General features: G+C 34.4%; 6 protein-coding genes across 11 annotated transcripts; 4 read left to right on the top strand and 2 right to left on the bottom strand.

Moving 5' to 3' along the window:
- Nucleotides 1-21,156: 21,156 nt before the first annotated feature.
- On the top strand, nt 21,157-22,975 carry LOC143916502 (enhancer of split mbeta protein-like). Its single transcript, XM_077437636.1, has one exon. It carries the CDS (start codon nt 21,801-21,803, stop codon nt 22,440-22,442), a length of 642 nt encoding a protein of 213 aa, XP_077293762.1. The 5' UTR covers nt 21,157-21,800; the 3' UTR covers nt 22,443-22,975.
- Nucleotides 22,976-25,143: 2,168 nt separating this feature from the next.
- On the top strand, nt 25,144-34,810 carry Wdr81 (WD repeat domain 81). The gene is made up of 18 exons (XM_077438037.1): nt 25,144-25,445; nt 26,336-27,266; nt 27,341-27,521; nt 27,594-27,753; nt 27,848-27,972; nt 28,047-28,228; nt 28,314-30,893; nt 30,965-31,140; nt 32,098-32,285; nt 32,369-32,462; nt 32,533-32,712; nt 32,797-32,948; nt 33,030-33,341; nt 33,421-33,628; nt 33,712-33,867; nt 33,949-34,086; nt 34,162-34,418; nt 34,493-34,810. The coding sequence occupies exons 1-18, from the start codon at nt 25,233-25,235 to the stop codon at nt 34,722-34,724; spliced, it is 6,465 nt and encodes a 2,154-aa protein (XP_077294163.1). The 5' UTR covers nt 25,144-25,232; the 3' UTR covers nt 34,725-34,810.
- Nucleotides 34,811-37,105: 2,295 nt separating this feature from the next.
- Nucleotides 37,106-42,927, top strand: INPP5E (Inositol-3-phosphate synthase). The gene is made up of 9 exons (XM_077438594.1): nt 37,106-37,674; nt 38,073-38,198; nt 38,279-38,407; nt 39,054-39,211; nt 39,294-39,569; nt 39,650-39,897; nt 39,970-40,081; nt 40,159-40,306; nt 40,379-42,927. Exons 1-9 carry the CDS (start codon nt 37,130-37,132, stop codon nt 40,491-40,493), a joined length of 1,857 nt encoding a protein of 618 aa, XP_077294720.1. The 5' UTR covers nt 37,106-37,129; the 3' UTR covers nt 40,494-42,927.
- Nucleotides 42,837-46,592, bottom strand: LOC143917176 (uncharacterized). Its single transcript, XM_077438596.1, has 9 exons — nt 46,404-46,592; nt 46,232-46,330; nt 46,050-46,157; nt 45,819-45,973; nt 45,584-45,748; nt 45,409-45,515; nt 43,504-43,615; nt 43,196-43,326; nt 42,837-43,131 (listed from the first exon to the last, which is right to left on the bottom strand). The coding sequence occupies exons 1-9, from the start codon at nt 46,554-46,556 to the stop codon at nt 42,956-42,958; spliced, it is 1,206 nt and encodes a 401-aa protein (XP_077294722.1). The 5' UTR covers nt 46,557-46,592; the 3' UTR covers nt 42,837-42,955.
- A 472-nt stretch (nt 46,593-47,064) lies between these two features.
- Nucleotides 47,065-49,721, bottom strand: Rpn5 (regulatory particle non-ATPase 5). The gene is made up of 9 exons (XM_077438595.1): nt 49,580-49,721; nt 49,089-49,154; nt 48,892-49,008; nt 48,699-48,811; nt 48,229-48,607; nt 47,932-48,155; nt 47,694-47,850; nt 47,453-47,616; nt 47,065-47,365 (listed from the first exon to the last, which is right to left on the bottom strand). Exons 2-9 carry the CDS (start codon nt 49,146-49,148, stop codon nt 47,212-47,214), a joined length of 1,368 nt encoding a protein of 455 aa, XP_077294721.1. The 5' UTR covers nt 49,149-49,154; nt 49,580-49,721; the 3' UTR covers nt 47,065-47,211.
- A 1,961-nt stretch (nt 49,722-51,682) lies between these two features.
- On the top strand, nt 51,683-62,353 carry Usp7 (Ubiquitin-specific protease 7). Of its 6 annotated transcripts, none has more exons than XM_077438588.1 (23): nt 51,704-52,211; nt 54,378-54,494; nt 54,565-54,677; nt 54,884-55,197; nt 55,277-55,440; nt 55,520-55,779; nt 55,860-56,034; nt 56,113-56,305; nt 56,394-56,547; nt 56,633-56,769; nt 56,845-56,941; nt 57,018-57,254; nt 57,390-57,663; nt 57,744-57,835; nt 58,042-58,080; nt 58,410-58,564; nt 58,648-58,755; nt 58,831-58,993; nt 59,082-59,339; nt 59,427-59,585; nt 59,676-59,766; nt 59,835-59,958; nt 62,121-62,353. In XM_077438588.1, exons 2-22 carry the CDS (start codon nt 54,419-54,421, stop codon nt 59,936-59,938), a joined length of 3,363 nt encoding a protein of 1,120 aa, XP_077294714.1. In that variant the 5' UTR covers nt 51,704-52,211; nt 54,378-54,418; the 3' UTR covers nt 59,939-59,958; nt 62,121-62,353. The 6 variants fall into 6 exon arrangements, with proteins under 6 accessions (XP_077294716.1, XP_077294714.1, XP_077294715.1 ...); XM_077438589.1 differs by lacking the exon at nt 62,121-62,353 and adding an exon at nt 60,056-60,490; XM_077438592.1 differs by lacking the exon at nt 58,042-58,080.
- The last annotated feature ends 9,736 nt before the right edge of the window (nt 62,354-72,089 follow it).

Here is a 72,089-nt window from a genome sequence, read left to right as displayed (position 1 = left end):
GCGTGCGTTTTCTGATCGCATTGAAAAGATTTTTATCAGTTTTTTCGATCTCGATCCTGCCTGACCGTTTTGAGGATTAACCTCCTTTGTGAGAATGCCCCCCGGGGGGACGGGGTTGAAGAATAAACACAACAAATGGGTATGTATTGCCAAAAAAGAAAACGGTATTCGTCGTGCTACTGTTCGATAAAAGAGAGGCCCGTCGATATTGTTAAAGCATCCGGTCAGGACTGTGAATTGAAGAAGCTCTTTTCCGTCGACCATCCGTAATTCGAAACGCGTCTTTGAAATTTAACATTTTTTTTATTGAATGGTAATAAAGAATGCACGGATCGAAAAGATGCATTATCAGCGTACAAAAAAATAACGAAAATATGGGTAGCGTTCAAATTAAACGATAGATCAAAATGATGCATAGCTTTGACGTATGAGTTAATGAGTTGGCTACTAACAACCACGTCGGACCCGAGGAAAAACCACATTAGGGTCATTAAAAATCCTCTTGTTAAACAAAAGATTACTCTTTCATGCCTCGGGCTGTCAAAAGAGCTTCTTGTAAGCACACCTCCACCTCCCCATAATAACGTATTAACATTTCAAACAAAAGGTTCCGATACGAGCATGGGTGCCCTCACATATATTATTATTTGTGAATAATGGACGCTCACAGACGTTTAGATGCATGTTCGTATTTAATGAAATGAAAAAAAATAGTAATATCCATACAAATCCAAGATGCATACAAGAGCGACTGGTACTCTACGACCTGATCTACCGACATATATACATACATACAAATGCACATCCATCTACATTGATATAATAGTAACTTAGTAGACTACACACCGACAAAGTGAAATGAGTAACTATTCGCCTAACCTAGTCGATAAATGATTTAGCATTTTTTCACACTATCATAACTCACTATTCATTACATTGATATATCATATTTCATTTCTATGATTTCAAATTGTAATAATTATGCACTTTTTCCAAAATTCTTATTATAAATAGAATGCAACTAACTCGCATTAATGAATGCATCTGACTGAAGTGCTCTATAAAAATATGTATGTCCAAACGCACTCCTTCTTGATTTCGTACGTCTCTTTATTTATTCTTCTTTACTACCGGACATGTCTATTAATTGTCCTAAATATATGAAAATATTACTGAATACTTCTACTATTTTACCATATAATTAAATGCTATCAAGCATGCAAAATGACTATTGAACATTAGTTTGGTCTTATCTACGTTAATTTTTAATCTTACTTTCCTACTTTCCCTGTCCAGCTACATCCAATAAGTGTAATATTTAAGAATATGGTAATATTATAAGTAAACAGTGTTGTTCTCCGAGTACAGCACGATTGCAGTCACTTAGTTGAATAGTACTAAATAATAGGACCTTATAGTTTGCTTATGTCCATATGTGGGTCGACCTGTATAATTTAGAGATTTAAACGTCTGGCCGCTAGCAGACCGGAAAGCAAAAATTCGTTTAGTCGCAGACAAAGATAGTGCAACAGATATGCATCGATAGCTTGCAATGTGACATTGTCTAGTCATGCTTTAACGATTACCATTAAACAAAAAAAAAATGAATAAAAAGTGCCGAGCAATTGAAGTCAAGAAGGCTATCTTGAAATCCAAGGCAATCCAGAATGTGACAGTATGTATATCATATCGTGAGAAATCGAATTATTAGCAATGTGCCAACACACTTCCCATTTGCTAATTGAATTAAACTGTCACTATGTATAATATGTACATATGGTTGAATGTGCTATGGATGCTTATATAATAAATTAAACCCTTTATAAGTTCTTCTCCGGTTGGAACCGGAGCAGTCCGGAAAATTCGCACGTATATAAAGCTTGATTGTATTTAATTATGCATGGATGATATTCTATTGTTCTATTACTGCGGATGATGCAGTGTCAAGGTTGTTGCCACGTAGATTCGAATCAATTGCTCAATAAAAGACAATTTGAAACGGGCATGGTTTTTGCCATGATTGGCGCAACCCATGGGCGCACGCCACCTACAATTAATTCCACTCTACGATCGTCACACTTCTTTACCATTTCGAATTTGCAACAAACAATCGTTGTGAAACTATTTCTAAAAGTGCCAACCAGATAAAACCAGTCGGCGAGGAAGTGAGTTTTTTGCAATGTCAGCTATTAATTATCTATTGTAATTTTAAGAGCGTAAGCATCTAATTCAATCAACGATCACATGTTCATTGTTACTCTTTTTTTATAAATTTATACAATACGGCTGCTTGTAATATTCTGAAGCACTTTTAGAAAATGCACAATTCCATATACAATATACACTCATATAAATTTTTGCAAACTAATAAAAAGATAATATTCATACCTACAAGCAACCGATTAAGTACATGTTTATGTACATACTCAATGCCGGATTCAACTAGTATTTATATATATTAATCTGACACCTTTAACATTACTTGTAAATTATAAATCAGTCTTTGGAACGTAGGTACTTGTTTTCAACATAAGTTCACATCATATGATAAACATATAAATAACATAACAAATTATAGCAATTACAAAACAAAAACAACACTTATTTATACATATACTTATGTAGGTAATAGGTGTATTATAAATATCATTGAAATCAATTACATATTTTCAATTCCACTGCTGTCAAAGATAATGTCCGTCGTCAACAACTTGTATGCAGCCTCGATCAAACTGGATAAAAATTAGAACAAAAAAAGTACTTATATCAATATGATCAGATTATACCTCTAAAAAACAATCTACTATTACTTTTTGAGATAAAGTTTCGGCTTCAGATAAAAACTTGCAATGAACCACTGCACTATGGTGCATATAAACCAGCAACACAGCTCAATGGTTGGCGTGTAATGCTAGAAACTGGGGGTCACGGGTTCGAGCCCCGATCCAGCGTTGCTGGCCAGACATTATATATATGTATGTGACTCCTGGTCCATCACTTCCTATCAGAGTTTGCCAATTTATCTGATTTTATTGTTGAAACGATTCCTACTAAATTGGCCACCTACCCTCATTTGTCACCATTATTTGAATTTAATTTCAAATTTATAATACAAAGTTGGCCATATGTAGGTGTCGTTTTGGGGCAATCCCGTAATGACACGGTAAAAATAAAATATTTAAAATTAAAAAAAATATGTCATCAATAAAGGGCGGATAGAGAGCGGCAAGTATTGGCTTATTTCAAAGTGCCCTATTAACTATGTATTAATGGCATACCTATTTATTACAAATGTAGGTATGCATGTATGTATGTATATCTTATAAGATAAAAATATTTAATCATTCGTCGTTTTTACAAGCTTTTTATTAGCTTCATTTTTTTAGTTCAATGAAATTCCTGTCCGTGAAAAATTTGTGATGCGATTTTGAACCAATTTTACACTTTAGGTCGCTTTGATATTTTACCGACATACAGGGGCTACCTAACATTTAAGTATGCTATTGTTTCCAACATAGAGCTACTAGATGAGTTCAATCATAAACGAACTAACTAAAATACACATCGGAATATTGTGACAGATCGAAAGTGATGACAGCTAGCTAGCTTCACGCGGCTTTCTTCCGCCCCTTTACAACTCACGGGTGAAAAACTTGATCAGTGGTAAAAGCTACTTTTTTTCACTATCATCAGCGGTGGCTTATCAATTATCATGCATAAAAATAAGCAGGCGCTTGGGGCCCCCGTAATGGGGCTTTTCTACCAAAATTTACAACTTACAAATTATTATCATTGTCCACAATACGTTCGTAAGCCACGTTAAGTTCATAAATTAAATTAATACCTATTTTAAATAGTATCAATTATATTCCAAGAACTATTAGTGTTTCGAGTACATATAGTAAATAAAAATATAAAATATGGTTTTGAAAAATCCTAATGAAAAACCATACTGAAAAGCATGTTAAAAAACATTTTTTTACTGAAATTTTAAATGCGCTTGGGGCCTCCCATTTACTTGATCCGCAATTGACTATCGTCTAATATAAATTTAACATTACAAGCTTTTATACTTTCTCATATACGTTTTTAATTCACTAATAGATTAATTTTGGTTGCAAAAGACAGTTCACAAAGGAAATGGCAAAAATTTGATTGAAAAATGCATTCAATCCAATTACATACAAGGAATGCAATGTTTCTCAAACACGTATTTGCATATAATGCAGAACAAACACTTTCGTGCATTCGTCCAATTTGCGATTCGAGTCTGTCCCGACAGCCACAATCCAACATTTAAATCGAATAAACGGTACTACTACTGTATATAACATGACACCGGCATTATCAAATATTTACATTATACAAATAAACGACGGCACACTTTAGCAATTCATCACCACACAGTGGGAGAGAGAGGAGAGACCCTTATCAAAGCGGAGGGCGCTAGTAACGACGTGTGGCGTTCTCGTCGTTGGCGAATCGACGACATTTTTTTTCTTGGTTTTTTTTGCAAGGACTGGTAGATGGGCAGTGTGTGTGTTTGAATGTTGTGCCCCGGAGCCGGTTGCGCCATAACATTACCATTACATTACCATATAATGAAGCTCGTGTCTGGCGGCACCGTGGGAACGCAGCGGCCGCGGCGCACGTGCTGAGCCCCGCGGCCACACCGCGAAAGAGAGACGCAAATATGGCGACTTGTGCGCGTTAGAGCAGTACAGAGGGCTAATGGCCCGGTAAACGCAACACGCGCTGCATGAATGACACGCTTCCACTTCAACTACACCACTAACTACCGGACAACTACGCATACATACACAGCCTCACCTTTGTTCCTTCTGATTCTCTATAAATATTGTATGCTCTGTACTGTATTGTATAAAAAAGTCAAAGAAATTATGCGATTTATTGAATTACATGCTAGTTTTGAAGTGTCAAAGATTTGTACACTTGATACGAAGTGGATTTTTAAAATCTATGAAGAGAAAAGATCACTCACCAGTGGCGGATTTACTTCGCTAGGGGCCCGAGGCGTTACAAATGTCTATATTTCCCTATATTGACGTTGATATCAAATATATCAACGTCGGTAAGACGCGACGTTAATAAAAGTAGCAGAAGTAAATGTAAAGTATTCGGTATATGGATTCCCTAAAACGCAAGCGAAAGTATACTTTTGAAATCACTGTAACATATAATATATAGATGAGGACCAGGGCTGCCAGTAGGAATCTTGAGCCCTGGAAAAATAATTCCATACCGTATGAAAAACCAAAAAAAAAAATTATTTTTAATATGCGAAAAATATTTCAGAACTATTAGAAAAAAAATAAGAAAGTATGATATAACAGGTACACAATGAATGCACGGATCGAAAAATAAAAAAAAACATTTAACATTAAAGAAATATATGTATTTTATTGTAGAATAATATAAAATATCAATATCGATTAGTCGAACGTTCCAAAACGGGGCCCCTCAGCTCCCCCCCCCCCCCTCTCGGTGGCCCTGATGAGGACGACATACTTGTGCTTATTAGTAGACTAGGGATCGAGGCATTTGACGCTTTTGGGGCAACCTGTCAGGTCACACTGGTCATTTTATTGTTGTTATTATTTTAAAATAATAATAAATTACATACAAATAAATAAAATTTGCAAATAATAATAGGCCGTTCCATCAGTGAAGAATTTTAAGGAACATCATTTTCAGTTTTTAACTATGTACTATCAATTGTGGAGGACATTTGAGTTTTTTTTTTTATTGAAATTGATGGATTTTTATTACAGGTATGGTATGTAGAATTCCCTAAAGTTGAACAGTCCTAACCTACATACTCGTATGTATTGTGGACTTCTACAAAGTATTTACACGATACAAATATGTTATTTTATTTAAACGTCTAGTATTTGTACAAAAAAATTGTGAAAATGTACATAAAGAACATTTATCAAATTTCAATGCAGAATAGTAATATAATTATATATGTATGTATATAAAATTTTAATTACATATTATGTCTGTTTAAGCGTTGGTTTGTAACCTTCTTCAGATATAAACTTCTAAATGAAAAAAATTTCACTGATTTTGATGTGATTATATTTGAATATTAATATTTATATTTTTAACTTTTAAGGTATGTACATATTTATTTACGTCATTCATTTGAATGTTGGTCGCAATGAGAAACTAAATATGTACATATGGATAAAAAAAAACCAGTGTATTCACAGTTGCGTGTTTTTCATATACAAAAGTTATTATTGAAATTCTGAGAATTGAGAATCTTCCGAGAAAAAAATTTCCACACGAACTGAAAGCGTGTGCGTATTGATTTTCCCCTGAGGTTTCTCGCGAAAATTGCATACGAATGGATGATTTCTGCTGATGAACCCGTCCGTTCTCATCACACCACACATGCATACAAACAGGTACATATATATGTACATATATTGCATAAAATAAAAATAATAACACCTATCATGATAAAAAACGAAGACAAAAATCTAAAGAAAAACTGACGTGTGAATGTGACCGACGATAAAAAGTCGCCTGAGCCGGCGCCGTGCATGAACGTTTGTCAGTGTTGTTTTTGCAACTTGGATGCGCAAAAAATGCGGTTTCAGTACGTTAATGGACGTGCACGAACATGTGAGTGTACATACATATGTACATATGTTCCGCTAATCCGGTTGTTTGTCCGTAGTAGGATCTGCACGAGCTTCGGTAGCCCAGAGTGGTCGTGCGACCAGCACGTGCTGACACGTGCACAAACGTTTCACATACATACCTATGCATAATTTCATAGAAATCATGCTCGAAATTGTTACAATCGGTGCAAAACATGATTTGACACGATAAGAAAATAACGCCAAAATTACCTATTTAAACTACCTTTGCACGACATCAATTGCTTTCTTGATCAAACAAAATGTAAGTATGTATGGTATCAGAGAACAAATTTGATTGCTGATGCTTTAAGTACACTTTTTTTGGCAAATCTGAAGATTAAATACTCTAAAATCAAATTTTTAAATGTGATTATTTTTAATATTGTAGCATGGACGTGTAGGGGGGTTTCCGAGATTGGTGTGAAAGACGCAGCAGTGTAGTAGAGTTAGTTTATTGATCTTGAATGAAGCATGGAATAAAATCGGCGAATATTTGTACAGAGAGATCATTGGTTGATGGGTCGGTCGCGATACCTTATTATTAGAGGTAGGATAGTCACAGTGCTATCCATTGTTCTATTGTTGTAAATCCTTTGTAAAAAAGGTTCGGCAAACCTTTAACAATGCATTTACAACCTTTGAACAATACGCGGCACCTTCTGGGTCCGGTGACTACTTATTATTTTCGCCTTTTCGGCGCAAACGCGCGATCAATTGATCAGTGTTAGTAAACCACTGGTCGACGAGCACCAATCACCTAATATTTACGTTACAATATTATGTAAGTAAAATAAAAATAACCAGGTTGAGGGCGAAATCACACAGAGAGGAACAGCACATTGTGTGCATGGCTCCTCGCTGTGGATGGTCTCCTACATTTCTTCAAATATGGGATATACCGCTATCGATCACTATCAAGGATAAAAACAATGATACAATTTTACTGAAAACACTCCAGAGGGTCATTTTGCGGCGGGGCGTGCGGGGCGTTCCATGAATATGTGTAAGGCCGGTCTCCGTGACGAGACAGAATGTTAAATTACAGAAAACGCAAATATCGGAAGGCAAAGATCGAAAATCGAAAGATCTTAAGTCGAAAGATCAAAAAAAAAAAGGTGCATGGTAAACGGTACATATTCACTTAATTTGCGCGAGCAGGATACAACAGGAACAAGAGGAACAGGCTTTTCCTCCCGTATTAATGTGCGCGCGCAGAATACGGGAGGAAAAGCATGCTCCTCTTGTTCCTGTTGTATCCTGCTCGCGCAAATTAAGTGAGTATGTACCGTTTACCATGCACCATTTTTTTTTTATCTTTCGACTTAAGATCTTTCGATTTGCGATCTTTGCCTTCCGATATTTGTGTTTTCTGTAATTTAACATTCTGTCTCGTCACGTAGACCCGTGTAAGGCACGGTTCATTTTTTTCGCATATTTAAAAGTATGTATCTAAAAAAAAAAACCACGTGCCACGTGCATCGCTGTGTGTTTTCGCCCTAAGTTAGCGATGGGGTGGGAATAGATAGGACGATGAGGAATTTTACGATTGTCCAACTTCGTGACGAGTGACGTCACATACATATATGGTAAGAACCGGGTCCTCTCTAGAATAACATTTGAATATAGTCGATCGTTTACTGGCAGGTTTAAAAATATGAGATCGATTAGATCTAGAGCAGACCCGGTAAGAACACACTCAAAAGTGCGGCATGGCACGCATACATAAACCAGCGGCGACAGACGTATCATCACATCACAGGGGTCGGAAATTCGGGTAAAAATTCTATATGCCACCGATCGCACGTGCATATGCAATTCGTACGATTTTATTATTTCGACAAGTTTCCCCTTACATTTCTTCAAATATGAGAATCACCGTTATCGACCACTGTCGAACTTATTTCAATATAATGATAAAATATCACCGAAATCACTCCAGGGTGTGAGTTTTGCCAAGAATCGCGACGGGTATAGATTAGGCGTGCTAGCGTTTTTTTTGCATGTGCAAAACTATCTAAAAAAAACACGCGCCGCGTAACTCTCTGTGTGTCTTTACCTTAAAATAAAAACCTTGTACAATTAACTATTGTGCATAGTGAATGTACGGTTCGTAAAGAAGTTTTACCATAAAATACAATTTCATACTCTATTTTGGAGAGACTTCTTTTCCATTCCTATTAAATTGTGTTACATAATATTTTATCATTATGAGTTTATGATATTAACATAAACAAGCAATGTTATTATTTTCGTACAAAATTTTATGGAAAACATGTTTTTTTATGCAAGCTATTGAACGCAGTCTCTAATGATTGTAAACATATCAACATTTTCAGTCTGCCATCATGACGTCAATGATACGCATACGAAATTGTTAATTGTTAACTATAATAATATGTATATGTAATAGATAAATGCTCTACGCCATTAGATTAGACTGTCGTCACCACATCCATAGTTGCGATACGAGCAGATAGCGTACGTCATTTACAGGATCCAAATTTCCTCATTTTTTCTCTCATTTGCAATCATCAAAGTTGAAACGTGGGGGGTGCTAATTATGCCACACGCCTGCTTTGTCCGCATCAACCGTGTACCAATTTGTATAACGAACGCGTCATTTGAACTCGGTAAATGCATCCTGTTTATTCGAATACGTACATACATATTTTAATATTCAACTATGCCAATGTACTATGTATAGCGATAAAATCTGAACGCAGGAATCGAACACAATTTTATCATCGATCAACATCCGCCGCAATTCGTAATAATTTACACATTACGATCGCCTAATTGCGCGCGTTGTATGTGAATCCACGCTCTTACATACATACATACATGCGAGATTACGCATGCAGGAGGGATAAAATGCGAGTAATTTTCATGCAAATTACCATGCTTCATTTCATACCCACGATGTGTGTGTGTACGTGTATATAAAAAAGTAATAAAATAAAATCAAACAAAAGTCTATGTGTGGAAGTAAGTGGAAGAGGCCCTGCGCGTCCGTCCGATGAAATAATAAAAACCTGAACGGTAACCCAAAACAAAACCAAAACGGCCGGTAATGGGTCTGAAATATTTATGAGCTTTTAGAATCACCGTGGCTACCCACGCTCGCCGCTGGAAAACTGTTACCTGCCTCTTTTTTATTATATTATGGGTCGGTGTACCTGTTGGTAACTCGTTAATGTTTGCCTGCCTTCTTTGGCCGCACGTCTCTCTCTCCGGTAATTTACTAAGTCCGTAATCGGACAGTGGCTTTTATTAATTGTTTAAGGGCTCCCACTGACAGGTTTTATTTGTTAATTGTAAGATCCCATCCTCGCCTCTCTCGTGGCGCGCTGATTGATGTTCAAACTATGCGTTTCAATAAACCAAAAATATAAACATCGAAAGCGAAAGCTCGCGATCTAGACACCGGGTCGAATTGATTCGCTGACTCCAAAACCTGCTCAGAGCGAGATCGGTCGCAAATAGCCATTATGCAATTACAGATTACACTCATCGTTTCATTAGTTATACCATCGAAAAGTTAAAACGTTTCAAAAACGCCTAAATGGTAATTGATCGCCATGCCATGACGCGTTGACGCATCATTCCCGCGAATTACTTCAGATGCATCTTCGTTTCTTCGCCGTTGACTAATTGACGAACCGGCCTTGGATGTGTTCGGTCGGTCGATTTGAATTATTCAATGATTGCGAAAATTTTATTGTGAATTAACACGACTGGTTTATGGAATTCAACAATAGATTTATAAAATGGTGTGTGTTATGTTGTCGGATTGTTTACCAATTAGCGAATAAATTTTTAAGACGTCATAAAGCGTTATGCCGAAATTTCCCCAGTAAAAAAATTGCATAGCTAATTTTATAGGAATATCGACACAGTTCACAATAAATATTCTGTTGCTGTTGTTTTTTTTTTTAGACACACTTTCGATTTACTGAAATCGCATTAGCCGGAAAAAGCATTAAAAAAATAGATTTAAATTTTTTATTCACAGATTCAACAATTCCTCATAAAATGTACAAAGATTAATTGATAAATTTATTTTTTTCATATAAGTATACTACCGGTAAATTTACCAAATGAGATTCCCGGTTTCGATTTCGACTTCGATGTTGACTTTAGGTTTATAATTTTTTTTTTTTTTTTATTGCATAGTTTAATTGGCATAACCGATTCCCGATTTCTGTATCAGCTCCGATTTCGATTAATTATTACTATTCATATTGTAACTTCATTTTAAACCATGTGTCAATCCGAAAGCACCCGTTGAAATTTCAACGGACATAACACTAGTATAATATAATGTGTATGTGTGTGTGTGTGTGTGTTTAAGTAACACTCTCCGTAGTATAATAGTCATTTCGATGTGACATACGTCAAAGTTAAAACACTGCCAACATAATATTCGAATATAATAACATTAATAACGAATCAAGAAAAAACAGATCACAATCTATAAATTATATGTATACTTACTGTTTGCTACCAATATTTCCTCTTGAAAAATAGTGCCACGAGCATTTAGCGCCATCTACTGAAAATTAAATCATAACTATTTCTATTGTTGTTTTATATTGTACTAGTGGTTTTTCCCCGGCTTCGCTCGGTATTTGTAATACAAACCACTTAAACATGGCCAATCTCATAGTAAATATTTTATTAAATTAATTTAAATAGTTTTATTTTATTTAAATTTATTTTAATATTTATTTGTTTTTCTACGAACCAACAATAGTTACATACAAAGTCTCTTTCGAAATTACATATTACTAGTAGTTTTACCCGGCTTCACTCGGTATTTGTAATATAAACCGCTGAAACATGGCTAATCTAATAGTACACATTTTATTAAATTTATTTGAATATTCATTTGTTCGATGACGTCACGGATCTACGAACCAAACAAACAAACAAACATACATACATACATACAAACAAACATACATACATACATACATACAAAGTCTCTTTCGAAATGAAATATTAGATAGATACATATATGTAGGTAGGAAGGTAGATTTTACTTTTAATACACCTGATGAAATTTTCATCGGTTCTATCAATATAATATAATCTTATAATATAATCTTCTTTGTAGATGAGATGAATTTTCACAAACAATACTGTTTACGAATCCATATCGAAAGTTACGTTGATAGCATCTATCATCCGATCATACGAGATAACGACACGTTCCAAGTACACACACACACCCACGCACAATTGTGACACGTGTGCCTAATTCCGATACATGCATGCATACGCTCGATCGAAAAACACTACAGCGTGGAAGCACACTCTGAATGGGCAGTGTTATTGTTAATCGGGTGTGTAGACTGTAGAGAGCGAGCGGTGTGGTGAAGTATGTAAGTATAATAAATAAACAAATAAATAAATAAATAAGTAAGCGTGTTGGTGTGTGTCGCGCGCCTGGCACGCGTGTGAGTGTGCGCTGGATTTGTTGGTGTGCGTTCTCGAGCAGTTCTCGAGCACCTGCCCATTTTTCCCACAGTCTCGCAGGAAGTCGCTGATAGAGAGGCGATGCGTGCCGGTACAGTGCACCCACTCGGACCAATCGCAACACCAAATGATGCTCCACTCTGTATAATAAATCAATTTGTATATTTATCCGTTTTATTTCATTTATTTTTTACCACAGTGCCATACCAGGCTGCCCCAAATCGATACTTACGGCCAAACTTGAACATATGTATGTATGTATGTATATGAGTTTGAATGAGACAATGGTGACACATAGAGGGGAAGTAGCTAATGTGCGAGGGGCCGCAAGTGTGGTGGTTTCAAGAGACACTCCCGGGTTCAAGCCCTAGGTTGACCTCGATTAAAGAGTATTTCAGCAGTGCTGCTGGTCAAATTTTGATATTTGTGCTCCAAGTAGATCGTTTTCTATTAGAGTTTACAATTATTTGATATCATTGTTGAAACGGTCCTCATCGAATTGGCAAAAAATTGTAATCTACTAGTGGTGCTACCAGGCTTTTCTCGGTTCTACTTTTGACGATCTCTTCTGTTTTATACCGTCGAACCATGAAAAAAATCTTCATTTGTTTTTTATTAAATTTATTATTTGAATAAAAAAAAATTATTTAACGACCGACCAATCACAAACGTCTTTGGACAATCCAGCCAATCAGAAACGAATAACAGACGCCGTTTCTCATTTTATGTAGTCTATAAATTTATATGTATAGATACGAGTTTAATAGCATAGGTGTCGCTCAGGGGTAAAACCTGTAATGGGATCATGGTAAAATATAAATTAAAAAATAGCAAGATTTTTTCTCATATTAAGTTGGATATGTCTCAGTGACTTCATACTACATATGAAGTAGTAAACGTATACTTTCACTGACGTTTTAGGGAATTCATATTCGGAATACATTTACTTCTGATATTTTTATTAATGTTGTATCTTCTTCTTCTACTTGCAATAAAAGCTTTTTTAATAGCTGCGTCCTTCAGTATATGAATGTTAATTAAAAGGCTGCATATTGGAACCGCTTGATTCCTGAATGCCTTATTTTTCATAAATTTCAATCGTTTCTTCCAATTGGTGCTGTTATGATCCAGCATCCAAGTTGACAGCATGTTTTCAACGTCCTGATTTGTGTGATATGCTTTCACCGACAGAGGTGGCGAAAGCATACTTCTACTGGTGAAAGTATATTTATACTAGTGAAAGTATACTTCTACCACTAAAAGTACATTTCTAACACTTAAAGTATACATCTAGTAGTGAATGTATACTTCTACCACTGAAAGTATATTTCTACATTTGAAAGTATGTACATATACTTTCACGTTTCCACATTTGAATTCGGGTGCGGATGAAATTTTCTATTACAGTAGTCATCATCATCATTCATCAGCCGTTCTACGTCCACTCGCTGATTGGGCTTCCATTCAATTCAACTTTTTTCACAGCTCACTTACGGTAATTGTTTCTTTCTTTCTACGTAAGTGCGTGCAATCTCTTGGGTACCGTTTGAGCTTCAATATTAGGTACCGGCTAATTATGTACATATCCTGCCCAATGCTATTTCAATCGATCAAAGCCATTACAGTTACTGAATATTCAACATGTTGTGGCTGTTTTCTTTTAAATTCCAAGATAAAAATTGATTGGGTTCAAAATGAAATATAATTTTAGCTCAATTTCACACATGATATGATCAAAAACATACAAACAAACACACATATCGTAAACAATGATTCGTTTTATCACACCAATTCATATATAAATAGACATCCTAATTAAAAGTCTAAATATAGACCTTCAGATCAGTATTAGATGTCGAGTACCGAAGTGGTGCAAGTGCACCTGAAATTACGCGCACACTTAGTACCCACGCTCGCATCCTGATATAAATTTTTGATACAGTTTCAAAATATACGCTTCGTCCTGCTATTAATCTCACAAACGAGATCCTCAAACCAGCAATCCCGTGCATAAAATTTTATTGCACATTAACGTAATTGAGCGCTTCGACTTGGATCGCGTCGCCTCGAAAATCGCAAGTATGTATGCACATAAGTGTAAGTACCTTCGCATAATATGAGAACTGCGAATACGGACGAAATTTAGCATTATCTGTCGCATAAATAATCGGAACGAGGATACGGAGTTTTCCCCACTTTGGTTAAATGGAGCAACCTTTCGGCCGGTGTCGAACATAAAACGTTAATAATTACTGTGAATCTCCATACGTTTATGGCGGGTCGATACGATATCTTGTTTGGATTGATAAACGCATCGGCACGCAACGTGACACGTATACACAATTTGTTTCGGGTCCTTTGGAACCGCGGTTTTCGGCAGTCTCTGGTCAAACTTTATATGGTCAATTTATAAGGGTCGATTGACGTCAATGCGTCAGTCTCGAGACGCGGCCAAAATAAACAAAGTGAAGGAAATTCGCGACGAACATATTCGGCGATTCGCCTCGCTTATATAGTGTCGAAAAAATAATAAAAGTGAACGAATCGCGCTATCCCATCTATGTCAATCGTATAAATAAAGCTTGCTCGGCGAAAAAAAAAATCATCGTCTTTTATAAGTACATATAAATTTTCCGCTTCGGAGTCGGCGAAGATCCCGCTTCGAGATAAGCCGGGACGAAATTAGGACGATTTTCGACGATCGGCTGCAAAAAGTCGAAAATTCGGACGATAAGGTCGAAAATGAATGCGATTTTTTAATTGAAAACGGACGCTGGATCTCTTATCGAAACGTCATCGCTTTAATGAAGCTGCGCGCTCAAAATATACATATACGCTTTATTAGATTTGGTGATTTTATAATCGAAAAAACTCGTTTGAATTGCAGATTTTCAGCACTTGTTTATTTGTATTTAGTGACTCTTTTTGTTATACATATACAAAATACGTAAGATACATTTGTGTTCACATAAGAAACAAGTGTCGACTTGAAGAAAATACACAAAGCTCATTTGCGAATTCACTGTTTACCAGTAGAAAAGTTCGTGGTTCAAATTCCGGCCGAGTTATAAAGTATTATAATTTGATTATATGTACATACTTTGCAATTGAGATATGGATAGTTACTAAAACTCAGATCGACCGTTTCCTGCCTGAATTTTCCGATTTGTGACGGATCCAATAAAATCCACATCCTCCCCCTTCAGTTTTTTCGCAAGTTTGTCGCATATCGAATTCGTTGATATTGAAATATACCAAACTACATTGTATGTCGAATGTGTTTCTGGCAAATTATATATTAACTTATATCGAATTTATAGATTGTACCGGTTCGTCCATAGACGAAGCTATTGTATTGAATAATAACTGTACAAAATTTTGACCATATGTAGGTGTCGCCTTGGAGTAACCTGTCATGGCACCTATTATAGTAATGTATATAAAAAAAATAAAAATATATAACCAGTTTTTTGAGCTGTTACACTTTACCAAAAGAAGACTGAGAATTAAGCATGATTTGATTTAAATTATCTGTTTTATTAGTGTTAAATATGTATTTGTCTCTTATCTTCTATGTATTTGCTTATCTTGTGTTGCAAGTTATTTATTGATAATCTTCCATTATTTCCTGTGTATTATATCTAATGCATGGCATATGTACTTATTAATTGATGGGTGAACCAATCAGTCTTTTTTTTATTTAATAAGCCGATTAACTTGTTTTCACACTAGGACGTCTAGACTTGAATTATGCTGAAAGAGAATGACAGTAATGTATGTAAATATATTATGTTGCAAAAATGTATATGTAGTATAAGACCAGTTTCTGCAAGATGAAATACTGCAAGCTCACAATGAACCTGAGAGCTAAACGATGATGAGATTCGAAATGTACCATTCGACTAAAAACTATTTCGGATTATAAACAAGTAGATTAGCACTGGTATCAACTAGTGCACGTTTCAAATCACTATTCGATTAACGGATCTTTTTCGTTTTAAAAATGCATATATAATATATTCTACTTATGACTTACACACATACATATATATTTATCTACATATTTGAGACTTTGTTGTTTGCCTGTTCAGCAATTAAAGGCTGAAATTACAGTCGAAATATTATATACATACATATATATGTATGTAAATTCGAAATTTGGTCGATTCAGGTGTTTCGCATAATGCAAAACATCGCGTGTGCCTGTTTGACGTTTGCACAATTGCAACTAAACGCATATAAATGTGATGTCAGCACGTGCGTACACACGAGGACGTGCAAAATGTTTGCAATGTCTGCATTGTTCTGTGTATTTTTTAATATTATTTAATCGTACGCCTCGTCCGCCACGTTCGCTTGTGGCATTGTTGGATATGACAATAGATGATTCATAAAGTATTTTAACATTGCAAATGTACTTGTACATACATACATATTCATTGTATACTCTCATCCGTTCGGATTAGAGAACTGCCCAAAAGGCACCGGGAGGGTTTTCGGTGCCCTTTTATTACATTAAAGTTCTTGACTGTCTTTTTTAACTATCAATAGAATCAAGTGTGTGCTTTTAAATGTCTTTTTAATTTTATTTTTAACCAATCATATTTATTTATTTTAAGTTTGGACCATTTGAAAGTTTCCATCATAATTGAAACAACCATCTGACCACATTTATTGCGATTTGGTTGGTCTTTGTGTTGCCAGTGAATTTATCAATTTGAAATTGCCACATTTAATACTGAAAATTAACAAATTCCAGACAAACTAATCCACAATACGCCATTTGCATCGATTTTTAATGTAATTTTATGCCTGTATATGTACTATATTAAATCGCGATAAAAAGTTTACAGTAAATACCGGTAAATTTTAAAATGTACCGGTATTTATCGATTTTTTCCGATTTCCCGGAAACCGGTATTGCAATTCTTAATACCAATCCTCGTAGTGAAATATAAAACTAAGACAATGAATACATATGTATGTAAATAACTCGAGAAAATAAGTATAATTTTGAGTTTTAAAATTTGCTAGATAATTAATTATAAGTATTTTAAAGTAATAGACAATCACAAGCAATAGAAAATACACATGCCTATTGATTCCAATACTCACTTTTGGTTCAGCCAAAAGTCAAAGCCAAAAGTCTGTAAAAAAATTTGCGCATTTTTTTAAAAGGCTATTTTATGTTTTTAAACGGTTATATCTCATAAACGAGAAGAAACCAACAGAAATCATTGTCGTATTCGAATTCAGTGAGTTAAATTCAGTAAAGATTGATTAGTCTCCGCTTCGGTAAGTAATAAAAGGTGATTTTGTAATCGTTCCATTGGTATTCCGTAACGATATGTTTGTTTTGTTCACCCACTTTCTAGTTCATTGTATTTCTAGATTACTATGCATGTAGTATGGTGTTCGAAAGGGTATATGAAATTGAAAAAAAAATACCAATGAAAAGATTAAGTGGTCCAATGTGGGTGAATCTTATCGAAATTGTAACCGAAGAGTTGTCGCCGGTTCTAATTACGATCGCTGACCGGTTTTTCCTTTCGTTTCCCTCTTCAAAAAGATTAATGATTCACTTTTAACCTTTTAAAATATTATTTGATAAAAGACCGTACGAAAGCGTGCGTGTTTAACAATAATCTTGTCTCAATTTAGACGATAACCCTTTTAATGTCAAATTTTTACGTCAGAAACGCTCCGTGAGTATGCGATCAAATAAATGTATCATACAGTCTATAGAAAAAAATAAATATATATATATATATATATATATATATATATATATATATATATATATATATATATATATATATATATGGAGTTTTTATTGGAATATTTAAGTATTTTTGTGAAAACAACAGACTTCACTAAAAGTGATAATCAATCAATTGTCATTCTGTAATTTTTTCAGGTTGTATGAGTACTTATTTAAAAAAACAACAGTTCTTTAAATATGTGATTAAACATATAATCAAAATAGCGTAATAAATTGCATAGAAACAAAGAAAGTGTTAATATAAACAAACGAAGAGTTTTTTCAATATTCTTTTTTATTCGAATTAATTGATTGAATTCGTTTGTTATCGTTCAATAAATTTTATATATTAATTAGATTCATCAACATTTTAATCAACAGTTATGTTGGCTTAGAGTTCAAATGTATCGATAAACGTCCATATTCTAGATATCGTCAAATCATAATATATGTATGTATATCGTCTTGACTCATATACAATGTACAGTTTGGAAAACACTGTTTTCAAAAATATCCCATTCAATATTGACGTTACGGATCGCGGAATCATACGTCACACACGATTATTCTGCGAACCAGTAATTAAAGATAACATTTCGGTAGCTGTTATCAATTGTTTGCCGTAATCACGCTACAACAAGTACACATAACCAGTATACATATAAGATAGATTAAGTTCAACAGTCATTAGTGTACGTGACACTTTCGGCGTGCGTTTATTTAAATTTGCACACCAAAACCATTCTTCCAAACCTCTAGTTTACCCAGTATCATCACCGCACACGTTAATACACAACAAAGTACATACATAATGTAAAAAAAACCGCAATAAATAAACCGTCAAACGTAAAGACCGGCGCATGTTCATGTTAATTGATGTTTGCTATCGCCAGAGCGCAAAAAAACAACATGGCGGGAAAAAATTACAACTGTTTCGACTTCAATTAGAGACAAAGTAGAAAGGCGGTTGAACAAACACGTTAATAATTCATCGCCACTCAGCGAGTGGATGTAAACAAACGACAGATTGTTTGATCTGACACGTTTATTCAGCGGTACATACCTGTGTGATTCAGATGAATAATTATTGTGTAGTTTGCTCGGTAGCGACCTCACTCACTGTGGAACGTGCCGTTCGTTTGCGAATGTAATTGCATGAGATATGAAATAAATGGCAACTTTTAAAATGCAGCGTACAAAAAAATCTTTTGAAAGCACTGGCTTTGAATTGCGCCCAATTTAGGCACGCGTCCGTAACAAAGCATACGGGTGCATCGTAGAGTGTACATATATACATAAAGTTCATGACATTATCAATGACAATGAAAAAGGATCAAGCACAAAGTGTTTGAGAGTTGTTGAAACATGTGGTGTGTGTGTGTGTTATCAAAATATTTTCACAGAATTAGCATGTCTGTGGTGCTATCACGAGGAAAATTCAAGCTTGAATTTCCACCCAATTAAAAAAGGAACATGTTTGTACATCACCTTTCGCAGTAAAATGTCAAAAATATTCAAAGATGTCTATTTAAGTGTTTGGAATGTTAAATTGTATATACGGAGGAAAAGTATACCTTATGAATGACATCATCTAAAAGATGATATTTTAAAATTTTCAGAACTATGTATTTCCTTATTCAACTTTGTAAATTTTTGTTTACAACGATATCACGCAAGGTGCAATATTAAAATTCAATTCAAACCGATCGGCGAATGAATAATTTAAATATTTTGAATGAAAATATGCAAATGATTATATAAATCGCAGTTTGAAGAAGAGTTACTTTTGTATTTACATTTTGACGATTTCGTATAAATAAATTCATTGAAATCGCCGTTTGAAATTCGTTAATTTACAACTTTTATATTCATTTAATTTCTTAGGAATGTGTGTAAACTTTGTATTAATATATACAAAATGAAGGAATCATTTAATGTGTGAATGTGTTTTCTTTGCAATGGTATGTAAAAAAATGTATTTCTGGGTGCTACCTATAATAAAATAAACAATCAAAGATAATACAGGTACATATTCAATACGAACAATACGAAAGGATTTGAATTAAATCCTGAGGGATTATCTTGAAAGGAGATACGTAAAGAATGATGAATGAGTATTTTTTATTGATTATGATTTTTATTGATTTAAAATATCTACATATAATTGATTATCTGGGAATTTTAAAATTCAAAAATATTCTTTTTTTTTAATATACTTTTTCCGTAATAGCATGAGTTTATTTCGCTAATTTTTTAGTTTTCAACGTTTAGGAGAATTAGTTTTTATCTCAATATATGAATATATATTTTTTATAAACGTACTGATTCGAGCGATAAAAATCTATAGTATAAATTGCGCAATATCATATCGCATAATCAAGAAGACACCAATAAAAATCATTGTCATATTCGAATTCAGCGGGTCAAACTTGGTAATTATAGATTAGTAAATAAATAATCTGGCAAGTAAATAAAGTAAAAACGTGATATTTTGTTGTTTGGTGATAATTAATTAGTATATGGAGACTTTTTCATAGGAAAACAATACGTGTCTTTTACTAGTGCATGTCGAGAAAATTGTATATGTACAAATTGTACATAGATAAATTGAAATCAATATAGGAAAATATAGAAAACAAGTGAAAGCAAATAGAACAACTAAAAAGTAATAAAAACGGGAAACTTTCAAAACAATCGGAAGACTGTAGGAAAAGATACTAAATCGTTTGCGAAGTAAACCTAAGAAAAGACCTTGTAAAAAAAAACGATATCAGTTTTACGGACTTTTCGTATGAATTAGCTTAAATTCACATCATAAGAATGTGTAATTTTTTTTTGTATTTAATTGTGTATTTTTTTCATATAAACTACCTCTTATTAAGAGGGCTGGACCCCAGCGCCTTGTCCATACAAACATATTAGACTTCTCCCTTCCTCAATTATGCCGCTAGAGAAATTATTTTTTAGTATGCTATTTATATCCACCATAGGCATGATTCTATATTTTTATTTTTTTGATTAATAAAAAAAATAGAACCAATAGGTGAATATCCATAGCATATTAAAAAATAATTTCTCTAGTGCTACAATTGAGCAATAGGAATGTCTGATAAGTTTGTATGGGTAAGGCAATTTATCATTTTATAATTAATAAAAAATTGTCATTTTATAATATTTCATAAATTGTGTTGAAATTGATCATTATTTTGATAATCGTGTCTAACAGATACATTCTATGCTGAAAGCAAAAACTGAAACTTGAAACTTTATTTTGGAAAGTGTGACACTTTAGCCTTTGACACGTTCCACGAAAAGCGTACTCGATGTGTTGTTTACAAATCGCAATCAACAACAACAATACAGAGCACACGGCATGGTGTAGCGCGCGCGCGATCGATAGCAAAAACGAAACCGATGATGATGATGATGATGATGATGATAATAAGCGGCGGGCGAGTTGATGAGAGGCGTTTAGGCGCGTGCGATTGTCAACGGAAGAGGGCACGAGCGCGGGTCAGCGGGCGCGCGCGCCAGCTCGAGAAATTCCTGAGCGTTGCGTAATTCCCGAGTAGAGTGTAGTAGCCGTGGTGTGGTGTGGTGTGGTGTGGTTTGATAGTGGTAGTGAGCTGAGGCTGAGCTAGCGTCAGGTCGAGCGCGGCGTGTGCGCGCCCGCCAGCTGCGCCCACAGGTGGCCCGTGCCGAGTTCTGAGCTCTGTACTCAGCGGTCTGTGGGAACCCCGCACCGACACTCGTTCCCACGCTGCTCGCCACTATATAAGCCAGCGCGTGCCACGCGCTCTCACTCACTCTCGAACGTTCACCGCGAGAGCACCTCCGTACAACCAACACACAACCGCTCCTTCACCGACACTTGTCAAAACACAGACATGGCCTACGAAATCTCGTACGTCCCTGCCAACCAGACCTTCTCCGACGACGGGCCTCAACCCGTCTCCAGGACTTATCAATACCGCAAAGTCATGAAACCCATGCTCGAGCGGAAACGTCGCGCTCGCATCAACCGCTGCCTCGACGAGCTCAAAGAACTCATGGTGTCCGCTCTGCAAGCCGAAGGCGAGAACGTCGCCAAGTTGGAAAAGGCCGACATACTAGAACTGACAGTGCGACACTTGCACAATCTTCGCTGCAAACGCAAGCTCGCCACCAGCCCTACTGCCAACGCTGACAGATTCCGAGCTGGATTCACCCACGCCGCTGCTGAAGTCTCCAAGTGCTTGGCTGCCACTCCCGGAGTCGACGTCGCCCTCGGCACCAAACTCATGACTCATCTCGGTCATCGCCTCAACGACATGGATAAGATGATGCCTCTCAGTGTGGAAGTTACTCCTTGCTCTTCGCCTTCTTCTCTTTCGTCTGCCAGTCCCTCGCCGTCTACTTGTTACGGATTACCTTTGACTCCTGCGTGTTCCCCCGAACCGCCTATGTCTCCTCATCAGCCCCTCGACTGCTCCACCGCTGGATTGTTGCGCTTTGCCACTAAAGAAGAAGCCGTGTGGCGTCCGTGGTGAATTCCCAGTGGACTTTAATTTTATATTACCACGTCTTCCAATCGTAGTGTCGAATAGACGGATCTCCGGCTTTAATTAATTGTAGTTTATTTTTGTGGTCGAAACCTTCAGTGGACCTCTCGATTGAGCTTTAATAGGTTAGGGACTATGTGATAATAGGTTGTAATGTATGTTATTATATTATTTTTATAATCGTAGTTTTGTTATGTTTTGTACCTGTGATGTCGAAATTTCGAGCTCTTGTTTCATTAACGATGAATGCAATGTTGCATTTAAGTCATCACGGGTATGTTGAGGAGCATTTATTTTTTAATAATTGTATAATTTTTTACATTCCTGTGATACGATGATGATTGATAAATGAGAAAAATATATTGAATAAAATGCCATTTATATGAAAGTTATACATGTATTTCATTTTTAATACACTATTAATAATATCCCTTAGAAACACCCAATTCCTACCCATTGACAAAAATAGACATAAAAAAAGTATCAAAACAATACTACAACATAAACACACAATATTCATATAAATTAAAAAAAAAACCATTGATGAATACATTAGGAAAAAGATGCAAATATATTTTAACCGTATATTCAAATAAGTATACATTATTTAATCTGCTGTAATATGTAGATATTAAATTGTAATATGCAATCTGACGTTAATCATAAGATTGCGTGTTTATCTTTGGTTGCTGCCTTTCAGCGTTTCAGCAATTTGTGTATACGTGCGTTCAGGCACGAGCGCAATTCCGATGAGCCATATGTGTACAAAAAAAATCTATATATTTTTTCAATAATATTTTGTGTTATTTTGTACTAAGACGTTCATCAATCAGTCTGTTATCAGCGTGCTGATAAGTGTCGTTAGCCGAGCCTCGTGCCCATGCACGAGTCCAACACACGTTATCAAATTACTTTATTATCGCACTACTTTTCACTGTGACACTATTGCTATTGCATTTATCGTGTAAGAATCATATGTACTGTATGATCATATTGTTGATGAATGATAATTCATGCAGGTTTTTAAATGCGTTGTTAATATAGTTGGATATATTATACATAGAAATGATCCGTCAATTTTATCAATAATTGACAGGTTTAATTTATACATTATAGACAGTACATTTCTTTACAAAAATAGTTAATAGCTCTCATGCCTACATGTTTCGTGTCAAAGTGTATCGCTCGTATCTTGTTTATTTATAGTGTTTAATAATTCTATAATTTCCATTCGTTGTGCGTCATAGCGAGATAATAAAGCCAAAGTGTAAATACAGTTATAAATCATATCCGGGAAAGCTAAATTTATACGATTATTTATTTTCCCTTTTGTGGTAGGTTATGATTTGGTAGAAATTTCCACCGTATATTAATATATAATAAACTCGAGATAAAATAAAAATATTGTAATGTAAAGATTACTTTAGTATTTTGTACACATTCAATATTGTCAAACACGAAGGAATTGTAATAATCTTAAAGCGACATCTGTTAACGAAGTGTGATAAAATTAGAATTATTATTTTTGAAGGTTTTTCCAAGTTTTTGTGAAAATTCCAATAGATGTTAAAACGAACTTTTAAATTAATTTATTTTTCGATTGTAATTTAAATTACAAAATATGTAAATGTATAAACATTAAAATAAAAAAGATTCCCAAAAAAGTGTGGCAATAGGAAATAATGTTCCGAATAAAACATTTTTTTTTCGAGAATAAATTTTTTTACATACCTCCTTTGCATTTTACATGGTTTTCGTGTAAGTGGTAATTTTTTATTATTTATTCATTTAATAAGTAAGGGCATTTTTTTGATACATGACCAATTTTTTTTCTCTATCTATGTACGTAGTAACAATAAATGAAGTTTTGTTTTTGTATAGGTACACTCAAAAACGATATGTATTTAGAGAAAACCTTGAAACTACAAAATTTATTCAACATAGCCAATAAACTGTTGATGATATAACAATTTTTTGGGAGTGAAAGATAGAAAAGGTTTGTAAAAAAGATAGCATGCTCAATTTAAATCCCCCTTCATTTCATCGACACTGATTCTCGCGATGCCCAATTTTCCAATTTATTAGATGTTGATAGGCAGAGCCGCCAAAAGAAAATCCAGGCCCTGGTGTAGTATCGTCACTACAGATCCGGTTTATTAATGCTTTCAATTAGTGCAAGTTGTTTTTATTCCGAGTTTATAAGTTATTAGTTTTTGTCATAAAAATTTGCCATAATTTAAATTTTATAAAATATAGTCGAGGCCGTTTCGGGGGGTGGACCCTAGTTAATATCATCGGCTGGTATTCTTTTCTCGTCAGGCCTACTGATAGGTAATGCCTTTCAATCTGATCTAATTAGAAATAGACCGAACAAGTATTTAAAAGCCAAGGCTAGTTTTTGACCTCGGGAAAAGTGTCAAAAGCACTTACTCATTTCGAACAAGAAATAGAAATTCCACTTTAAATTTTAATAAAGAACTGCAAAATATAATTTAATAAAGTAAAGGCAGAATGGTAGGAAATATATGATTGTTTCACTACAATTGGAGCCAAGTTATTCGTCATACAGCATTTTGCTTTACAGCTGACGTATTAGCGTAAATATCGAAATAAAACAAACTCATCAAATAACTCAGGGGTGTAGGGCATATTTTGTGATGTTTCAACTGTCAAAGTGGTGTCAATAATTGTTGGTGTTATGGCCGTCGGCCGATGACAGTTGTTGGGTAGGTGGGTTCGCGGTCTGTTGGTCGGTCACTGTTCGTTTAACGGCTATCCATGGAGGCCGTCGAATCGGAGCTGGGACTGCGGAGTCGCGTGGTTGGGGGCTCCGCCCCCGCCTCGCCCCTCTCGCCTCTGCGCCCCCAACTGGTGGTGTCCCGCGCGCCTCATGCCTGGTTACGCCAGCTGGCGACACGTAGTCGTCTTTACATACCACCAACTCAAGTGGATAACATTCCAGACTCTCATTGTACAGATGTCTTCATACAGGTATCTTGAATATTCCCATCCTTTCATTATAATGACTATATTTAAGTATTCGTTGCAACGATGTTTTGTTAATTCATTCTAACACGAAATATGTACTAATTATATTGTATAACATTTCTATAATACCAAATTTAAATTACCCATATTCTGACCAATAGAATTCAATAATTAAATGTAGAAAAATCATATTATACCGCTGACCAAGCGGTATAATATGATTTTTTGTTTCCAAAAAATTTTTCTTTCCCTTTAAATGTGCAACAATAGATGTATTCAATTTATATATATATATATATATATATATATATATATATATATATATATATATATATATATATATATATATATATATATATATGGATTTTAATAAATTTATTTGATAACTTAATTAATTCTGACTCCCTTGTACGAAATGAAAGTATTCAGGTTGCTATCGTAAATTTATACAAAATGTTACATTGTTGAAATGCACAATTTATTGGTATTGAAATTTATAATTTTTTCACAATACTCATTACTATAGTAAGAGATTATATGCATATGCCTAGTAAATAGTGGTTTGCATATAATTGTTGTTATATAAATATGTCTAAAAAATCATCAAAGCAATCGCCGTGGTGATCAAAGCAAAGCAATCGTTTTTGGCGAAAGTTGATATTTATTATTTATGATAATTTTTATAGTTATTAAAAAATAATACATACATTTCTTAAAAAAATCAAATTTAGAAAAGCAATGTATTCAGTTTTTCAATTGTGCAAGATGTCACATTATTCGCACATATTCTATAGGTAGTTTTATTTAATATCGCAACAATAATATTTTAATGTATGTCTTGCAAAATAAAATTTAATTGTTGTGTTTGAATTTTTATGACGTTTCATTTGTAGGTTTTTCCAAAAAGGAATGAAAAAGTGCTGCCGCTACCAAAGTCAAAGTTGACCAACGACAAAGTTGATGTGCCGATGTCTTATTCGCAACTTTTATTCTATATATCCAGTACGAATCAGAGATATTTATGGAAAGAAGCGTATAAAAAATATGTTGCTCAATATAGTAATAATTCCAATAAAGAAGATTCCATTATTAATGTCCTCGATTATAATGTCATATTAATAGAAGTTATTTTAAGAATATACGGCTGTAAAATAATTAAAATTAAAACGGATCCATCCGATCCGAACGCAAAGACGTCTGAAGTTGTAACGGGTAAATATGCATCTAGAATATATGAAACGCAATGTAATCTCTCACCCGTGCTATGCGCTGTTGAAACAGAGCAAAACATATACCTAATACACCACTCTTCGCATAAAAACAATTTGTCAGAATGTATGACGTTCAGTCCAGCTTTGCTCGAAAGCAACTATGGAAGAAGGCTATTTATAATATACCAGTTGTTACAGATCATGAAATCTATGTACAATAGAGGCTTATATTTGGGTGAAATTGGATTAGATGATATATATGTCACGGAAAATCTTTGGATTCAAGTGATACCACATTTAACATTTAATATTAGCATCGTAAATCCAAAAGACTTGCAAGAAGTGAGTAAAAACGTCACTTCTATATCCACCGACCACTACTCCAAATATATCAAAAAAACTTCCAAAACTTCAAACGAGTCTGGTGAAATGGCAAAATCCCTAACCCGAGATGAGCTAATAAGTTTGGAAAAGCTTTGCGATTTGTGGATGAAGGGTTGTTTGAGCAATTTAGATTATCTATTGCAACTGAATGCCTTAGCCAAAAGACGCATCGGCGAACCGTCCAGTCATCCCATAATTCCGTGGGTCACTAATTTTTCGTCTAGATGTGGTAATCATACTTTTTCATGCACAATTTTACTTCGACATTTAATCTCGATTTTAAATTCATAAGTATTTTTACAGGAAAAGAATGGCGTGATTTGACAAAATCGAAATTTCGTCTAAATAAAGGTGACAAGCAATTGGATATGACATACGATGTTCAGGGAAAAGACTTTTCAGTATCTACGTCTACTCCTCAAATACCGCATCACGTTTCAGATGTATTATCTGATATAACTTACTATGTATATATGGCAAGAAGGTATGCTCTTCTAACTGTTACATCAATTTTCTGTTTGCAAAGAAGTGTCCAAAATATTGTTTTAATTTGCAGGACTCCTAAAAATGTTCTTTGTCAAAATGTTCGAAATAATTGGGTACCAGCTGAATATCCTAGCTCCATACAAAGAATGCAAGAATGGACTCCTGATGAATGTATACCTGAATTTTTCACAGATCCGTCTGTGTTCAGAAGCATTCATGAAGATTTACCTGTATGTTTAACTTTATCTTGATGTTATGAAGTTAGAATATTAATATATTAAAGTATATAAATGTTTAATATATTTTTATTATTATCGTTTTAAGGATTTACAAGTTCCTGCGTGGGCAACATGCATTGAAGATTTCATTGCCAAACACCGAGAAGCTCTAGAAAGCATTCAAGTGTCAGAATCTTTGCATCACTGGATCGATTTAACATTTGGATACAAGTATTTTATTTTTGCAAATAATTTTCTTATTCAATATGTTTTTTCACGCTAATTTTATTATTTTATTTATTTAGACTTTCTGGAAATGCAGCTGTGAGGGCAAAAAATGTGTGTCTTTCTCTCGTTGACGGTCATACAAATCTTAATAAGTCTAGCCCTGTGCAATTGTTCAATTCTCCTCATCCATCGCGTTACCCTTATACTGATGGTTGGGGAGAAAAAATTCCTCCTCGTCTAGTCTGGTTTAAAGAAAAAAGTATGAAGTGGTTTATGTTTCTTCAATTGGATTTTGTGATTTTGTACTGAAACTCTTGTAATGCTGCTTTTTGTTCATATTTCAGAAACGTCACTTAAGATTAATGATTTTATAACAGATTTATTTTTTAATGATGAAGATTCTGCTGATACTCCTCAGAATTATTCCAATCTGATCAATCAACTAAGTCAAAAACATTCCGAAGCACATCCACCGAGAAATAAGAGCAGTAGCGTTACTCGAAAAAGCAGTAAAGATTCCCCTGCAAGTGAATCAGTACTATCACCATTAAAAGTGACTTCTGATGCTAAAATCAATTCTCCACACACTACTCAGCGACGTTACAAAGTTCAACAACCTGAATTTGGAAAAAATATTATACATCTTCCGAAAGATTATAATCCTCTGAGTCAATTAATGGCTTATGAGCATTTACACAATTTCAAAGTAAAAACATTTTATTCGACAAATAGTGGAAATACCGGTAATAAAACCAAGAATGTGGTACAGCCTTCAGAAGTTTCAGACGATGTGTTCGAAACAGATTTATTAAAAAAATATCCAGATATTCCATCAGATTCAAATTCATTTACTAATCAGATATTTGTCGAATCTTACGAACAAAACTATTTAAAGAGACATGGAAAAACCGATGCCAAAGAGCCTTATATCAAAGAGAAAAAGGATAGAAATTTCAACATTCGGCAAGTTACCAATACATCATTGTTCAAAGAAGTTTCTACATCTAATCGAAAAAGAGACATGCAAGTGTTGGGTTGTCTGATAATTGAACTTTTTCTCTATCACAAAGTCAGACCATTGTCTTTGGTCGCTAATCAGAATTTCAACGAACGTTACAAAGTGTGTCGTTTGGTATTGAAGAAAAATATTAATTTGTTGCCAAAGTGCGTTAAATTCGTAGCATGCTTATTACTGCGCATAAATGAAACTAATTTTAAAGATACTCTAAAAGTTGTTGAGGATGTCGTTGTGCAAAACTTAGATTTGAACCCGTCCGATGTGAACTATTCTTGCATTACACAGACAGGTTTCCCTTCTTGCTCAACTTTGCAACTTTTACAACCGCTTTTGACAAATCACTTCCTACCATTTCCGGACCATTTTTCTACATTGTATTCTATAATTAGGGTTATTCATGAATATTCTTTAGCGGAGAGAGAAGTTCAACTTTTATATTCGTTTGAATGTAACGGCCGAGATTGTTCGAAATACCAAACGCTCGATAAAACAAAATGTTATTTCATTCGAAAGATCGCAGAGTCAAAAGTACGTACTTGCTCACTTCAGCTCGAAGAACTTTTGCTCCAAATAACTAGTTACAATCAATTTGATAGTGTAGATATATTATTGCCTCATTTTATAGAGATGTTGCAGAATAAGGACACATGTATACTTGCTGCGTGGTATTTATTCGATACTTTTGCAAGAACATTAGGACCAATTGATACATCCAATAAACTTCTAAAACTCATCCTCGGACTTTACGATGAAAGAATTTTAGATAAAAATTGTGTCACCACTAATTCAGAAACTGAACAGAATCTTACCATTTACAGCAACAGAAAGTCTGTTAAATTGTATCACAATATATTTTTATTACAATTGATTATACGATTTGGATTGCAATGTTTCTTGGACAACTTTATTCCTCATCTCGTTGAAGCTGTTGGTGGTTATAAAGATGTTGTTTATAAAGATTCAGTTATGCATACACATGCAAGTGACTTTGATACAAAATCGCACGACTCAATTAAAAAGCTTAATTATCGTGACGATACGTTGAAAGTTGCTATAAGTGTCCATCAAGACACTAATTCACCAGATACTTCTTGTGGATCTGAAAATGTTTTGACACCATTAGAAAAAGACACTTCAGTAAAGACAGAAATAATCAAACCAGAGACTAGTCAGTCAGCTATAGAGACAGAGGTATTTCATTTTGAAAGTGAAAGAAATAAAGAAACTGACGAGTCGGATGCTACTAAACCTACAGGCGGGATTGGTTATGATAAATCAAAAGTACAAAATCTACTTGAAGCTATAAATAAAGAAGCGAGAATACTAAGTTTGAAAATGTCTACACAACATGACCAATCAGCGGAGACTGTCATAGTAGATGGAAAACCAAAATTCACCGATGAAGCTGTGAACGAATATAAAGAGGGCGCTTCCAATTATTATGTGCTAGAGAAAGCAATTGATGTCAAAATAAATGATTCTAACAATCCATTATCGCCTTTAAATCTACCATCGAAATCTGGAACATTCAGAAGTTACGTGCGTGAAATTGAAAATTTTGAAAATTCAGAATCTCAGCATGCAACTGCATCAGCCTCGGATGTTTTGGAATCGAATTCTGAAAATTTGGAAGTTAGCTGCGCCCAAGATTACAATATATCTGAAATGACTTCGGCTAGTTTGATTTGGCTTTCGCATAGATTGGGACCAGTTCTCACGTCGAAATATGTAACCAGAAATTTGTTAAAAATGTTGACTTTATGTTATGTGGGAAAGGAAAATTTATCGCCGCCAACAGGAGTTGCAGTGAAACAAAAAGATTTGGACTCATTGTGTATCACTAATGGAAACCTTGTTGGTGATAGTAATGCTGCCAAGGTTATAAAATGTCTAACAACGATTTCAGGTTTTAAACTTATGACACATGTTGCATGTATGCTAGTTACTACAAATATTCTAATGACTATTCTGTTGTAGATTTGTATGGTGAACAATTGATTCTATTGCAATATTTTCCCCATATGGGTGATTTAATTGCATCGGCTAAGAGACGAATGACGAAATCATTAGAAGGCGGTGTTATATCATGTTTTCAATTTTTACGCAATCTCATCCCTTTTCTTTCTGATGTCAAATTGATGGAGCAATTACAGGTAGTCAAAAAAAATTTATTATGTTTTTGATTGACATTCGAATATTATATCATCATCATCTACAGCCATTCACCATCCACTGATGGATGAAGGCCTCTCCAACACGCTTCCACTCGTCTCTATTTTGCGCAACTAGCTCATGCATCTCACCCCATACATATTTCTAATTTCATCTACCCATCTTCCCTGCGGTCTTCCTTTTACCCTTTTGCATTCTCTCGGGTACCTTTCAAGCACTTCTTTTATCAACCTTTCGTCCATTCTTCTAGCCACGTAGCCCACCCATTGCCATTTCAGTATCTTGACTCTATCCACTATGTCCACTACCCTTGTCATACTTCTCACCTATGTGTTCCATTTCCTGTATTTTCTCGTTATGCCGAGCATATAGCGCTCCATACTTCTTTGAGTGCATTGGTCTTTGTGTAGCATCTTGGCTTTCAGTGTCCAACATTCATTCGTCCAAATGTACTCCTAATACATCCTAATTTCATACGTCTCTTTATCTCTTCATCTTTACTACCGGACATGTCAACTATTTGACCTAAATATAAATAACTATTTACTACTTCTACTGGTTTATCATTTAATGAGATGCTATCAGGCATGCAATAACTATTAAACATTAGTTTGGTCTTATCTATGTTAATTTTTAATCCTACTTTCCCTGTCCAGCTGTGTTAGTCTGTTAAGTAGGTCAGCTGGATCGCGAGTTATTAAAACTATATCGTCTGCGAACCGAAGATGATTCAAGAAGCGACCGTTGATTTTTACTCCTGCTGTGTCCCATTCCAAGTTCCTGAAAACTCCCTCAAGTACCGCATTGAATAACTTGGACGAGATGGTATCTCCTTGTCTTACTCCTTTTCCTATGCTAAATTTAGCAAAGTTTTACTAAGACTGTGGCGTTCTTATATATTGCAGCTAAATGTATGTATAAATATTGTTCAATTTTAGGATATAATTTTGAAAAATATTCTTCACCCAACCATACGTCTGATTTCATCAACACGTACTCTGTTTCCAAGCGGTAAAATTGCAAGGATAGCTTTGGCAAAGAAATTCTTAGAAACTTTATATGTAATTGCATTGAGAATTGGTCCAGAAATGACAAGAAAGCATTTGTGTGTTCCTGCACTGCAAAAGTACGTTTTTGATGCTATAAATGAATTATAATTTTAATATAAATGGCATAATCACTTTTTAATCCATTTAATTATTTTTTCAGATTCTGCTTAGTTTTTGACAGATTTCATTTTCCGTTCAGAGAATGGAGAGAATCTGACGCTGAATCGATAAATGCTGAAGCAACAACAACCAGAGTAAGCATTAATTCCCAAATAAAATTGTAATTATTTTTAAATGAAACTCAATTGGTAAATTAATCAATAGGAAACAGTACAAGAAGCTCCAGAGCCACAGAATACTGCCACCGAAGAGGGAACGCCATTTTTAGAAATACGTAGAGATGGATCAACAGCAGAATGGCAGATCAGAGGTGGTGTTATTACTGAATCTGGACTTGTAAGAAGTTCATCGCCATCTCAACAACCACCTGAAGCAGCCGATACGGTGTGTTCAGTTGCTTTTCTCATTTTTATGACATTTTCTTTTAATTATTTGAAACACGTGTTAAAATATTCTGTTCATGTTTAGGCATTAGAAGAGATCAAAGCTGTGTTTACTAGTGAGTTAGCTTACCAAATATATGTACCATTTCTGGACTTTGTTGGAAGAAGTACAATGTTAAGTTGTCTTACCAACCATGCAACACTTTTACTCCTTAGTGAAAATTACATTACGCAAAGGTTTTATTTTTTCTCACCTATGTATTTTTATTTTCGTATTAAATTTAAAATGGGAATAAAACACATCAATTTGTATTTTAGTGGGTCATCTGATGATGATCTCTTTCAACTATCTCCTAATTTTCCACCAAATGTTGATCAAGAAGCTACTGCAGATCCCACTCCTGCTCCGAATGCTTCTGTGTCTGAAAGTGTTCCTTTCCAGAGGCCTAGTAACACTGAAGAAACATCTAATGCTAATAGTTTTGGATCTAATGTTGCTGTAATTGGCAATCGAATTGATGTTCAAGATGAACCATATGACGCTGCAAATGGACACCGAATGGGCTCTAATTCTGTATATGCATTAGATATTGTTGGATATAAAGAAAGTAGAAGTGCAGTTTCAAGCAGGTAATTCGGAATAATATGGTTTTATTTTTATTTTTTCTTATTTATTGTTAAATTATTAACTTTACCATGAATTTTATAGATGTTTACGTGGAGATTGGCTAATGTACTGGGAGCATGAAATAGGTCGCCCTGACAAAGAAAATCAATTCAATTTAAAGCAGATAAAGTTACAAACGTTTTCAGGTCATACACATTCTGTAAGACACATTGTTTGCCTAGACAATGAAAATAGTTTTATGACAGGTTCTAAAGATAAAACAGTCAAACTATGGTCTTTGCGAAATAAGGTAGTTCACTTTATTATTTAAATATATAAAACTTTTTTTCTATTAATACGTTTCAGTTTTAATTTTATTTGTGAATATTGCAGGGAGATGGTTCTTCCGTGTCTTTCTGTCAATGGACATATTCAGGGCATCGTAAAGGGGTATTATCATTAACTTTCCTTGAATCGTTAAGACTCACAGTTTCAACTGATGGCGCAGTTCATATTTGGGATCCGTATGTGGAAGCCACTATTGCACAGGTAAGCAGGTTATATGTATAAAAACATTTTTTATTATTATTTATAAGTAAATTGAATGATATTGTGAATTTGAATTTTTAGTTGGATAGTAATAAAACAACTCCAGCTAGTATTGTGAAAGCAATGCCAGCTCCGTCGACATTAATCTTGTCTGCAACTACTGATTCCCTATTAAAAGTAATCGATGCTAGAACATGCAGTTATTCACATGAGTTAAAGGTTAATATATTAATGTAATAATTTTAAACGTGTAGTCACTTTTTTATATATTTTACTGTATTCATGCTTTTATAGGTCTGCTCCAATCCGAGCACATTCATTCGTTGCATGTGCGTCTCTCCATCTGGCAAGTGGGTAGCAGTAGGACTTGCTACTGGTCATTTATCACTTATTGACATTCGTACTGGAGTGCTAATTTCCCATTGGAGGGCGCACGAAGGAGAAGTTTTACAATTGGTTACCGTCAATGAAAAAATTATCGTTAGCTCCAGTCTGGATCAAACAGTCTTGGCATGGTCAACAGTTGATGGAAAACTGAAATGTCAATTAAAGTACGTTATTCGGTTTTCAAACGGTATCGTTGTCATGTTTACATATTGTATTATACTTTATTTATATTTTACAGGGGATCGACTGAGCCAGTACACTGTCTTTCAATGTATTACAATGAACTTATATCTGGAACAACAAATAATCGCATCTGTGTTCATACAGCAATAGATACAGAAGCTAATTTTTCGAGTACTAAACTCAGATCTGATACTTTTAGAGGTGTTCTGACTTCGTTGGCAGTTTTGCCACTAAATAGAATGTTATTGTTAGGCGGAGAAGGGGGAAATGTTAGTTTATTATGTTAATAAGTAATGTGATATTAAATATAGGAAAATACCAAAGTTTTAATAACTGTTTTACATCTTGAGAAGCTAAATTAAGTTCAATTATATCTATAAATTTAGTTTTATTTTTATTACACCTTTGGTAAAAATTGTGATGGGGTTTGTTTGATTTTTTTTATTTAGTGTTTACATGCGCGTATTTTGTTGTTCAGCAAACATTCCCTAATTTGAATTTAAAATGTATTTATGCACATATATTATATAATATTTCTATAAATTTTCCATTTTAAATGATCGTATACAATCCAAATTTTCTCAGTGATAAATTAAGTTAATTAAGGTTTGTTTTTTTCTTTTTAAATATAATATTATTTTTTGTTATTAATTTTAATGTGTTATACATATATTGAAATAGATAATATGCATGAAGATATTTAAAATAATTACACCATTTTAAAATTTTGATTTGTTATACTGTGGCTTGTTGCAATATATTTTTTCCAAACATGTTTTTCATATATCAGAATAAATTTATTGTTAAAATGGAACTACATAATTTAAATCGTTGATTAAATTGTTAACTATTGATGAATATACGCTTATACTGTAATATTTACCACTGAAATAAGACTTGCTAGTTTTATTTTGAGATATAAGAGATAAAAAGATTTCAAATATACGTTTTTTCTAATATAATAATTGTCTTTTATTCATTTTTTTGCTATCGTAACACGATATTAAAATTAATATGAGAAGCAAAATCTCGGATTAAAACCTAAAATTGGATGTATGTTGATCAATTTTCTTAATCTAGTTTTTGCGAGATTTCATCTTATTGATATTGAATTAATGAAAAAAGGTCGTAATCAATTATACATATTTATGTATATGCATCCAAATTTTTGGTTCGGTGATTGTTCCGCAAAACGCGATCTCGCGCAGGTCACTAAAATCTCGATCACGGAACATCTGGCACCCAAAAATTCCATCAATTCCACGCGAAATATTGTACTAAGGAGAACTCGAGTGCCAGATATTCCGAATTCGCGATTTTTGTGGCAACGATTTTCGTGTGCGCGATCGCAATTTACGCAACAATCCGTTTTTTTTCCACAAAAAATTTTTCCCTGCGCTGCAAGCGATTGCAAACCAAGCGCCCGCATGCTCATTTCATACTTTTGTCTCGGCTTTTGCCATTTTAAACTTGCCAGAAAGATCCAACTCAATTTTAAGAATTGCCAATCATCAATTTACATCGAAATGTCATCTGCGCAACCCCATGAATATCTCGTCTTTCGTACATGCTGAAATTCAAACAGTTAAAATGCAATCGAAAGAGCATGCAGGCTGGTAGTTTGCAACATTTGCAGCAAACCCCAAATTTTTATACCTTGTCCACAGGGTAAACGGACTGCTAGTCATATGTGAACCAGTCACAGGACAACCAGTCGCTCTAGATCGATCACACATAATCACCCGTTGTACGGACGCCAGGAGCTCTCAATCGAGATGCCACCTGATGTCGTGATGTTGTTCAACGGTAAGCGTCGACGTGGTTTTCCCCCAATGGTGCCTGCCGATCGTCGTCTGTGGGATGGTCTCTGCTGATGGCTGCTCTGCTCTCTGTCTCCCTCTCTCGTACCGTGTGCGTATGTAAGCGCGATTTGTAAAGTAGGAAAAAGGGTGGGAGATTATATGTAATGAAAACAGGTCGTAAATCTGTATATGATCAACTGTATTTTAAGTTAAATGTACAGAGAGCAAGCAGGGGGGAAGGGGGGGGGAGTTCGTATACAATCGTAGCATATGTACTTGAGGTTATACACGCAGACTAGGCTTCCTCAATACACCCCGGACGAATACTGGAGCTGGTCTCCAAGTATCGTCAAACATCACCAGTCTCGAACTGGTGATTCGGGATCAAGGAAACGAGCCGCGAGTAATGTTTACGCGGCGATGGTTGGCGATAAAGTGTGCGCTGGCTGACCAGGGCGGACAGCACCAAAAACATTGGCCAGCTCGTGGGTCGTAAGGTCACGAAAGCCGACCATCAGACAATTGGTCTGAACACCCGTCACACTAAAACGAGAAAACTGGTCACACCCTAAAACTGATCACACCCGAAAATTAGTCACAAAAAAAACTGGTCACACCCAAAAATTCGACCAATTTTTAATTTTTGGGTGTGACCAGTTTTTCCGTGACCGATTTTCGGGTGTGACCAGTTTTCTCGTGACCAGTTTTAGTGTGACGGGTGATCACGTGTGACCGATCTAGAGCAACCGGTTGTCCTGTGACCGATTCACATTTGACTAGTAATCACCGAACCGTCCACAGTTTGTAGCACAGAAATGACATTTAAATTTTTAGTAGTGGCAATAGTGTACTAAACTGTCAGTGTCAGTTTCAGCAAAGAGTGGAGCCGCATGTCGGGGGGTGGCGTGGGCGGCGGGGTTGGAAGCGGGGGTGAACAAGTGTCTCTGCGTCGACGGCTACTTGGCCGCAATGCTGTGCGAGTGGGTTGCTCCCAGGAGATCGACCCCAACGAGGAGACACGGCCCCACCCCCTCACCGAAACGGTATTTCTGAGCAAAGGTGCTGCTGCTGAAGCGACCGAGCCGGACAATTCCAGCAATCGTCTCAGCAGCAGCTCCTCGGTTGTGTTGCCGACCGTTGCTCATGCATCCCTGCCGCCGCGCCCCCGTAGCATGCTCGACAGTCCGCAACGCGGCTCACCCCTCAATAAGCATGTCGATGCGCTTAGAAGGCACCACCAGCTCGGTATCACCAAAGCGCACAGCGATCCCAATTGTGACAAGCAGCCATTCACCACGGCCACCGTTCACAACAGGGACGATCGCATGTCCGTTAGCATATCGGAGATGCAACACATAGCTGACAAGCGAATCAATGGACACAGACCCTCTTCCGTTGCTAGCTTTGAAAACGGCTCGTATAGCCTTCATGACAGGTACCATTTTGTACTGAAACTTGATGACCTTTTTCTCAGCGTTGTATATGATGGAAACATTAATAATACATTTTTAATTTTCAACATATTTTCTGTGAGCTTTTTTAAAATAACACTTACTGATTATGATTGTTTCTTACCTCTACTTATTACAAACGAAAGGGTGTCGAAACGTGTAGTGACTCATCTACAATACAAGGGGTGAATCACTATACGCAAATAAATTGATCGATTATGTTTGATATGGGATTCACAAAATGAAGACTATATGTAATTCGGAAGATGTAATTTTTGCGTTTTCCAAATATAGGGATAAATGGTCGCCATAATCAATATTGCACAGTTACATTTTAGCTGCCTGATATGTTTAATATAAATATATTTCTTGACATATTTAGGGATTCCAGCAGAGATATTAAATCATGTTCTACACCGAGATCGGGAAGTACCGATAGTCTTGCAAGAAATTCACTTTTAGCTGCTAAAGTTTTAAGACTAATACCCACTCAAAAGGCTCGTGAAAGGTTCTTCTTCATTTTTATTTTATCACTGTTCATTTTTCTTAATCAATATATTATATTATTCTGGATTTTTTTTATTTCAGAAACTTTTTACATGGCCGCTTAGCGTCGAATTCATTGTTAGGAGCTGCCGAACTAGAAAAAGTATTTCCAAATCGGGAGGTGGAAATATTTGTCGGTACTTGGAATATGAATGGTCAAATGCCTCCTAGGTATATATATATTATATCATCACCATCATCATCTAAAGCCATTCGCATTCCACTGCTGGATGAAGACCTTTCCAACACGCTTCCATTCGTCTCTATTTTGCGCAACTCTCATCCATCTCACTCCACACATTTTCCTAATTTTGTCTAGCCATCTTCCCTACGGTCTTCCGTTTACCCTTTTGCATTCCCTCGGGTACCATTATAGTACTTATTTTTCTACCTTTCTAGCCAGATGCCCATTGCCATTTCAATCTCTTCAATCTATCCACTATATCCACAACCCTTGTCATACTTCTCACCTACGTATTCCGTTTCCTGTCTTTCCTCGTTATACCAAGTATACAACGTTCCACACATCTTTGAGTGCATTGGACTTTGTGTAGCAACTTGGCGTTCAATGTCCAAGTTTCACATCCATACGTCGTCACTGTCAAAACACATTGATTGAAGATTTTTTTCTTCAGGCAAAGTGGCATTTTTTATTTAAAAACCGCATTCATTCGTCCAAATGCACTCCATACTAATTTCATACGTTTCTTTATTTCTTCTTCTTTACTAATATATTATATAATTTTTTTCATTGTTCAATGTCGGCTGTAAAACAATCGAATTGATTTTAAAATTAAAAATGTATTCATAATTTCAGTGAGCTTAACGAGTTCCTGTTTCCAAGTGGTGTTAAACATGTGCCTGATATTTTAGCGATAGGAACTCAAGAATCGGTATCAGAGAAAACTGAATGGGATATATGTATACAGGAAGCTTTAGGACCATCCCACTTATTATTTCATTCGAGCAATTTAGGTATGAATATTATTTTTAATGAAATATTTAAGCAATGTCTTTTACATTTTGTATTTTTTATTTTTTACATATCACATTTCAGGTACTTTACATTTATCAATATTTTTGAGACGAGATCTTATCTGGTTTTGTTCTTTACCGGAAGAATCGAGCATATCTGTCAGACCTGGAACGGCGTTTCGCACTAAAGGGGCTGTCGCGATTTCATTTGCCCTTTTTGGAACCACATTTTTATTTGTCACTGCGCATTTAACAGCTCACCAAGAAAAAGTTAAAGAAAGAGTTCACGACATCAAAAGAATTATACGATCATTAGATCTCCCAAAAAATTTGCCAATGAAATACAAAAAGAGTAAAGGTAAACATATATTCTGTTGAAATTTATACACAGCGAAAATAACATCACAGTTTTTATCACATAATAAAACGATTTTATAGATGTGACTTGCAATTTTGATGTCGTCATATGGTGCGGTGATTTAAATTTTCGCTTGGCTGAAGATCGAGCTGCTGTGATGCACAGGCTTGCTAATGCATTTAACACTAGTCGAAGTTCTCCGACCGTTGAAACTACACCAGAATCTTCATCGTTACTACGAGCAGATCAACTGGCTGCTGTTTTAGCCGCAGAAACAATACTGAAGGGTTTCCAAGAAGCTCCGATTCGTTTTCCTCCAACGTACAAAGTCGGTTATCTTTATTTATCTGTGGATTATTTTCTTGCTCAATTTTATTTTATAATAATTTTAATGTTTTAGTACGATCCTGGTACTCAAAGATTCGACACTTCCAGCAAACAACGAGCGCCAGCATATACCGATCGTATTCTTTATAAAACAAAAAGTATTTCGACCACTTCATCTATACCCGGTAAATTTATAATTTTATAAGAATATCATTAATTTCGTTGTGATTAATTGAAATTTATGAAATGTTTTGTATAACAGGTTTGCGCCGAAGCAGTAGTATACAATCTTCAGAACCAGCATCTATAGTTAATTGTTTAGCATACGATTCTGTACCTTCAATTTGTTCTAGTGATCATAAACCTGTGTGGGCATTGTTCACAGCGTCGTTGAGACCTGGCACTGATATGTATGCAATTTACTATAAATATGATACATATGTATATTTTAATGTACTTGAGATATTATTTGACATTTTCAGAATTCCTTTAGCAGCAGGTCTTTTCAACAGAGAAGTGTATTTAGAGGGAATAAAACGAAGAGCAGCACTTTTAGACCATCCTCCTGGTACTTCGGTGGTGTGTAGTATTCAATAAAATTATGGGAAGATATTTGAAAATCTCTTGTTAAATAAAAATTGTTAATATTCTAGAGTGAAATTGAAAAGGTACACATGAACACTATATACGTTTTTAAAACTATCGTGGTATTTGGTACAAAAATTATTTTATCAATACATACTTAGACACTTCCGAAATGAAACTACTTTTGTAATTTTCTATTAATATGTAAGCAATTATAAAGTTATAAAAAATGCCTGTGTGCTTCCAAGAAGATGCTTATAATTGCTAATTTCAATTTAACAAGTTCATAGATATATGAATTTCTTGATTTATCGACAAATCATAATTAAATCAGTATATGAAATTTTCGAAATCAAAAATGGCTTAATCAATTAAAAAGTCAAGATGACATGCGAAAATGTTTTTTAATTGATTATAAGAGTATTTTTAATCATTCTCTTGATATATTTATGATTTTTAATTCTTATGTATTTTCATATATGTATATTGAAAAATTATTAGAAAGTGGAGTTAGTCATTTTCTTCTGAAAGACTCGAATATTTTGTGTTCATTCATTTGTACTAATTGTACGCAGTATACATTCCTATAATTGTATTTTTATAATGTACAACATCGTTTACTATTTTATTTATTTATTGTTTAATCTAAGTATCAATATATACCTAAACTTTTACATCTCAGAAGAGATGCTTTACATTCCAATTATACAAATTATATTACTCATTTTATTCATACATATATTTTTTTATAAAATATTTATTATTTTTCTCAATCCAAAGATTTTTTTATAAGATATAATTTTATGAAAAAAAAAAACAGTATTATAGATCTGTTTAATTATGTCCATTTTTAAATATGGATAAATTAATGTTTGTAGTATGTAGTTAGAAATCAGTACGTCCATATTACATATATACCATTGGTGATACTAGTGCCTCTTGGGTAATAACAGAGTTAAACTCTTTCTGCAACATAATGAGTATTTTATTTTACAATATGATTTAAAGTTTATTTATTATATGTATTATTTACGTATGTGTCATTAATTATTCATTTTACATATTACTTTTTTATTTTATAATTTTTCATACCATTTTATTATTTATATAGAATTTCAATATATTATCATTTCTTTTATCATAGTTTATCCAAAAATTTAGTCAGTAGATGTGATTTTATTATGTATAGTGAAAAGTTTCTGTATTCTCAAATATTTTCCGATCTGATAATTGCTACTAAAGTGTTATTAGACTTTTATTTTTCTTAACATGGTAAAATTAACTTTTCACATTTGATCTAGTCAATGCAAATGATTCTAGTTGATATAAGTCAGCTGAGCCTTCTTCTGATTAGCTTGTATCTATCTGTGATTGATAATGTGTTGAAAGTGATAATTTTAAGTGTAATGTGATTCTAAAATCATCCCTGTATTACTTATAGCAATACGATTTTTAACATGTTTTAAAATTTAAGGTTATTAATGTTACAAATTTTCAAAATTCATTATAATTAATTTTGCTATGCTTAGACAATCTACCGTGTATCCAAATTAAATTCTTACAATAGTAAATGAACGCCTTGTTTACAAAACAATGCAAAACTAAAGATTAATTAAAATTGTAAGAAAAAGAAGTATTATATTATATATGTATATTTATTTTAATGTTGTGGTTGAATTCCACAAACAAAATAGTCAATTGATCTGTGCAAATTTTAATTATAACTTAAGTTAAATAAACAGGACTATCAAATAGAATAACATAATAGCACAAATTTAATATAAAAATAATAAAAAAACTACATATAAACTATAACGATCAATTTACATGAGAAATTATTTCTTTATGTTTTAATTTTATAGCTAATTTTTAATGTCATTCTTCAATAAGATTTTGTGATTAACATAAAACATTCTGATTTGTGTGTCCATTTTTGTATCATTGATTCGTAATTAATTGCACAACCATAGGTTTTAAGACTAAACACAACGTAATTGTAAATCTAGTCATTTATTTTCAGTGCTATATATATAGTAGATAGTATCCGTATATGTATTCTATTGAACTAAACTTGTTCAGTATTTTGCAAATGGTTGTGTTTATTATCGTATAAGCATACTTTGTTTATAATCCAAATGTTCGTTTTATCTAGAACCAACATCGGCCATTTAAGCAAATTGTGAACTTTGGAGTTTTGGAGTTGTCGCCTCTAAGAAAGGCTTTGTTACCAACAAAATGACTATGTTTCTTCAAAACAAAGTGCTATTTATTATAATTGCTTTTACTCGAATGGCCAGTATTGATGTTGAATTTGTTAGTGTGATGTTTGTATTGTTATAATTTCATACGCACGTTAAATGTTTGAGTTGATTTTGTCGCACCATTTTATGTCAGTGTATTTGTTTATTCGTCAAAGTCTAAAGCAATAAAAACACGTTTGCAACTTTTCTCTTTATGTTTTTTGTAATATAATTTTATTGTAACACAGCACCGTTGACATTTCTATATTGCCACTCGGCAGCTCCCCAGCCGTCGACACCATTAACCGTAAACCTGGCCAATCTCTCTACTATACGGCACTCTTGCTCTTGGCCTATGTAAAATGTTGGCGAATCTGTGACATTTACTTGCACAGTGTAGATTGCTCCACCTATAAATATTAGTTTTGTTAGCAAAATTTAATTGTAATCAACGAAATACAGCATGGTACATACCGGCTTCAAATTGAAATGCGTAATCAAGTGGAGGCCGTGAATTTTCTCCATGTTGATAAAGTTCGAGATTGCAATAGCTTATTGGATAGATTTGGCTAGAATTGCTTTTACACATAAATCCCACAGTTAAACTAAAACAATTTGAATATTTAAAAAAATAAAAACAATTGCCGATCGTTTGTTTATTTTGAAAATTTGGACCATTATGTATTGCGGTACAAAAATTCAATGAAGTCAATACAAATGAAATAACAATGATTAGCATTATAATTCTTTTTAAATAATGATGCAAATAAAAATATATTTACTTTGAGAAACAAATAGGCATGCAAATCTTTCCAACGGTGATATGATCGCCATTAGCTAGTGTTACGAAATGTAGTCCATATCGATGAAAATTCTTCCAATCTCTATATTTTCCTTAAAATGTTAATGAACAAATATTATATATAATTTTTTCTGTAAACATTTACAGTGAATATAATACATATATAATTACACTGTTCGACAAATGACGACTTATAAAATGTTTCAGAGACGGGATATGACTTTTCTTATAGATCTATGCCCAGTGAACACGAATCTGGTAATAAAAAGTGTTGATTGGCTCGAGATTCGGAGATATATGTGTTTTTTAAATCGCGCGATTTTTCTATAACTTGGTGTTGTTCGGTCGATTTCTCAAAATCTGTTAATTTTCTGTTCAAAATGAATATTGGAATCTACAGTCGGGTATTTTATCTTTCATTTGTAGTACTTTTCAACTTTCAAATCTCTCTAAGTAGTCGTCCAATTCAAATCAAAAGTCAAAATTACGTATTTTCACTTGGGATTTTTTCCCACTGTTAATACTATATTATATTGAGTATTTTCTATTGAAACATGTTTATTGGGATAGTGTTCTGGCCACACTATTTTTTCATTTCGTTTAAAAGGGTTAATTGGATGTGTGGTGAATTTTAAACCGGTAAAATTGTGAGGAAAAATTTCGTATTAGTAGAGCACAAATTTGTGTTGTGTGCGCTGCATCATTGTACGCTGTATGTGCGTCATTGTATACAACGATATAGTGGTCACAAACTTTTTTCAATGTGTTTTTAAATAATTTTGTAATGAAATAATTAGAAGGATTTGAATTCAATAATACATTTATTTAATACGAATATGTATAACGTAAAAATAAGTATCAGTACATTTTAAGCACCCGAAATATAATCAGACATGGAAAATAAAAACAAAAATCAAAATGAAATTAAATATGAAGATAATGAACATTTCAAAGATAAATAATTGTGAAAAAATAAAAATATATCTATATGAAAATAAAATATTATGTTATATATGTATGTTCTGATATTGAAATATCAGAACATATATAGGAATAAAAACAAATATTTAATTTTTTTTAAAGTACTTTGTACCTACTTAAAAAATATAATGCTTTCGAAACAAAAATATTTTTTAGATTTTTGTTTTTATTTTCCATGTTTATTTTTATTTTTATTCGGGTGCTTAAAATGTACTGATACTTATTTTTACGCTATACATATTCGTATTCAATAAATATATTATTAAATTCAAATCCTTCTTATTATTTCATTACAAAATTATTTAAAAACACATTGAAAAAAGTTTGTGACCACTATATCGTTGTATACAATGACGCACATACAGCGTACAATGATGCAGCGCACACAACACAAATTTGTCCTCTACAAATACGAAATTTTTCCTCACAATTTTACCGGTTTAAAATTCACCACACATCCAATTAACCCTTTTAAACGAAATCAAAAAATAGTGTGGCCAGAGCACTATCCTAATAAACATGTTTCAATAGAAAATACTCAATATAATATAGTATTAACAGTGGGAAAAACTCCCAAGTGAAAATACGTAATTTTGACTTTTGATTTGAATTGGACGACTACTTAGAGAGATTTGAAAGTTGAAAAGTACTACAAATGAAAGATAAAATACCCGACTGTAGATTACAATATTCATTTTGAACAGAAAATTAACAGATTTTGAGAAATCGACCGAACAACACCAAGATATAGAAAAATCGCGCGATTTAAAAAACACATATCTCCGAATCTCGAGCCAATCAACACTTTTTATTACCAGATTCGTGTTCACTGGGCATAGATCTATAAGAAAAGTCATATCTCGTCTCTGAAATATTTTTCGTGTCGAACAGTGTTATTGCATACCATAAGTATGGTCTCGAACACTATCGACATGTATATCGTGTTCTGTTCCATTGATTGTTACATGACCTTTAATTGTTCCATATTGTTCATAATGAGTTTGGTGTACTCTATAAAACGAAACGAAACATATATCGAAATATATTATGCTTATTTGATTTTCTAAGATAAATTTTACTTGTTTAGAGTTTGAAAATATTCTTGACTCCACAATTCTCTTGCAATATCACGCGCCATGCTAGACGGAGACATGTCAGTGTCGTAATTGAAGTGATTCCATTCAGTGCGATTCCAATTTGCATCCAATTTTACTTCAACACTCTTTGTTAGATCATTAGACAATCTTAAAAATAAAAATTATAACTATACATATATCAAAATTGTAGGATGATTATTCTATCTGTTAAATTTACTTCATAATTCCTTCGTATCGAATCCTCCAAGTCTCCATAGGTTTTATCATATCGATTTTTAATCCTGCAACGTGATAGTATTTTTCTTCATCAGCCGTTTGCACTAGTGTGGTGTCGGGTAAATCTGGCGAAAGCAACAATTCACCTCCGGCTATCTAGGCAGTTTTGTTTAATTAATTAAAAGGTTCGACACGTGATAACAAGCACGAAATAAAAGGAAGCAATCATTACTTGCAAGTACATGAAAGCATTGCAAATTTTATTGGGTCGTCGGGCAACTCCACAAATTAAAGCGGATCCTGCATTCGAAGTGCCGTTGAAATATACAGCATCGATAGCCTATTAGTGTTGTAGTTAAGTTTATAAACATCAAATTTAATAAATAATTAAAAATAATAATAGTGCAACCATACCAAGGGATGATTCTGTAACGGCTTCGGACCTTCCAAATCATGATCAGTTTTTGTTTGTAATTTTTCATTTAATCTTTTCTGCTTTGATCGAGAAATTATCTATGAAAATTTTAATCAACAATATTATGATTAATATATTTTTATATTTCGAATGTTTGATTGTAGTACATACCTGTTTGAACTTTAAAATTGTTAGCATGAAGGCATATTTTAAATAAAAAAACGTATTTTCCTGTTGATATATGCCTAAGATAGGAGGTTTCCGGAGTTTGTTGAAGTGCCTGATTGCAAAGGCGAGGAAGATGATCAATATTACAGCATACATTTCGAGAGCACAATCTCTACAACAACGTGGTTGACACGCAGTGCCACTTAAATTTATTGTTGAAAATTATCTTATCATAAGCTGAGTATCGGGTAGACTACTTGTTTGAAAAAATTGATTTATCAAAGTGTCGAAATCAGCGTAGTTATTATATTTGTAACTGAGATTAGGTATGACGTTTGTTTTCGTTTTGGTTGCAATAAATTTGGAAAAAAATGTTATGTATGTGAAATTAAGGCACCTTCAGGTTTTCTAGTGGACATTTTGAATTTTGTTTTCTTACTTTTTAGTCAATTTGACTTTAATAAAATGTTGAATGAAAGATGAGTTGATTTACACCATTTGGTGCAATCAGTTGGTCAATTTTTTTCTAATCCATTTACTAGTGCAGCCAGTCACCGGCAATCTTATTATCTTCTAGTCATTCCGAGCGATGAGGGAATTATAATAAGTTCATTACGTTAATGATAAAATTAGGACTTCTCAATAAAAATTACACAAATTTCGATTAGTTAAATTTATTTTTTGGACAGAAAATATAACAGAAAGAATTACATAATATAAAAAAAATTAAAACTTATTTCCATTTTATTTTATTAGTTTTGTATTAAAAATACAAATTATAGTTTTTTTTCAAAATGCATTAAAAAGATAATTATTCAGCAACTTTTTCTTCCTCGGCATCATTCAATCGTTTGTGTATGCATTCTTCTTTATTGATCAAATGTGTGGTTTTGTTGATGAGATCCATGAGATCAATTAGGTTAGTAGACCAAGAGTTCAAACAATTGGATACATCGGAGTTTTGACTAAAAATAAAAAAAAACAAAATTAAAATATAATAAAAAATCCTAACCAAAACAACTATTCTAATTATATACATAAATGTGTATTACCTAAAGTGTACTATTCCAGCGGGTCGATCAGTTTTTGCTTTAACTGTTCCGGCGACCACTAGCTTACATAAAAATTCTTCAGCTTCAGCTAAACCTAATCCCAACAGTTTACTCAAGTGGCTTAATCTGACACGAGTGTAGTACATTGAAATAATACGAATGTTCTGAAAAATCAAAATATTATGTAGAACAAAACTAGAATTTGTAAATTTTTATATGCAATTGTAGAAAGTGGCATTACATGTTCGACAACTCTGTTTCTCAAATCAGTCCATCGCTTTTCGCCATCTTCGGTAGCTGGGTCAAAAACTGAGGTTGCTCTTAAAGTTTCCATATACAGGGAACACAAACCGTCCCATCTTATCAATTCAGGATTGATGAACATCTTTAAAAGCTCCCTAAAATTTGATACATATACTTACAATATAAAATAATAGTTCAATTAGTCGTATTGCAACATAAATATATTTTTAAATTACTTGTAAACAGGCAACTGTTCAAGTTGTTTATCAGCGACTATTCGGTGAGTAAGATCTGCTTGTTCGTTATCATACGGGGATAGCAATAAATACAAAACCGCCATGATTAATGAATCAGTACCACCGCATGCTCCTAAAGCACGATAATGCCGGCAGACAGATAAATATGAAGAGCTTTGTTCATCGACTGCGATCATAAGACGGTAGAACTTTTCTTTCAAAACCTTAAATACAAAATTAATATTAATTTTAAATTGTGGAACTGTATTTTGTGGTTAGTTGTGATTAACAACTGACTTCGGTATTCTCTTCTTCGAAAAACTTTGTGCTGATTTTTTTGGAAATGATTTGAGTACGAATATAATCCTTGATTTCTAGACACAGTCGCATTTGTTCTAGGATCAATTCAACTTTTTCTCTTTTCTCTAAAGAGCCATATGTCTCCACTTGCAACTCCTGAATAATTTTGGCCGCCTCGGTGACGTCGCCTTCATCTTCTTTAATTTTAGCCAACTTGTGCGTCAAGCGAGCCCTTTCTACCTCTACATATATCTTGCCTTCGGTCACGTTTCGAAGTGTTTCGATGAGCTTGATTTTAGTTTCCTTATTAGGAGTTTGATCGACATATAAACAGCATTCTTGAACCATTTTAACGACGGCTTGTTTCAGTTGAGATCTGAAAAAAATAATTCGCATTCAATGAAATTATTACTACAATTCTAATAACTATTGTGGGTACTTCGACATTTTATATTTATATTTAATACCTGCGTTTGGCTAATAGAGCAATGTGATCATTGAGAGAAACCCAGTCTTTAGCCTCAAAACAAATTTGCACAATCGCAACTAGGACTCTAGATGTAGAAACCATATCAGCACCCTTATATAAATGATATTATAAAATCAACAATCAATTAAATAACTCAATGAGATATTCACGTGTGTATAGTATATGCATACCGTTCGAGTTTGCTTTTCTAGAGCTAAGAGTTGATCGAGAGCATCGTGAACTTTGCCTTTGGTGGCTAATTCTTTGCATGATGGTATTTTTTCATCGCAAGTACTGCTATAATCGATCTGAAAATAAAATTATGATGTTTATATCCTGAATAGTATTGATTACTAAGCATGATATAGAATAAAAATAAAACAAGTACCTCCATTTTGATGATTCGCCCACTCGCATCTAGTTCTCCCATATCGCCTTTCATTGTCATAATTATCTGAAATAAATATATTGAATTGTACAATAGTTATTTATCATACATGATCAAAAGATGGGCCGAGTACTAGTTGATTACTATGCATAAAATTGTTTAGTTTTAAAATGAATCATCAAATTTTTAGAAACATAAAAGTTAAACAATATAAACTAAAAACCGACAAATTTTATTAAAGACGACGTCTTTAACAGTGACGTGAAGTATTTTAAGGTTAAGTATAGGTTAGTTTAAAAAAATTTGAAAAATTAAGCAACTAGTCAAAATTTCAGAAAAATACGGTGACATTTATCAATGGGGGTTGAATTAGAGTAGAGGGATGAAGAAATTCGTTCAGAGGCGGTTGTAGGGTTAGAATGACAATTGCAACTGAAGAATGAAATGAATAAACTATGATATTCAATGTAGTTAAACTTCTCGATTTATACTTGTGGTTGCAAGGGTTGAAGTCGAAGAAGACCAGGAAATTTGCAGAGAACTTCCACTTGCACTGGCAGCCGCTGACAACAAGCGGGTCACTCACTAGTCTCAATTGCACATATTCCGACCATTGTGCGCATTCATGACTATGGTAAAAACTGACGCAAAAATTTCCCTTTCAATATCATAAAACCGCTTTTAATCGTCAAAAGTACGATAAAACATTAGATTAAATAAAAATAATTCTTGAAATTAAAATGAAAAATGAAAAATTATTGTGTCTGAGCTCGTTTCACAAAATAATTGTATTTTAAATTACTCGAATAAATCTGGATTTATTATCGTTCAAATTGTACAATCCATTTGAATAAATGTGCACTTATATTTTGTAATTTCATAAAACGAAAGCTGTTTTATTTTGTAATTATTAATATGTGTAGATTCGCGAGCACACCCAGAATTTTAATTTTTGAATGGTCATTAAAATTATTTCTATTAAGCAGTAATGTCTAGCTTTAAGTTTTAAATGATTTATTTCATTTTATTATATTTATTCAAACCAAAAATAAATTATTAATAACTGCGTAGGTGGACTGTTTACTTCAATGCCATGTGTTTTTAATGCACAATTAGGCTTTTCTCGTGTAAAAATTTACGTTCGCTAGATAAACAATGCAAAAAATTCGTTTAATTGATTTATTGAATTTTAATATCGTTTACAAAATTACCCGAATGAAATTTGCTTCAGCACACTATTTGTTAGTTACTTGGATTTTAAAATTAAAAATAATAATTTAAAAATATTACTGAATGAATAAGGCAACGTCCCAAGGGTGGCAAATTATATATGATTATTGTTTTAAATTGAGAGTAGTTATACCCGTAACCCAGCCTGCCAACTCCTCCATAGTCGAGCAATTATCTGTTTTGCCGTACATACAATAATACATACTTAGATTCAATGATGATACGGAAATAAAGATTCTCTTAAAAATTCAACCGAGAGGTCGGGAAACGGTCGTCTAATCAACCTCATTTCGGGATGTTTTATTTTATTTTTATTCTAAATATAATGGCATATACAGAGTAAAAATATAATAAAAGAGTAATATAATAATAAAAAAATAGGATAATATTTAAATGCTCATTTAAAGTAACCACCGCAAAGTAACAAATTAGGACAATCATCTGTACAATCGCAAAGATGGAAAATCCGGGTCATTATACATTTAAATGCAGTATTATTATTAAAATTTGGCGGATAAAATAGTTTTAAATATTTTGTGAATCGTAATGTATTAATACATCTGTCAAAATAGATGTATTAATAGCACCATTGATTACTTCATGTAAAAGAATCGAAAATTTTCTGCGTTCAAAAAAAAAATCTTAAAGTGTGAAAGTTTGTTTTTATAGGTTGGCAGCAACCCGTATTACAATTTGTGCAAATTATATATTATGCCCTCGGTCTCTTCGGCTATGCCACCTTTAAAAAACTACAGACTTTTTGATAACTTTCACATGCGGGTCGAATTTTTTTAGTCAGTCAACATATCGAGGTCAGATTTGTTCACGATCACAAAACGTCAACTATTGATACTTCGTATTATCATCATCATTTGCTATCCACAAAGGATTCCATTCGTCTGTGATTTGGGTAACTCTCTTGCATCTACATAGTATTCTTTGGTACATATATAATGTACCAAAGAATACTATCCGCACTTGAATGACACCTGCAGGATACGGGTCGTGCTGGATAGGTATAAACAGACCTTTAACCGCGTAAGTAGAGGACTTACTGTAAAATAGAATAGAAGAAGAAATGGATCAATCGGTCAAGATTCTCTTGATGTTAGTCCTGAATTGATTGTAAGGAAATATCGAACAGATCAACCTCATTCAGCTCACTAAGAATTACCAATATTTCACGTGATTGATGGAGTTTCGGGTGCCAGATATTCTGTGATCGAGATTTTAGTGACGTGCGCGAGATCGCTTTGCGCGGAATAATCACCGAACGATAATCGCGGCCTGAAATACGTAACGTCGATTTGAATTGCAACGGGGGTGATTTAGTGTGCCGTCAGATGACGATGTAAATTTAGCCCGCGCATCGCTTTGTTCGCAGCGCGTCGGGAGCGTTCGCAAACCCGGGGCGAGCGCGTTCGCGTTCCCGACGGGCGGCAGTGAGCGGCCGCGCGTGCCGCCAGACACCACTCGGCCGCGCTCGTCGGCCACTCGTCAGCCGCCGATCGCCGTTCGCCATTCGACAGCCGACAGTCGACGATCGACGGACTTGCGACGGTCGCCAACCGTCAGCCGCCAGCCGCCAGCCGGTCAGCGGCGAGCCGTCTCTCGCGAACGCCTGCGTCTGCGTCTGCGTCTGCGTCCGCGTCTGCGTCCGCGATTCGCGATTCGCGATTCGCGATTCGCATTCCCAGCGGGCGACGCGGTCGGCCAGACGCCGGAACGCCGCGACGCATCAGCCGTGCGCTCAGAAGGGAGAGCCGAGCGGAGCCGAGTCGAGAGCAGAGCCGGAGAGTAGTACGTCGTGTGGACGAGAGGGCGTTCGGCGGACCCCCCCGCCGCGCCCCCCGCCGCGCCCCGCACCGCCGCCCGCGCGCCCGCTCCACTCCGGTAACTCGCCGCCCCCACCCACCCTCCACACCGCACCGCACCCCGCACCCCGCACACCCCCTCGTGCACACACGCGCACGCACACCGACACGCACGCCAACACGCCTAATGGCCACCCGTCGCCCCCGTGCCGACGCCCCTTCTCCTTCCCCTCCCCCTCCGCGCCCCACCGAGACCTCATTCGCGCCCCGTCCCCCACTCCACCTCTTTTTATTTTATTCGTCACCCCGCCCCTCCCCCCGCTCCCCTCATTCAAGTGTCAAAACTGCGCACTCCCTCCTCGCCCTGTTTTCCATTCATCGAGTTCCGTTCAGCAGTGGTGCCAATCCACTCGCCTTTTATGAATGTCACAATTTTATTTCACCGATGATGTTTTTGTTTTTAATTAATGTTTGAATTTTTTACGAAACAAATGAACAGTAATTTTTTTTTCAGTATGTATGCTAATAAATATGCCCCGAATGTGATTTCGACGCAGGTATTGAGGGCGTGGAGGGGATTTGCAATTTTATTTTTATACCTGGCCTAATCGTGCAAACGCTCCAGTTATTTCTGTGACTACAACCAGTCAAAATATTCAGGCGACATTTTTATATACGTATATATGATGATGGGGCGTACGTACATACAGGACGACATATGCATATATTTTTTTTATATAATGATTTCTCGCAATATAATTGGTTCTAATATACACGCATGTAATACAAAGAAAAAAAAAACAAAAGAAATAATAAATATAAAATGAAAACATTTGAAAAATAAAAAATTATGAAATTCAATTTGGCCATCAAAGTAAACATGCTGTTATATATTTGTTTGATCGATTTTTTTTTAATACCGATGCTTATTTTTAAATGTTGGTTAAATATTTAAGGGTGTCGCCATTAAGCTGTTTAAACCAGTATTTTTCGACCCTTTCATTTTGGATTTTTTATGTGTAGATAAACATTTGGCAGACCATGTCATACTAAAAAAATAGTTCATATACATAAATATACACAAGAGGGCTAAAAAAATATTCTCACATAGATAGAAAATCTTATTCTTTAATTTTTCGTTCGTATCGAATATTTTTTTCAAGACAAGAAAACAATTTTTTTTTAGATTTATGTACTGGAGTAACATCTGGAAACAATTCGATCTGGTTTTCTTTTTTTTCTTTGTGTGGATTCGTTTGCATCTTCTACGGGGGCGTTATTAATCTGAAGGATATCTTTATAAAGATCCTCATTTTCAAGGCAATAATTTTTTTAGTTTTAAATTACTATGTAAAACATGACCTTTTAATTAATCAAAAATTCTTGCAAAATTTGGAAAAATTTCTTTATTCGTATGTGACTAATCCTCAAGTGAAAGTTAATTTTTGAAATTAAACAATCAAATGTTGATTTTTTTTTATGTAAATTGAAAATTAGGTATATATGTCTAAATATTATAGATAAGTATTGAAAAAAAAATTAAATCGTATCAAATAAAGCAGCTCATTTATTAAGTACACAATGAAATGTTGGTTCTCATTGAATTACACATGCAGAGGTTGATTTCATGACATGTGAATCTATTGTGTACAATGTAAAAAGAAACTTCTAGAATTTAGCTAGATAGTTAAAATTATATAAATAAATAAATCTAATTCAGCCACAATGAGCTGTTTGGTACTGTTTAATAATACTTAAATTGTACAAGTTTTTATAAAAAATATCGAATTGGACGTGTCAAAAAATTACTTGTTATGTGAGTTGTCATAACTACATATGTACATATTGTATAAATAGACTAGTGTTTTATGGTTATATTTACTAGAATTTTAAACAATGATACACATGACCTAGCACATTTGTAGAGATAAAATATTTCAGTATGTATATGAATTAAAAAATGTTGAAAGTAGGTTCTTATTCTAAAAAGTCTCGATAGATTTTTATATTTTTTATTACTTATAAACGATTGTAATCTCGTTGTTTAAAATTTCGTAGTAGAATTGTCCTGTCATGAATTAAGTGATTATTGTTCTGGCAGAGCTCACTAATTTCACACTGAAGTGTTATTTCATAATGATCCTCTCATGAATATGCAAAATTTAAAAATTGACATAATATTTCAAGTATTGCACCATGTGGGTAATATTTTCAAATTTGTCAAAAATGTATACGTATGTTGCAGATAGTTGAGGGCGATATTCTGCGCTGGCGCGCCCGGATATCATGAACCACTCGGCTGGTGCTGATAGGCAGCCAGGTAACAATGTCAACCAGGTTGAAGAGATGGAAACTCAAGATGGTGTGTATTGTTCAAATTTGTTTCGACACTTCAAAAGTCGAGTTCGAATTTCATTATAATGTCGTTTCAGTGGACACTGTGGATACCCTGACAGACACTGGTGGTGATATAACTGACAGGGATGTAAACGGTGAAATGATGATTGGCCCGCAAAATCAAGATCTGGCCTGCGAAGGCAATGAGGTACGATATTAGCGAGTAATTTGCGTGTTGATAGTTCAAGTTTGACTGCCATAATAGTCTATGCTGCAATTACCTTTGTGTACGAAGTATTATATCGATGTTTGGTCAACATTATCGATGACTGTTTTGAAAGTTTAACTAATTCTATGGTTATGTTTTAATTTTAATTAAAATAAAAAAGATTGAAATCCAAAATTGTATTTTAGGATTTGGATATGATAGATGATGAAGCACGCTCTGAAGCAAAATTCTCATTCATCGTGCCAAACTTCAGTCGTATAAAGGAATCGGTGTTGTCTCCGCCGTGCTTTGCTAGAAATTTGCCATGGAAGATAATGGTTATGCCTCGCAACAATCAACCACAAGACAGGCAACAGAAGTCGCTCGGTTTCTTCTTGCAATGTAATGGAGAGAGCGAGTCTACAAGCTGGTCTTGCTATGCGAGCGCGGAGTTGAAACTCCATTGTCATAAACCTGATGGCGAAGCGTTTACAAGGAAAATTCAACATCTGTTTTTTAGGTGATTTGAACTGAGCCTGATTTAAATTGAGTTTTTATTTCGCTTTACTTTGTGCTAAGTGTTGTAATATTGCTTACAGCAAAGAAAACGATTGGGGATTTTCACATTTTATGTCTTGGAATGATGTTTTGGATCCTGAGAAAGGATACCTTAAAGATGATACGATCACGTTGGAAGTGCATGTTATGGCTGAAGCTCCACATGGCGTTTCTTGGGATTCAAAGAAACATACTGGCTATGTTGGTAAGCAACGTCGATTTAACTGTTCATTTTTTATATTTTGATTATTCAATTTTTTATTTAAATTTGTTTTAACTTATAGGCTTGAAGAATCAAGGTGCTACTTGTTACATGAATTCATTGTTGCAAACGTTATATTTTACAAATGAACTACGTAAAGCTGTTTATAAGATGCCAACAGAATCAGACGATAGCACTAGATCGGTCGCTTTGGCTTTGCAGAGGGTGTTCCATGAATTGCAGTTTTCTGACAAACCCGTGGGAACCAAAAAACTAACCAAAAGTTTTGGTTGGGAAACCCTTGATTCGTTCATGCAACACGATGTTCAAGAGTTTCTGCGTGTAAGATTAATAATTTTAATGTTTTTTTTTTTTTAGCCTTTTTCAATAAATGTTTGTACTTTATTTGATCATCATTTTAGGTTCTGTTGGATAAGTTAGAAAGCAAGATGAAGGGTACATGTGTTGAAGGAACTGTTCCAAAACTGTTCGAAGGCAAAATGACTTCTTATATTAAATGTAAAAATGTTGATTGTTCTAGTACCAGATTAGAGACTTTCTATGATATTCAACTTAATATTAAAGGAAAGAAAAATAGTAAGTTGAAACAGATAGAAAAAAAAACAGGATTAGTTAAAAGCTAGGATTAGTAAATAAGTCCACTTTTTTTTCCAGTCGATGAGTCTTTTAAAGATTATGTATGCACTGAAACGTTAGAAGGCGATAACAAATATGACGCCGGAGAGCATGGATTTCAAGAAGCAGAAAAAGGAGTCATATTTGCATCTTTTCCCCCAGTCTTACATTTGCATTTAATGAGATTTCAATACGACCCTATTACGGACTGTTCCGTCAAATTTAACGATAGGTGATTTTCTTCATAAATAAAATTTCACACTTTTCTTTGTCTATGTATGCATTGGATTTGATTAAATAACATTTCATGTATTTGTTAGGTTTGAATTTTACGAGCATATAAATTTGGATCCATATTTACAAGAAAAGCCAAGCATACCCGCTGATTATACTTTACATGCAGTATTGGTCCACTCAGGTGATAATCATGGGGGGCATTATGTAGTATTCATTAATCCCAAAGGCGATGGAAAAGTAAGTGTTTGAAACAAATATTTCTACTTAGTAGTGGAAGTTCAAATTTTGGGTGGATGAGTCATTAATATGCTTTTTGTTTTAGTGGTGTAAGTTTGATGATGATGTGGTATCACGATGCACGAAACAGGAAGCCATCGAGTATAACTACGGTGGTCAAGATGAGGATATGACTCTTACAGTTCGTCATTGTACTAATGCTTACATGTTAGTTTACATTAGGTAATATAGCTGTACATTTATGATTTTGTTCATATTTTTTAAGTCTGCTTTCGCCTAAGTTATGATTTATTTTAGGGATTCACAATTAAAAACAGTTTTACAAGAATGCACTCAGGCTGATATTCCCAGTGAATTGGTGGAACGATTGGCTGAAGAGAAGAGGATTGAAACTGTAAGGGATTGTTGACAATTCGATTAATATTCTAGGGGTGTTGTTCATTTTGCTATTTTGATTTTTGTCATCATAGATACGACGCAAAGAGCGAACGGAAGCACATCTTTACATGACAGTCAATGTTTTATTGGAGGATGCTTTTGTCGGTCATCAGGGAAATGATCTCTACGATCCAGAAAAGGCTAACTACAGAGTGTTCAGGGTTAAAAAACAAGCGACTGTTCAAGAGCTCTTACAGATGTTGGCTGAAAACTTCAACTATCCTGTGCATCAGATAAGGCCTTGGCCATTCAGTGCGAGGTCAAATCACGTATGTGTGAATATATATATATATATATATACATGTATATTTTTCAAAATACAAAGTATGTGTGGGAGAATTTGGCGTCTTCCATCTTCGCTGTGATTGGCAGTTTAATGAGTTCTATTATTGTTTCCTCTTTAGACTTGTAGACCAACTTGTTTAGATATTGTAAATGATTTAAATAAGACAATGGTAGATATCACTGATAATACAACAATGTGGAATCTATTTTTGGAGCTCTTACCGGCAGACTCTGGCCTCACTCATCTCCCTACGTTTGATAAGGATAATGATGTCGCCTTATTTTTCAAAATGTACGATCCTCGGAATAAAAAAATACATTATTGTGGTCATCACTATTTGCCAATATCGAGCAAACTTACAGATTTGATTCCATTATTAAATCAAAGAGCAGGTATAATAATGAATCTTATACTATCGTCTGTTTGTTTTTTTAATTTTATATTAAATTTATTTGTAATGTTTTTATTTTAGGTTTTCCTCCTGATACTTATCTGACTTTGTATGAAGAAATCAAACCAGATTTTGTAGAAAAGATTACAAATTATAATGATCCATTAGAAAAGGTAATGATAGAGATAATATTATAGCATGTCTATATTTGAAAAATCTCTCAATTCTAACTTCTGATATTGCAATCAAACTATAAATAAATGATATATTTCATGTCTTGGTACCATACTATTATAAAACAAATGTTAATTAAGAATTGATTTTATTTATTCGATATTTTATTATTCATCCATATGTGTCTCTTGTGTTGTTTTATTAGTCCTGTCGGATGAAACTCTCATTCCACACAAAACCATTTGTAAGCTATTTGTATACATTAACACATTTAATGCAATATGTATATGGATCATTGATGTTTTAGTGCAGTTTAATCAAATAAAATCTCACAAATGATGACTGTTTTAAGTCTTGCAATATTACCCACTCAAGCACTATTTACTTATATACATATTGTGGTAAATTGTTAATGTGTTATATCATGTTTATATTTATGCGTTACCTTTGTATATGTTTTATTATTGTTATAATATGATATATATACATATATATATGGTGTAATGTAATCTGAAACTTATTATGGTTAAGCTTTTAACATTCAAAATAGAATACATTGAATTTACTTCACAGGTTTTGGATGAATTGATGGATGGTGATATCATCGTTTTCGAGAAGGAGGAGAAGGACGAAGATCTAGAACTGCCCACTTGCCTTGATTACTTTAAATACATATTCTTCAAAGTAGAAGTTCAATTCATTGAAAAAACTATGCCAAACGACCCGGGGTATGTGAACACTTTTGTTAAATTATCAATTACAATGTTTTTAATAACCGAATGAGTCTTTTAATTCGATCATTATTTTACAGATTTACAATGGAGCTATCGACGCAGATGAGATACGATCAGATGGCAAGGGCGGTTGGTCAAAAATTAAATGTAGATCCATATTTAATACAATTTTTCAGATGTCAAAAGTCAGTATTACTTTTTTGCATACAGCAATCTAAAATTTTGGTACTTTTTATTTATTGAATTTTATTTTATTTCAGTTACAAAGATAGTCCTGGAACTTCTTTGAAGTATTCGTATGAAGGAAACTTGAAAGAAATGTTGACATATTGTAAGCCTAAATGCCCTAAGAAATTATTTTATCAACTACTGACCATTAAAGTGAATGAATTGGATAATAAAAAGCAATTTAAGTGTACCTGGGTAAGATATTTTCCAACATATATGATATCGGTTCTGCATATATATGTTATAAAAGTTGTGTTATATCGAAATTTCCAACGCTCTTTAGGTTGGACCAAACTACAAGGAGGATAGAGATCTTATATTGTATCTAAATAAAGGTGGTCGTGTGTCTGACGTATTGGATGAAGCAGCTAAGGTGGTCGAGATGTCGGGTGATGGTTCGGGTCGACTCCGCATCGTTGAAGTTTCTTGTCACAAGTTGTTACCCGGACCGGATCTCACTCAGCAGCTTGATCAACTGGGTGTCGCGACTCCGAAAATATATCGTATTGAAGAAATTCCCGGGGATGAATTGTATATGCAGGTTTGTTCAGTAGTGTTTTTATCATCGATGATTTGTCGCGCAATGGATGACACCTTAATAACACTGTTGTTCTGAATTTTTTTTTAGGAGGATGAAATTTTGGTTCCATGTGCGCATTTCCACAAACAAGTATATTCTACATTTGGAATTCCATTCTATGTTAAAGTTAAAAATAATGAACCGTTTTATAATGTGAGAGATAGAATGCAGAAAAAGCTCGATATACCAGATAAGGAATGGGAGAAGGTAAACATTGAATATTCAATTTAAAATGAAAACCCTGTTATGTTATGTCAATTGTGTCATTAAACGTTTGTTTTTTCTTGTGTCTTTTAGTTTAAGTTTGCAATTATAACCAATGGACGACCTACTTATATCACGGAAGATGAACATATTATGAATATCTATGATTTTTCACCTAGTGCTAGTAAGTATTTATAATTTGGATGTTTTCGTTCTGTTTTCATCACGTATTTAAAATAATCCTTTTTGTAGATGCATCTACACCAAAGCCTTGGATTGGTTTGGAACATATAAATAAAACACCCAAGAGGTCCCGCGTGAACTATCTTGAAAAGGCAATTAAGATTTACAATTAAACGACTAAGTAGTTCGTCAGGTAAAAGATCGACAACTAATAAACTATTTATATACATGTATAATTTATTATTGGAAGTAAAGCTTGCTCAAGACTGACACATTGATTAATCTTGTAGTGTCTGTTTGTCTATGTCAATGTCAGCTGTAGTCGGAGTAAATTGTGCCCGTATCTTGAATCATTTCTCGAGCGTTAGCTGACATGTCGCGTGCTTTTTTTTTTTATTACAACTACAGTTAAACGAATTGACTATATGCCAATAGTTGACACAAAATTTCTTAATGATTGGTAACTTGATATTATTTCTGAGAATTGTATGTATACTTCTAATTGTATGATACCAATTGCACTGTTTTTATTTGAATTTGTATGGAGGTTGTACGAGTGGCAATATTTATTTCTGTAGTAAGATATAAATCTGATGTGAAAGAGCGTGTACTTCATGCTTTTACGCGCGAGTCATTCGATTCATATTGATTGTTATGTTGGACTATTTTTAAAATTGCAAATTATGAATTTTTACAATACTAATAAAATAGTGTTATAATTTGTGTGATGAGATTTTTTATTCTATTACTTTATATAATATTGCATTAAATATACATGCATACAGTCGGTGTTTAATTATTGTGCATTAGCTCTGTGTAGTCTCGTAAAATTTTTGTATAACTATTTAATTATGATTTAAGCACAAGATATGTATATTGGTTATAAAGTGGTCATAAGTAATAACATGCATAATTATTTTTTTATTATCAATACACGTGGCTAATGTGCAGTAAACGGCACTGACTTTTACGTGAAATTTATGTGTGTACACTGAAAAATATTTAAACAAAAGCATATTTGCATTGTTTAAAACTGTATTTTAATGATTTACCATTTTTAAGTTAGTTTTGAAAATAATTTTTATAGTCAAGGAAATCTTTATGAAAAGTAATATTTATTATTATTTTTTAAATCTTATTATACCTATATATGTATATTTAGTATCATTGAAATAAACTAGACAGTACATATTAATGCTTCCCACACTTATTATTCCTATTATATAATTTGTTAATAATGAGTTTTTAAATTCAGGACGAACTAATTACGAATATTGGGCACATTCTCCATTGCAGCAAATGTGGTATATTTTTTATAGTGGAGCATTTAAATTTTTTGTTAATATAATATGTATATACACACATGCATATTTTACAACTTCAAAAATATTTATTTTCATAGATACATACGTATATACATTATATAATACATATATATATATATATATATATATATTTATATATGCATATATACATACGTGTATATATGTATATAGACAGCTTTGAAATTTTTGTCTTGGATATGTCGTTGTAATGGAATTTTTAATTAAGGATTACGTTAAAATGAAATTTACTGACCTAAGACAAGTAATAAGTTGTCATCTTTAAGATCTTTTGCGAGGCCTTAGAAATGTACTACTATTGTATAAACGGTTGAGTTATTTGTAAACTATTATAATATTATTAGTGAACTAAAATATTATTTTTTAAATTAGTAAATTTAATTGCAATGTTCTAAATATGAAAGTTTCGGTCGGTTCTCTTCTACTTCCATTTTTATTCTAATTTATATTGAAGTTTTCATTTTTGGTAAAAAAAAAAAAACAAAGTTGCAATATGTTTTATATACGTTCATTTATGTCTCTTTGTGTAACGATTTTGTGTTAATGGAGATGATCATTGAAATATTTTTATTAATACATCATTTTTTATAATCATCTTATACCAATTATACTATGATTACTGGTAAAAATCTTTTTCTCATTTTATATACGTTTTAAAGAGAGTCTGCTTTTAATTTTTTTTGACTTTTTTTATACATAACATGAGTGAGAAGAAATTTATTTTGCATTTGTATTTATTTGATGACATCTAAGTATATAATATATTTATCAATTGTTGCAAAATTCAATCCGTAGGTGGATTTGAAATTATTTGTATTGTGCAATTTGCGAAATAATTTCAATTTATATTCGTTTTCTAGACATAGTCGGTGGTTGAGATGTACGTTTAAGTAACAATCACCCTTTTCTGGCCCCCCCCAAGTCAGCATCAACTAAATCATATTGGGCGGTTTTGAAGTGTATATGTAATCTTAATTTATTTGGTTTTGTTTTTCATTCTCAATATTCACAGATTTTCCACAACATTATTGCACATTGTGTATAAAAAAAAAAAACTACTTATTATATTGGATCGCTGTGATCTGCCTACCATAAATAAATTATTTATAATGTATCATGACAATTTATTACTAGGACGTCAGCAGTCATTTTCTCCCCTTGATTCTCTAGCTGCTTGTTAAAAAGTTTTGGCAGTTGTTTACTAATAACTTGTATATATGGTGAATACACTTGTCTTTGTAACAGAACTTGTATTGTTTTCATTTATTATAAATTAAACACAATCGACATATTCCTCGTTTGGGGCTTCGTACTGTATGGCTGTTTCGTTATTTGAATTAATATCTATTAAGTGGACTTGGATTTTGTAAGACTTGGTTAGTAAGTATTTTATGTGGAAATTGTACGTGTTTGTCGCCGTAGATGCAAATGGAGTTGAACGTTGTCGTCTTATCAATGGAAGAGATTCACAATCCATTTAACGTTTTCGTTCCGGCGATTGTTCAATTTTCGTGTGAAATGTAGTGGCAGACGAAGTGCACGCTCGTCCATTTTATCTTCGGTGTTTCCGTTGCATTGAATGCAAAAAACGTGCAAGCGGGTGGGAATTTTCACGCTTTTCACGACACCGGCGCACAAATCGAAAAAGAACGACATTTCTATCACAATTGCATTGTGCTTTTACGGAAGGCGTTGAAAAATGGAGCTTCCACTCCTTTCACGGAATTCTGTTTTTGTCATGTAAAATTTAGCTACTATATATATATGTACTTCGAACAGAATTCGTTCATTTGATGACAATTCAGTAAAATTGGTCACCGTGTATTTGATAAAATACGGTCGAAAACATTCTATAGGAGGAAAATGCTATACTGAAATAAATCGAGTTTGTATCTTCATGATGAAGTTAGATGGTTTTATTTCATCTCTGGACTATTGGAAAAACAATATACTCGAGCACTATTATAGATTCAAGCTATAAATGCTGATTTATCGATATGGTAGTCAAGTAAATACAAGATATCATTTATCTATCATAGCTATATCTATTAATTTTTAAACAAATTAAGGATGACGACAAATCAAATTTTGATTATTGCATCTAAATTTATCTTTTTAAAAATACTTCGTATCTTTGATAATGGATTCAAGAGATTTGCCAATCGTTACATAACAAAGAAAAATTGGTGAAAATATACACACACACATTTATTCATCATTTCGAACGGATGAACGGCGTATTAATATCCGCGCGCGCCTATAAATTACCTTACACTATATTTATATATAATATATAACTTTATTTTAATTCGTGTATCAATTCCTTTCCAAAGTCATCCCTTGAAATCAACAGGCACAACACTAGTTCTATATAAAACCGAAACGACGCCTGTGATGAGTTTCTGATTGGCTGTCGTCAAAGTCATTTCTGATTGGCTGTCGTCAAAGTCGTTTCTGATTGGCTGGATTGGTCGGTCGTTAAATAATATTATTTTTTTCAATTCAAATAATAAATTTAATAAAAAAAAAAATAAAGATTTTTTTCATTTCATTTCCATTTACCACTAGTATAATAATAAAATAAAATTTATAAATAAAAATAAGTACATAGACAAATTTAAAAACAAAACAATACCACGCGAAAAATATAAACCAGAACAGAAATAATTAGTATTATTGTGCGAACGTGAAGAGGGGTTTCCAAGAACGGAGAGAAAGACGCAATGGGTAGCGGTAGAGGTAGTTTATTGTTGATCCGTCGAACAGCCAGCTCCGAATGTATCTCTGAACAACCCGCCGATTATTTATAGAGATCGTGCACTCATCGCAGTGAGATTATTGGTCGATGAGCGTCATTTGCTGTTGCATGCTTTGGACATTGTTTGGACGTTTGGAGTCTAATTATGAGTTTAAGCGGACTAAAAATTTATTTCAGGAGTCCTCAACTATACAACAAAATTGTCAAATCATGTAAAATTCAAGTTTATTGCAATAAACTTCATCTCGTCCCACATATTTTTCTAATTTCATTCACCATCTCCCACGTGGCCTTCCTTGCACCCTTTTACACCCTCGCAGGTACAATTCTAGCACTTATTTCGTCCTTCTATCGTCGTGTTCTCTAGCTATGTATGTGACCCGTCCATTACCATTTCAATCTCTTTATCCTCCATTATATCAACTACTCTTGTCACACTTCTCACCCTCGTATTCTATCTCTCTTCGTTATTACAAAGCTAAAAGCAGCATCTATTGACTAGATGTTGCGTCTATTTTCGTCAATTTCTTTTGAGTGGGTTAGATATGATTGTGAAATGCATTCACGAATTATGTTTACAATATATCTTGGGTCTATTATAATAGTCTAATGATCCAGGGATCATTTTCGGTTCTAAATTTTTTTTTTAATAATTAATATAATTAAAATTATCTATTACAAATAAATTTTGTGAATACAGTACTCCAGTAATTCGACTTCGGCGGGAGGACTGGCTGAACTGCCGTCTGTCTGCTGTGCTGGTTTACATCCTGGTTGGCTGTTCAATGCGCAGCTGTGTGATGTTACCAGGTTCAGGGTTTGGTGCGTAGCTGTATGATGAGATTATGCACTCAGTAGGCTCGAGGTCATTCAGTATGTAGCTGTGTTTCAAGGATGCCCGATGTGTGACTGTGTGATGAGTAGAGCGCGGATAGAGAGCGTGCTTTTTCCAGGAATCTGGACGGTTTTGCTCTAATTACAAGGCTAGAGTGCAAAAAAAAAGGTTCGGCGAACCTTTAACAAAGCATTTACAACAATTGAACAATGAACGGGGCGCGCTTTGGATCCGCTCATTAGTGATGAGATCAGCTCTCAGGTTGGAGCGAGTCGAGTTTGCCCTAGGTGTGAGCGAAAATATTATATTTCGATTGATTGGCTCTGCATGCTCGTACAGGAGTAGAATATATTACAACTTCGACTGTAACACTTATACCTGAAGGGTATAGACATCTTTAGATAGTGGGGGATCCGATTTTGTAATTACATATGAGTTGTTTTAGCCACGAACATAAGGCGGCTGTAGACTTCTGTAACTCACTTTCAAAATTTCACACTGCATTTATGTATTTTAGAATTTGTCAGTACTGTCCATTTTTAAATATATTTTTAGATGCAGGTTTCAAGGACGAGAGAGCACGAAGTAAAAAAAAGATGAATCGAGGTTTGTGTCGTCTGGTGACTTTAATTCCCAAAACAAAAAGTATATACGTACATATTCAGGACGGTGCGTGACTTGCGAACCACTCTGTATTCTCAAGTGAGTCGCGTCCATGGAAGAAAAAAAATACACAGTGTCCCGGAAAAAGTACACCTACACGGAATTGTAAATAATTAAAGAATGGGTCGGACGTGTAGCGAGAAAAATGAGTCAAAAGATGGACGAGATAAGTCTATTACGGCACCCGAGAGGATATCGCGTACCTATACGTGCACGACAGAATTAAACAGACAAAGGGGTATCGAAAGTAACGCACAGGGGCGTTAATAATACCTATCGAATAAACACGCTCGGGCTTATACGACTTTATTGTTTAACCTTTTGCGCGCCGTGACAGTCGACAATCAGCGCTCATTGTCTCGCCCCGGAAAGGGATGATGAAGCTGCGGAAGCGCATTTTTGCACGGGCAGGTGTATGTGTGTGTGTGGGTATAAATAAATAAAAATAATAATGAAAAAAAGCTCGTGAATAACGCGAAAAGCGATTTTGTATTAATCGGCAAAATTTACACTTCGCCAGTTTGGTATATTCGAAACCGTTCGAGCACGAAATGAAAGCTGCGATTCGGGCCACAATGAAATGAACAGATAAACACTTTAAATACAATCTATTTATTGTGTGACGTAATGTGTGCACCTTTTGAACCGCACTGTTACGGTATAGCCGTTTGAATGTGCATATTTTCTGTGAATATAATAATTATTGGTGTTTGCATGTATGTACAATGTACGTAAATATGCAGGTTGATGCGATCGCTACAAATAATTCGATTATATTTTGAGTGGAAAATGCGAATGTGTGTGCCATGAAAAATCAAATTTGATTTTCCATACCAAAGAGCAAACGTTGATTTGAAAGCAATAAATATATGTATGTATACAGGTGTTTGGTAGCTCGATACAAAGCCTTGAAGGGTTGATAGTGTTGCGTAGGGGTGGGTGGAGGATCCAAGTAAAAGGCCAACAGGCGCTTCACAGCATTTATTGATGATTAAGGAGATACACGCACTGGCAGTGGTCAGTCCAGAATGACCTGATATCGCCTACGTACCGCCTTATAAAGGGTAGATCTCTCAGGACGCCTAATCTGTTTACCTTTTGTATAGTCACGTATTCGGATATGTATTTCCACGACATTGGGTCTCCCCGTACCGTTTCTGAGAAATAACTAATAACGGTCATTGTTTAGCCTAAATGCACTTAGAGTCCAGATATAATCCTTGGAAGTAAGTGCAAGCACTTAGTTAATCCGATAACAGATATCCGTTGGTCTAAGTGCAATTCGCTCAATCCGCGGCGTACGTAACAATAGCTTACATAATTTACAAAATATGTAAGCTATTGTTACGTACCACGTAACGTATTTGAGCCACCATACCCCTAAGCTTGGACGTGCAGCGGGGTTTCCGAAATCGGAGTGAAAGACCCAGCGACGTGGTAGAGGTACATAGTTTATTGTTGTTGATCCGTTGACCAGACAGCTCTGAATGAAGCACGGAATCATCGAATATTTATACACAGCGTGTACTCTCTGCGCAGAGAGGTCATTGGTCGATGGGTTGCGAGACCTTATTGGCTGTTGTATACAGCTTGTTCATACGTAGAGGCCTTTTTGGCGCGAATGCACGATCAGGAGATTAGTGATATACGAGTACCAATGACCTAATCTCTACGTTACAGTATCATCGTACATATACATATGTAAATATTGTTGCGTAGTTAAATATTGGGTTCAGGATTCAAATGAAAGGCCCAAGTCGCTCCACAGCATTTATTCAACGATCCCAGAGGTCCACACGGAACCACCGCTCGCTCACTACCGAATAATATGATCTACCGTGTGCGCCTCTTTATAAAGGACAAGTTGAACAGCACAGCTTCCCCGATCCATAAATGTGTCTATTGTCTAGGCACGTAAAGGTCTACCGTAGTGGGTTTATTGTTTACGCACGCACTCTACCAGGTCTGTGAGAACTTCAGCGTATCATTTGATCGGGCACCGTTAGCCTTATCCGGCGTCTCTAGTATCTAGTACCTACAAATTCACCCACGAATTCACGACAGTGGATACTTTTTCTCATGTTCCCACATTATAATATGTATGTATGTATGTTGTAACATTTTATTCTAAAGGAATTAATTATCCAGCGAAGATTTATACATAGATGGGAAATAATCAAAAATGAAAGCTTTTTGTCATATCTCCTTACTCCAAGTGCGTTTTACTAACATCATCGATGCTTTGGATATATATGACATGATGTAGTATATACAGTAGGGATTTCAAAGAAAAACAGACAAAAAAGTATCTTTCACTCAATCTTTTATTGTATATATTTATATTTACTGTAATATTCAATATTCCAGAGGTGTTTTGCGTTGCAGCGAGGATTATGAGATCCCTTTGAATCACATCGGGGGCCGGAGAGAAGTTCACGAAACAATTAATGCGATTTGAGGAGACGGTTTGAGTTATTCCAAAATCTGTGGTTCTCAAACGACGAAATTAATACGGGAGAGGGAAGGACGAGCGGTCGTATGAAATATTCAAGGAAAGCCCCGTCGGCAGGTATTCGCGCGGAAAGCTCGCGTGAATACTGATGGAAAAGGTTCATAAATCCGCTCAAAGCTGTATTTAATCATATTTAAATCCTCCCACGAAAGACGCCACAATAAACATTAAATAAAATATAAGAATAAGACGACGCCATCTTTGCTTTTGTTCCCTCGATGAGTGGGAATACGTACACGTTCGTTACTCACTTTGCGGAATTCTTTAACCGATGCGCAGATTTACCACTACTGTTAGATGGCATTAGGTTTGAAAGCTTGGAATCGGGTTCAGCGGCTGCCACCAGGTAGTTGCCTTTGTTACACGGGAGTTACTACCCGTGGGAAAAGAAAAATAGTTTAAAAAATTGACACTTTTTTACAATAGTGGAGTGGAAGATCAACCATTTCTATGTAACTTTTAGAATAGAGGTGAAAGATTTCGAATTCGACTTCACATTTATTTTTTTACTTCATTATGTTTTTGAATATTTAATTACTAACGAACAGGTAGAACTATATTTGTGACTAACGAATACCCAATGTATGCAGATTTGAGACGTATTATTTCTTTCTTTGATATGATAGGGTAAATATTTGACAAATATGTTACATCAATTTTATTATTCATAAATAAAATGTGCTAAATATCAAAATAAACAAAGTGTAACGTGGGAATTTGAGAGAGATTGTCCTAATGGAATTCGTACGTAAGCAATAGACACCCCACCCCGGATTAGGCTAACGGGGCCCAGTAAGTGCCCCAAACAATGGACACGTGGGAGTTCTCACAGACATGGGTGAGTTCGTGAGAAAACAATATATACGCCAGAGTAGACCGACCAGGCCCTTAAGTGCCTAGACAATGGACACGCTAACAGATCGGAGAGGCTGTGCTGTGAAACATGTCCTTTAAAAGGAGGTAAAAATGGTAGATTTGATATTCTAGAGTGAGCGGCGGTTCTGCGTGGACCTCCTGAATCGTTGAATAAATGCTGTGAAGCGACTTTGGCCTTTCATTTGGATTCTGAACCCATCCCTACGCAACACTAAACAAAGTTTTTGGCTAAAAGTCAATTTATACGAGTTATGAGTAGAGGTAGGATAGTCACAGTGCTATCCATTGTTCCATTGTTGTAAATCCTTTGTAAAAAAGGTTCGGCAAACCTTTAATAATGCATTTGCAACCTTTGAACAATACGCGGCACCTTCTGGGTCCGCTGACTAGTTATGAGTAAGGGCACTCATACTCATTAGGGCAAAACGCGTTTAGGGTTTATTTGGCTATTTATTGTTAAATTCTTACTTTTTTTTTGTTCTTTTGCTTTCAGCATTGTTGGAACATGTATTGTTATTTGAGATTGCTCTAATAACTACCATTAGCCTACTCATTTATTTATTTATTTTGATTGAGAAAATTAACATTTTATTAATATTACAACATTGATAAAAGAACATAAATTATTTTAAGAAAAACCATTAATAATTTTCACATACAGTGATACATATTCATATCATATCATACATACTCATGAGTTACATATATATATATGTACATACATATATGCGCCACTCTGAATTAGTACGCCAAAAATTATTTTTTTATTATATCTTTATTTATTCAATCAATCATACACAGCCTTACAGATCGCTCCAATGCCTTACAGGTCAAGAAATATCAATTAAAAATATGTAATATTATATAATTTTACATTAAACACGACACTTTGGTCAAACATTGTAAGTATTATACAAGGCAAATACAAACAACGATTAACATCCACAAAGACATCTATGGACAAATTTTCGGCATTTTATACAAATCAGCGAAAATCTGGTGATTTGTATAAAAAAAAAGCGTGGTGCTGAATAACTCGAATTTTTGCGAGAGAGATTTTGCCAATTTGTTGGAACCGTTTTGATGAAATCAGATAAATTGGATAAACGATCGACCTTGGAGTCACATATCCAAGGTCTGGCCAGCAGCACACACCAGGGATAGAGCCCGTAACCCCAAAATTGAAAGCATTACATGCTAACCATTGACTTCTGCTGCTGATCATACTATATATGCATATAAAATGGTTATTTCGTCACACCGATTGTTCATTCATACGTTACACCGAAAATGGGCAGTTTTCACTTTTTATCAAGTACACAAATGCGTGCGCCTGGTTACTAGTGAATTATAAAACAGGAAATGAAGTGGAGGATATAACATATGTGTAAATAATATGTCATATGAACACTTATGAGATATCATATCTGTCATTGATTTCTCGCGTTAGAAAATAATACGTAACACGCTCGTCAAGTGGTAGACCCAGTGCGATTCTCGACAGACAAAAATCACCATTCGCGAAAAGCTTTCAACTGTTCAAGGTCGTCTTCGCGGAAAGCTTTCATGGTCTTAAAAACGCCGTGATGTACCTTCCATTAAAAATAAGGAATTTTGGGGCGGCGTATACGACGACAGATAAGGACACGCTCCATTAGTCACGACAGACTGAAGAATTTGTAACTGTCAGTTGCCGCTGCAGCAAAACTGCTGCAAGGTGCTACCAACACAAAGACCCTCACCAAAACACAAATATATGTTTGTAAGTATACTGTGTTCAAATGTACATATATAACAAAGGGTGCTAACAATTTAACCAGTGCACAATAAGACTACTATAGTAGTCATCTGAATATTGATCATGTCTGCGCAACTCTTCCCATATAAATTTCATGCATGTAGATTAGTATGTACATATGTATTGTATAAGCCACCGTAGCGTAGCTCAGCATTTGGTGTATTAGGCAGTACGGATTTCAAATCGTTATTGAAATATTATCAAAATATATCCCTTCATATGTACATATAATATTTTTCAAAATCTGATGATTTTATATGGCAATTGTTGAAAGTTTCATGAGCGATGGATTGGTGAGTAGGTTCATCAAAATCAGTGACGCCCCGATACTATGTGCCGCCCTTAGGCAGAGTTAAAATTGACGCCTTCTTAACAAATATGGTTGAAACAAATATTTTTGGCATAATTATAATATCATAGAGAGTTTAATATTGTTGCGTAGGGGTGGGTGGAGGATCCAAGTAAAAGGCCAAAGTCGTTTCACAGCTGGAAAAATGTGTAATTGTGGTAATAATGACTCCTTTCTGTTGCTTTTACTTTCCTTTATTGAAGAAATAGAAGAGGGACTGCCGGCTGGTGTGTGGTGATTGGCACATCACCTATTGAATGTTTAACTGATACTGATATTAATGAATGGACGCAGTGCACCGTCGGTAGCCCTCTGTTTATACATTTATAATATATCAGGTGGGGAGCGACCATAACAATATGAAGATTGTCCAACAGCATTTATTGGTGATTAAGGAGATACACACATTGGCAGTGCTCCGTCAATGTCTTGATATGGCCTTAGTACCTCCTTATAAAGGACAGGTCGCTCAGGGCATCTTCGACGTCTGGTTACTTCACCGTTGCTTAGTCACGTACTCGGATGTGCAGTCCCACGCTTTGGCGTTATCAGTTCTAAGAACTTCACGGAAATGCGACCGAGTGCCGCTATCGCCGCTAAGTGCATTCGGGGGTCTCTCATTATTTAGCCGACTTGCACTTAAGCCTGGAGATAATCCTCGAAACCAATTATAACGGCGGCTCCTTTTATCATACGCTACAATATTAATATGGGTTAGGGGGGTGATAGATGACTTGTATTTTAATTATATGAATGTAGGTTCAGGATGCAAGGGGTTCCAAATGATGCACTTGGATTCAAGCGGTGTTTATTTGTACGTCTGAACGTCGGGCAAGCCTTACGGCAAGTACTCTCATACAAACCTCGCTCATTCATAGACATGCACCCCACACACGCTTCGCACCATGCATGCTCGCAAGCCACACATCCAGCACGTTCGAAAATCTTTTCTACATGAATATAATATGTAAAATATGGGTTAAAATATTTTCATGATTAGAATATCAAAAATAAAATATTATTTTAGTTCAATCAGTAAAAAAGAAGCACGCACTGCGAGTAATTGGGATTTTTGAGAAAGCCAAGTGTAGAATATGAGCTCAACGGATCACTGTTCGAAGAAGAGTATCTTCAAATGTCATACAGTTTTTCATATTTTCATCTAAGTTGTGCTATTAAAATATCTATCA

Source organism: Arctopsyche grandis, chromosome 9 (genome assembly GCF_051622035.1).
Source record: "Arctopsyche grandis isolate Sample6627 chromosome 9, ASM5162203v2, whole genome shotgun sequence".
In the NCBI taxonomy this organism is placed as follows: Eukaryota; Metazoa; Arthropoda; class Insecta; order Trichoptera; family Hydropsychidae; genus Arctopsyche; species Arctopsyche grandis.
The sequence above is the reverse complement of the archived record's forward strand: the minus strand, read 5'-3'. Positions and strand labels throughout refer to the sequence as shown.

What these genes read in the sequence shown, in the direction of transcription:
- LOC143916502 (XM_077437636.1), top strand. Translation starts at nt 21,801, where the DNA reads ATGGCCTACGAAATCTCGTACGTCCCTGCCAACCAGACCTTCTCCGAC.
- Wdr81 (XM_077438037.1), top strand. Translation starts at nt 25,233, where the DNA reads ATGGAGGCCGTCGAATCGGAGCTGGGACTGCGGAGTCGCGTGGTTGGG. An exon ending in GTACAGATGTCTTCATACAG is followed by an intron (nt 25,446 to 26,335) that starts GTATCTTGAATA and finishes TTTCATTTGTAG; the next exon opens with GTTTTTCCAAAAAGGAATGA. An exon ending in GTTATTCACATGAGTTAAAG is followed by an intron (nt 34,087 to 34,161) that starts GTTAATATATTA and finishes ATGCTTTTATAG; the next exon opens with GTCTGCTCCAATCCGAGCAC.
- INPP5E (XM_077438594.1), top strand. Translation starts at nt 37,130, where the DNA reads ATGTCGGGGGGTGGCGTGGGCGGCGGGGTTGGAAGCGGGGGTGAACAA. An exon ending in ATTTCATTCGAGCAATTTAG is followed by an intron (nt 39,212 to 39,293) that starts GTATGAATATTA and finishes ATCACATTTCAG; the next exon opens with GTACTTTACATTTATCAATA. An exon ending in GACCACTTCATCTATACCCG is followed by an intron (nt 40,082 to 40,158) that starts GTAAATTTATAA and finishes TTTGTATAACAG; the next exon opens with GTTTGCGCCGAAGCAGTAGT.
- LOC143917176 (XM_077438596.1), bottom strand. Translation starts at nt 46,556, where the DNA reads ATGTATGCTGTAATATTGATCATCTTCCTCGCCTTTGCAATCAGGCAC. An exon ending in ATGCTTTCATGTACTTGCAA is followed by an intron (nt 45,974 to 46,049) that starts GTAATGATTGCT and finishes AAAACTGCCTAG; the next exon opens with ATAGCCGGAGGTGAATTGTT. An exon ending in CGCATTTCAATTTGAAGCCG is followed by an intron (nt 43,132 to 43,195) that starts GTATGTACCATG and finishes TAATATTTATAG; the next exon opens with GTGGAGCAATCTACACTGTG.
- Rpn5 (XM_077438595.1), bottom strand. Translation starts at nt 49,148, where the DNA reads ATGACAATGAAAGGCGATATGGGAGAACTAGATGCGAGTGGGCGAATC. An exon ending in TCGAAGAAGAGAATACCGAA is followed by an intron (nt 48,156 to 48,228) that starts GTCAGTTGTTAA and finishes TTTGTATTTAAG; the next exon opens with GTTTTGAAAGAAAAGTTCTA. An exon ending in GAACAGTTGCCTGTTTACAA is followed by an intron (nt 47,851 to 47,931) that starts GTAATTTAAAAA and finishes ATCAAATTTTAG; the next exon opens with GGAGCTTTTAAAGATGTTCA.
- Usp7 (XM_077438588.1), top strand. Translation starts at nt 54,419, where the DNA reads ATGAACCACTCGGCTGGTGCTGATAGGCAGCCAGGTAACAATGTCAAC. An exon ending in AGAGATGGAAACTCAAGATG is followed by an intron (nt 54,495 to 54,564) that starts GTGTGTATTGTT and finishes ATGTCGTTTCAG; the next exon opens with TGGACACTGTGGATACCCTG. An exon ending in GGGATGAATTGTATATGCAG is followed by an intron (nt 59,340 to 59,426) that starts GTTTGTTCAGTA and finishes ATTTTTTTTTAG; the next exon opens with GAGGATGAAATTTTGGTTCC.